Raw genomic sequence first — 72089 nt, 5'->3', positions numbered from 1 at the left:
GTGGGGATCAAGCCTGGGCCTGTTACAGACTGCCCAAATAAAGCTGCTTCGGGTCTCTTTGGAGGTATGCTGTTTAAATGATGCATGCACCCTAAGAATCCGGAAGCTGCACCAAAGCGGCACTCCAGTGCTTAGGAATGGAGTGTGGCTTTGGCACGACCTCCGGACTCTTATGACCAATGCATCTTTTAAATAGCATACCTCCAAAGAGACCAAAAGCAGCTTTATTTTGGCAGTCTGTAACAGGCCCTGATTTCTGCTGCTCCAGAGAATAGGACATGGGACAATGGATTCAGACTACAGAAAAAGAAATTCCAACTAAATGTTACGAAGAACCTCCTGGAAGTAAGAGTTGTTCGACAGTGGAAGATGCTGCCCTGAAAGGTGATGGGGTCTCCTTCTTTGGAGGTTTTTAAACAGAGGCTGGTCATTTGTAAGGGGTGTTAGATAGTGTATTCCTGCATGGCAGAATGAGTTGGACTTGATGGCCCTTGAGATCTCTTCCAGCTCTATGATTCTAGGTCATCTAATTCAACCCACTGCTAGGGGAAGAATTTATAGTTCCAACTCCCATTTAAATCCACCACCTTCCCAAACAGTCTGTTCCACCCTCAGACACTCTTCAGGAATTTCCTCTTATTGTTCTGTCACCTTTCTTGTAAATTTGAATCCATTGGCTCAGGTTCTGCTCTCTGGAGTAGAAGAAAACACAAGCTTGCTCCCTTTTCCACATAACCACCCTTCAGATATTTACAAATGGTTCTGCCTTGTTGCCTCTCCATCTTCGCCAGACTAAATATCTTCCCCTCCTTCAACTGTTCATCATAAGGCTTGGTTTCTAGACATCTGTGGGGCAAAAGGTTGCAATCCAAAAATATAATTTTAGCAATGTTCTGATTTGCAGGGAATCAGACTGAGGTTTACAAAACCAGGCACAGCGCTTAGAATGTAGGTAGTGAGAACTTCTTATATCACTCTCTTGGAACACTGGAACCCAAGGCCACCAAGTAAAAGAGAGAGGCAGGAAACTCTTGTTGTTACATGCCTCCAGTAAAGTTTCCAGCTTGTGGTGACCCTATGGCAAAACTATTATGGAGTTTTCTTGGTAAAATTAGTTTGCCTTTGCCTTTCTCTTAAGACTGAGAGTATTTGCCCAAGGTCACCCAGTGGATTTCCACGGCCAAGCAAGGGATTCAAACCCTGGTCTCCAGAGTTATAGTTCAATGCTTAAACCACTACATAACACTGTCTCTCAGGCAGGAGATCCAGGCCCATAAAGGAAAGTGGTTTCACTACACTGTCCTTCTATTGAGTGCTGTCCTTTTGCAAGCAGGGTACCTTCTTCTTTCTCCAACAGCACTTCTATTTCAGATTAGAGGGAGGAAATGGAAACGGCAAAGCGAAATAGCTGCTATAGTTTTTTGTGGGTTTTTCGAGCTATGTGGCCATGTTCTGGAAAAGTTTGTTTCTGACATTTTGCCAGCATCTGTGGGTGGCATCTTCATAGAAATGACCTCTGATTCCAACCCCCTCACTACCCCCCAAAAAATTCAAATGATGGGGGTGGGAACCCTCTTGGTTAGCATATGTCTGTTTCCCAAGACATATGGAATATTCTCAACAGGATTTAACAAGGCCAAAATTAAACACTGATATTTTGCAAAAGCCTCTCCCACCCACCTGCCCACCCTACAGACTGGCATTTCAAGCATATGCCTAGCTGCTGAATTAATTTCTTCTCTCTTTCCAGTGGGACTGGGTCTCTCTTTCCACTGTGCTGTAAGTGCAAGCAAGAACTATTTTAGCATAACTGGAAAGAAAGAGCAAAAGGAGCCTTCAACACTTTTGAGACTCAGGTTGCATCCACACTGCAGCAATAATCCATGGCTCAATGCTATGGAATTTCTGGGAATTGTAGTTTTGTGAGACATTTAGCCTTCTCTGTCAGAAAGTTCTCATGCCAAAGCAAACTACAATTTTCAGAATTCCATAGTATTGAGCCATGGCTGCTAATGCACAGTCTGCATTGTGGATGCAGCCTGAGCAAAAGAATGAAGTGAAAGGCAGCAGGAAAAGAGGAAAAGAGAAAGAACACCATATAAGTGGATGGATGTAGAAGAAGAAAGGCAGTCACGGAATAGCAGCAAGATTGAGAGTCTATTGACAGGTTTTGCCCGTCAATGAAAAGGTGCACTATAGTCATGCATGGCATGCAAGGCAGCAGCAGGATAGTCACAACATTGTGTGATAAGTACCAGCCAAAAATGCTTTTGTAGTTGGCCCTCCACATTTGTGGCTTTGACTTTTGTAGATTTGATTGTTCATGGATTTGATCAATATGTCCTCTCTAGGCATCTCAAAATCAGTGTGACCAGTGTGACTATGGTCAACATCTACTGGAACTTGTACTGGAGGACCTATAGATTCCTCGAGAGAACACATCTCTAGGAATTTGTAGGTCCTCCAGTGCAATTCTATGGTCATCTTATGGCAGAAAAAACACAGTGTGTCCTTTATTTGCATTTTTCCCACTTTCACAGGACTCCTGCACTCCTAACCCCAATAAATGTGGCAGGCGCACTGTATTCTGCTAAAATTCCACTTTTATAGCCTTGTATGGTAAAGTTCTCATTCAGAGTGGTGCATACTTCAAAATCAGCTCCATACCACATACAACAATAACAACAAACCCACACTCTAAAAACTGAGCCACTCAAATATTGGGAGGTGGAGATGGTCCATGGAGTGGATATTGGTCTTCGTGGTTCTGCTCAGAGGCTTTCTGGACGTGACTCAGACTTGTAGGATGCTGGATTCAGGGGAGAGAGCTCGATATCATTCATCTGTGGGGCTCTTCTTGTATCCATATGTTCTTTCAAATAATATTTTTAGTTGAATATCTGCTAATAAACAGAAACAGACAAAACATCTTGAGCAAAGATCTTTCAAGCTCAATGAGTGTGGCATATTCTCCAGGGCAACCACAAAAAGCAGCACATTGTTGCACCAAAACCAGGATCTGAGCTAACATATGCATGCAAACGCAAACTTATTTATTTATTTCTGGGATTTATACCCAGCCTTTTCTGTGATGGGAACCAAGGTAGCGGATCCCCTATCCCCTGTTAGTTCAGTGGGGGGCAGTTTAGCAGAGCTCACATGCAGTTTGCTGCTGACAGAGTTTAAAAGTTTCATTGTGAAACTTGACAAGGGTGTTTTGATCTGAGAACCACCAAAGATGAAGTTACGCTGAATACACCCAGCTGCTTCCTTCTCCCAACCACAGCAATCCCAGAAAGAAAGGCAGAAGAGAGAAGAACCATCATAAAGAAACTGCACCTGAGGTTGGGTGGCAGGCAAATGGTTCGGCTCTCTTCCCCAACAGCTTTTGCTAAGGGTGGAAATAATATTCTCTATTATTGTTCCTTGGTTGAAAAACAGTTTTCTTATAAGCATAGAACCCATGGCCATCTGTTGGAGGTGATTTGATTGTGTATTCTTGCATGGCAGGAGGTTGCACTTGATGGCCCTTGAGGTCTTTTCCAACCCTATGATTCTAAAGTTGGACGACGCCCCACTCCAACCCCCTTCTGCCATGCTGGAAGACACAATCCAAGCACTCCCTATGACAGGTGACCATCCAGCCTCTGTTTAAAAATCTCCAAAAGAGGATACTCCACCACCCACCAAGGCAGAGCATCTTCCACTGTGGAATAGTCTCACCATCAGGAAGTTCTTCCTAATGTTGAGATGGAATCTTTTTTTTCCTATAGCTTGAATCCATTGCTCCATGTAATCTTTGGAGCAACAGAAAACAAGTTTGCTCCTTCTTCAATATAACACCCTTTCAGATATTTAAACATGGCTATCGTATCACCTCTTAACCTTCTCTTATCCAGGCTAAACATATCCAGCTCCCTAGACCACTCCTCATAGGATTTGGTGGTTTCCAGACCCTACACAATTTTGGTTGCCCTCCCCTGGACATGCTCCAGCTTCTCAACCTCCTTTGTGAATTGTAGTGCCCAGCAATGGCTGCAGTATTCCAGGTGAGGTCTGACCATTCATGCAGCCTAGAATCCATAGGCTTTGATAGCCAGGAAACGCTGCCAGGAAAAATAACAGAACATCAAGACAGCTGAAGTTTTTTCTCCTGGTATTTGAACAGCTCCAAGTGTACAGTACAAGAGAAATTATACACAATTTCACTGTGCAACACCAATAGCATGTTTTGGGCTCAGAGGATTTTCTGCTCAGAGGACAGCCTGTACAGAAAACATGTTTGTGTGTGTGTCTGTACACACACACAATCCTTGTGTATATCTCCACAGAATAATTTTCTCCGAATACATCAAGATGCATAAATAGAGGGAAATACTGCAGAGAAATAATTACTTTCTCTCCCAATGGTTCATCCTTGTGTGCAAAACGGTGGTGGAATTACATCCCATTTATTTTTCGCTCTGTGTTTCTTCATCCTGGATAGACATATATCCTGTTCTGATTTCACCTCACTTTGCATTATGAAAACTTTTTAGCGGCACTCTGAGAAATTATATCAGCGACATCTGTTGCTGGTGGGTGTTCAATAAGAGGATTTGTAGTGGAGGCAGTTCTAGGTTGTTCCAGCCTGCTAGCCAGAGCCTGGGGGGATTCTTTTTCTCCTTTTTTAAACTATGGCCTGTTACAGACTGCCAAAATAAAGCTACTTCGGGTCTCTTTGGAGGTATGCTATTTAAATGATGCATTCACCCTAAGAATCCGGAAGCTGCACCAAAGCCGCACTTCAGTGCTTAGGAATGGAGTGTGGCTTTGGCGTGACCTCCGGACTCTTAGGACCCATGCATCATTTAAATAGCATACCTCCAAAGAGACCCGAAGCAGCTTTATTTTGGCAGTCTGTAACAGGCCTATGGCTCCCAGTATCACACTGGGAACTGCAATCTAAAAAGAGGAAATTTTCCCAAGCTTTGTTTTGGGTGCAAATCTCAATGGTAAAAAGAATCTGCAGTCTGTTTTGCAAGAAGATAGTTATTCTCTCCCTCCTTTCTTACTGCAAGCTTTTGCTGCTGCACTGCGGCACTGGAGCAGTTTCAGACCACTTTAACTGCCACAGCTGAATCCTATAGAATTTTGGGATTTGTAAATTTGTGAGATATTTAGCCTTCCCTTTCAGAGAGCTCTGGTGCTACAAATCCCAGGATTCCATAGCACTGAGCAAGGGCACAGTGTCAAACTGCATTATTTCTGCAATGCAGACACAGCCTTATTGTTGTTGTTGTTATTATTATTATTATTGGACCCTGTCTCTCCATTAACAACTACCACCACCACCTTCATCATCTCCCATCTTTTTCTCACCTTGGGACTCAAGGTGGTTTACAACAGCTAAATTACAGTTGAAAATTCACAGCATACAAAAATTAAACAGCAATTAAACTATCAGCTCTGAAAGGTCTGGAGGAATAAAAGGATTTGTATCTGCTTATGAAGAGATGGTAAGAACAGCGCAAGCTAGCCTGTCTGGGAAGGGAATTCCAGAGTCTGGGAGCAACCACCAAAATGTCCCATTTAGAGAGTAGTTGCACACTCATTGTTTTGCTCCCCACCATTAAATATCTGGGGGCATGCAATTTGCAGCATTTGGAGTAAGCTGAGGGCAAATGGGAAAGGTGGGAGGAGGTGAGAGAAACTAGGATCTTTTAAAAACCGTTGAAAAAAGTGGGAAGACTAAGGTGACATGATAACCATGTTTAAATACTTGAAGGGATGCCATACTGAGGATGGAGCCAGCTTGTTTTCTGCTGGGGCAGAGACTAAGACACAGACAAATGGGTTCAAACTACAGGAAAAGAGATTCCACCTCAACATTAGGACTGTTTGACAGTGGAACATATTGCCTTGGAGAGTGATGGGATCTCCTTCTTTGGAGGTTTTTAAGCAGAGGCTGGATGGACATCTGTCACAGAGACTGCTTTGATTGTGTCTTCCTGCATGGCAGAAGGTGCTTGGAATAGATAAGCCTTGCAGTCTCTTCCAGTTCTAGGATTAATCAGGACAATCCCTCTGAAATCATGATAGTTGGAAGGTATGGGCAAGAGGCCTGTGAGCCAAAATTTTCCTACACTAATCTATTGCACAAAGATGTGATCATTGGCAAAAGAAAACATCTGTTATTAGTTTGTTGGCAGACCCCTGTGATGCATGGCGACAAAGAAGAACTAGTGACATCTAATGATCAGCATTTGCCTTCCCTTCCACAGAGTTGCTGCGCATCAGATGTTTGTCTGCATGCTTCAGGAAATTTCCATCATCTGGATTAAAGTTCATTTAGTCTTCCAGGTCCTATGCTCTCAAACTTTTCTGACCTGCCTTGGTCAGAAACAGCACCATAAACTTCGATCAGAAACAGTGTCACCTGGGGGCCTCCATGTCAGTGGTGGGGCCTCTGCTTTGTGCTTCAGTCTGAACTTTAAAGGAACTATCCAAGATGTTGAACCTTGTTGTTGCAGCTGTGTGCCTTCACATATTCCCACTTTAGGGTAGCCATAAGCCAAACTTATTGCAGGGTTTTCTTGCCAAGATTTGTTCACAGGTGGATTGCCATTGCCTTCCTCTTAGGATGAGAGAGTGTGACTTTATCCAGAGGATCTCCGTGGCTGAGTGTGGATTCAAACCCTGTTCTTTTAGAGTCCTCATCGAACATGCCAAACTGACTGAATTGTAATGTAATAAATGAAAAATCCTTCTCCTCCTCCTTCCTTTTCTTCTTATTAACTGCCCTTGAGTTGCTCCCAACTAATGGTGACCCTGTGGATGAGACATCTCCAAGAACCCCTGTTTTCCACTGCCCTGCTTAGATCCTCAACATTCAGGTCTGTGACCTCCTTGAGTGAGTCTATCAATTTGATGTGCAGTCTTCCTCTTTTTCTACTACCTTCTACGTTCCCTAGCAATAATTTTCTGCTGAACAGAAGTTGATGCAATGGAGGAGAAAATGGAAACTGAAATGCAAATTAGGCATCTGACTAGCAGCTTTCAAGCTCAGACAGGATCTAGCACCTTTGTGTTATTTTGGCCATAATGACCACAGAGGACCTACATCCATTCAGCCTAGACAATGCGGAAATCAAAATAGTAAAAGAATTCCCATACCTTGGATCAATCGGTCAGGAGGAAGGCTGCAGTTAAGAAATCAGAAGACTAGGAATGGGAAGGGCAGCCATGAAAGAACTAGACAAGATCCTAAAGAATAAAGATGAACAACTGAGCACTAATGTTATTCCCCATCACCCTGTACAGGTTCAAGAGCTGGACAGGGAAGAAAACAGATAAGAAGAAAATCAACTGATTTGAGATGCGATGCTGGATAAGAGTGCTGAGGATACCAAGGACAGCCAAAAAGAAAAAAAAATGCATTCTAGAACAGTTCAAGCCTGAACTCTACCTGGAAGACAAGATGATTAAATTGAGGCTGTCAGACTTTAGCCTCATCATGAGACAGCACTCACTGGAAAAGGCAATGATGCTAGGAAAGGTGGAGGAATGTAGAAAGAGAGGAAGACACCCTAGATGGATGGAATCTATTAAGCTGATCATGGGTATGCATTTGCAAGACCTGAGCAGAGCAGTGGAGGGCAGGGAGTCTTGGAAGGTGTCTCGTCCACAGGATGAGATGGCCAAAAATACAAGAACTCTTCCTTGGAAGCCAGGTATGATGAAATTGAAGTAGCCATACTTTGGCCACACCATGAGAAGGCACAACTCTCTAGAAAAAACAATAATGCTTGGAAAGGTAGAGGGAAGTAGAAAGAGAGGAAGACCACATGCTAAATGGCTAGACTGAATTAGGGAGATGACAGGTATGAATTTGCAGGACCTAAGCAGAGCAGTGGCGGACTGGAAGTGTTGGAGATGTCTCATCTACAGGGGTGCCATGAGTTTGGATCGACATGAAGGCAGTTAACTTTAGGGTGTGTAGAGTACATTGCAAATAGTATGAAACCAAGATGTATGTGAAAAGAGCTTTTCACTTTGGGAGGCCTCCTTGCATGCTTTGTGCACATGAGCATGATGCTGCAGCTGGTAAGCCCCAAGAGTATTGAGTCCCAGGGACAAAAGGAAGTCAGAAATTAAAATGGGCCCTACCAAGTTTTAGCTGCTCCCTGGGACCATGTTTTCTGACTTATTTCTTGGGTTTCCTGTAATTTTTTTAATATTCACTTCTAATTTAAGGAAGGGGGGGGGAAGGCTCTTGTCTGGACTGCATCAACAAACATATAGTGCCTAGATGGAGAGACGTAATAGTACCATTCTATTCTGCTTTTCACCTGGAATCCTGTGTCCAGTTCTGGGCACCAAATTCAAGAGGGAGGTTGACAAGCTGGAGTTTATTCAGAAGAGGATGACCAAATGGTCAAGGGTTTAGAAACCATATCCTGAAAGCCAGCATGGTGTAGTGGTTTAAGCATTCATTTGTGACTCTGGAGATCAGAGCATAAAAACCCACTGGGTGACCTTGGCCAAGTCATACTCTCTCAGCCTCAGAGGATGGCAATGGCAAACCCCCTCAGAAGAAACTTGCTAAGAAAACCCCATGATAGGTTTACCTATTTGGTCATCATAAGTCCAAAGTATGACTTGGAGGCATACAACAACACTGAGGAGCATGTCCACAGGAGGATGACCAAGACTACATCTATGCTGCAGAATTAATGCATTTTGACACCACTTTAACTGCCATGGCTAATTGTGGTGGAATTTTGGGATTTGTAGTTTTGTGGGATATTTAGCCTCCTATGCAGAGAGCTCTGGTGCTGCAACAAACTACAAAATCCAAGATTCCATAGGCTGCAGCCATAACAGTTAAAGTGGTGTCAACTTGCATTAACTCTGCAGTGTAGCAGCAGCCCAAGATGGCCAAAGGTCTGGCAACTCAACCTTATAAGAAACGACTTAGAGACTTGAGTAAGTTTAGCTTGGAGAAGAAAAGATCCAGGAGGTGATATGATAGCCTTTAATAGGTAGATAGTTAAATAATTTCAAGCAATTTCATGTGGAAGATGGAGTGGGTTCAAATGATAAGAAATCCCACCTAAACATTAAGAACTTCTTTCTTTTTCTTTTCTTTCAGTTCTTTTTTTTACTGCAAGAACTGTTTGACAATGGAACAGACTGCCTTGAGGGGAAAAAGGGACTTTTCTTCCTTGGAAGTCTTTAAACAGAGATTGGATGGGTACCTTGCAGGAGCTGTGCTGCAGTTGCATATTCCTACATGGCAGGGGGTTGGACTAGATCACCTCTGAGGACCCGTCCAGATCTAAGAGTCTATGATTCCAGTCCTCTTGAACCCAAGTGGAGAGGGTGACCTAGTAGGTAGGTGACAGACTGCAAGTTAAATTTTGGCTAAACACCACTGCAAAGTTCTCATCTAGAATGGTGTTTCAAAAATGCACATCTGCCCAGACCTCAGTCTCCTAGGCTGCATTAGCATTGCAGAAATAATCTGGTTTGACACCATGTTAACTGCCATGGCTCCATGCTATGGGATTTTGGGAATTGTAGTTTGTTCTACAGTTCCCAGATTTTCATAGCATGGAGTGCTGCAGTTAAGGTGGTGTCAAACTGGATTATTTCTACATTGCGGATGTAGTCCCTGTTAGTGTGGGACAAGATATATCACCTTTTTTGTTGTTCTTGTCCCTAGTTCCAGAAAAGATTGGGGGCACAAACTTATTTTTGAACTGCAAATTGAGGACTGGATTTTAAAATAAAACTCACACACCAAAACAGCAAAATCAAGGTTTGCTTTTTGGAATTTATATATTTTTAGAATATTTTCCAGCCGTGGATAGTTGAATCTGTGGATAAAGAATCTGAGGATGTAGAGAGCCAACTGTATTTCTCTATTTGTTGTTTTATGTAATTCTTGCCATCCTACACAATCACCTTTTCTTTTTCTAAGCTCACACAAGTGGGAGTTTGATGTGTTACTCGCTGTTTTCTACTATAGTCTCTTCCTTTTTATACTCATACTAATAGAAAACTGAAACTCTGTATCTCTTGACAAGCAGAAAGCGGAAACACAGTGTCTCTCACTTCAAATATCAAATACATACCCTTGTTAGAAAATTATTTTTGTTTGGATTTGTGAGAGCCAGTGTTGCATAGTGGTTTGATCATTGACTCCGGAGACCAGGATTCTGATCCCAGCTTGGCCATGTAAACTCATTGGATGACCTTAATAATAATAATAATAATTTGTTTTATTTATATACCGCTATTCCAAAGATCATAGCGGTGAACAGCAAGTAAGCTAATTAGCAAGTAAGCTAATTTGCCCCCAACAGTCTGGGTACTCATTTTAGCGACCTCGGAAGGATGCAAGCCTGAGTCGAGCTTGGGCCCTTTTGCTGGTCTTGAACTCGCAAGTCATACTGTCTGAACCTCAGAGGATGACAATGGCAACTGCTCTCTGAAGAAACTTGTCAAGAAAACCCTATGATAAGTTCACCTTAGAGTTGCCATAAGTTGGACACAACTTGAAGGCATGCAATGACAGCAACAGGACATAGTGGAACAGAGGCCTCATTCCCACTTACAAATAAATAGCTTTGTGATCCGAATCGATGGATCGGTTCAGCAGTGGAACGTGGTTCACACTACATATGCGCTGATCACATTTTTTGCTATAAAATAAAATAATCCACAGTTGGTTCACACTGATGAATGAAATGATTCAATGTAAACTGTTTCCTGCGGGAGTCTCTCCAAATAACCCACTTGTAGTTCACACTGGCAAATGAATCAGTTCAATTTGAAGTGTTTTCAGTGTTTTTTTCCCCCCTCTGTCCATTACTACAATTGCATTTACGTACTTCTGTACGAGGGTCGAAGGGTGGGCGGACACAGGTTGTTAATTTCTGCTTCCCCAACCAGCGACCCCTTATCATGTCACAGTAAATCAATTCCGATCCACATCTCATTCACACTGATACTAAATTGATTCATGATTTCGATTCTTCAAATCGATTCCTAAAATCTATTCCGATCCGCATCTGGTTCACACTTGCGTGGAATTGATTTATCCAAAAACATGCAGAAAAAATCAGTGTCAAAAAGATGCGGGTTATATGGGTCTAGCACATGGCCCTCCTCTCTGAATCGCTTCAGCACTTCAGTTCAAGTATGAATCAGGGTCATTTAAACCGCTTCAAGCTGATTTGCAAACCGGTTTAAAACATAGTGGGAAAGAAGGCCAGAGTTAGATACACAGTTCTGAAGTAGGAGAGACACTTTCTCAACCACAGTATATAGTTCCTTTACTAATAAACTAGAGTATATAAATTCAATTGTAAAAGAGAGACACAAAATTATAAATAAGACGATTAAGCATAGGGATTCATACCACTGGAAAAGCCAGGATGGCATAGTAGTTTGAGTATTAGACTATGACTCTGGAGACCAGGAGTCACATCCCAGTTAATCCATGTAAACTCACTGGGTGACCCTGGGCAAGTCACATGCTCTCAGCCTCAGGGGAAGGCAATGGCAAACCCTCTCTGAAGAAAGCCTCTCTACCCCATGGTAGTTCTCCTTAGGGTTGCCATAAGGCAGAAACAAATTGAAGGCACACAACAATAACAGCAATGTCATACCACTGCATAGTTGTTATGCAAATAATTTTCTTATGCTCATATAGCAAAATACAAGAATAACATTTCTTATTGCAAAATATTAGAAGAGTTCTGTTTCATAGAACACCAACCCGATCGACCTCAGACTGGTAACAATTTTTCGGGTAAGGATGAAATATGCCTTAGTGTCTGGTAGGGCCTTTATATAAGGTTGCCACCAGATGTTTGTCTGCCTTTCCAGACTTCAAAGCCACATGTCCCCAGCTTTGATAGTCCCAAAAACCTGCTCTCAATTATTATTAATTCTTATTAATAAGAATAAAAGCATGGGAAGTATGTTTCTCTTCCTATAAAACAGGATATGGGTGTCTTGGCAGGATTAATGTGTGAATGCATCTAAACCAATTGGTCATATTTTTCATCTGAACCATCTTTGACTCTTGTTGTCCCCTGTATGCACTTGTACAAAAACTTGCCTCCTCCAGACTTTTGGTACTAGTTTTAGATCCTTCCCAGTTCTTTCTTATCATATCTTTTCATTTTGCTGTTGTTGTCTGCCTTCAAGTAGTTTCTGATTTATGGTGACTGTAAGACTTTCTTGGAAAGATTTCTTCAGAGGGAGGTTTGCCTTTGCCTTCCTCTGAGGCTGAGAGAGTGTGACTTGCCTAAGTCTATTATTTTATTTTAATTATTATATGTTTTTAATTGTATTGTTGTTGTTGTTTCTAATTGTTGTTACAATTTCTAATTGTAAGCTGCTTTGTGTCCCATGGGGGGAGTGAGATATAAATAATAATAATAATAATAATAATAATAATAATAATAATAATAATAATAATTAAAAAATCAATAATAATCTACACTGTAAAAATAATGCAGTTTGACACCAACTACCATGGTTCTATCCTACAGAATCCTAGGATTTGTAGATCGGTGAGGCATCAACATTCTTTGGCAGAGAAGGCTAAAGACCTTGTCAAACTACAAATCCCAGGATTCCACAGGATGGAGCTATGGCACTTCGAATGGTGTCAAACTTATGCACCCATAGTCCAACCTTCAAACCACCAAACCATGTTGGCTGTTTCAATACAGAGGGCCATAAATCTTATCAGTTAAGTCTCTTGCAGCAAGCAAGATCTTGATACAGAGAAGGGATGTACTGAGGGTCATATAAGTCTATGGATGTAACTGGCTTCTAAAGAATTTTCTAATTTAGGCAGTCCAGACTGGCCAATATTTGCCACAATGTCATCCACAGAAATCTTCCCCCAGCACCACATTTCACATGACTGGATTCTCTCACTGTCATCTTTCTCCACTGTCTGGCCTTCACAACCCTCCATAAAAACTGGCAATATGATGGTGAAACTAAAGTGCCAATCAAAACTGAAACCCAACAGTGGTTTACTTTAATTTCTGTCTGCCCCAGCACTGAAATACTTTTAAGTATGATAGCATCCCAAATCCACAAAACAGTGATGCTTTAATTGGCCAACCAAAGTGCACAAAATACGTGTTGCAAGCTTTGAATGCTCCACTTGCTTCTTCATCAAGCAAATATCATACAGGAAAACAAACAAAAATGATGACAATGTTAGTCACAAGCCTGCATTTTGTCAACCCCATCTTCTCAGGCTGCTGCCACACTGCAGAAATAATACAGTTTAACTCCAATTTAACTGTCATGGCTCTGTATATGGATTTATAGTTTGTTCTGGCTCAGAGCTCTCTGACAGGGAAAGCTTAATATCTCACCAAACTCCAAATCCCAGAATACCAAAGCATGGAGCCCTGGCAGTTAAAACCATGCCAAACTGTATTAATTCTGCAGCGTAGATGCAGCCAGTGACTCTGTTTCTTTACAGATCCCAGGATGGGTTGTTGCCTCTGCATGCAGAGGTGTCGGTGCTGTAGAAAACACAACATATATATATTAGTTCTTTCCTGGCTGGTGGGTATAGGATGCAGGCTGGGAGCTTGTGGCCACAGGCGGGCATTGAACCTGCCATTCTGAGTTCCCTAAGAGCAACTTCAGCAACCACAAAGATAATTGTCCTGCAATTTTGAAAACCACGTAATCATCCCCTTTCCTTGGCTTATGAGTGGTTGCAAAGATAGCAGAGTCCAGGATGCAGACTTCAAGGTGGAAGCAGAGGGTGCAGTTTTCCAATTGATCAAGTGCAGCTTAGGGCTAGTTCCCATCGAGGGGAACTAGGGGAAGATTTTCATTTTTTAAAAAAGTAGGGGAAATCAGTTAAATTTTTACTAACTGAATTTTTCTGACTGCTGTGATGGTTGGTTACTGTACCTTTCCTAATGTTATCCTTTTAAATCGCTCACAATAGGAAACAACAGATTGCAAATAGGATTCAAAAGGGAGAATGTTAGAAGACATATATATATATATAAAAAAGAGGTGTTGCACATTGCAGCAAAAACAACAAAGGCCTCATTCCACTACCTTTTAAATCAGATCGCAAATCGGTTTGAACCAGTTCAAACGACCCTGGTTCCCACTTAATCCGAATTGCTGAAGTGATTCCAAGAGGCGGACCATGCTCCAGACCCATTTAACCCACATATTTTTATGCTGCTTTTTTCCGCCCTCTTTTTCAATAAAACAATTCTGCACAAGTGTGAACCACAAGCAAATCGGAATCGATTCAAATTTGCCCTTTGGCCGGCTGGAATCAAATCATTTTTGAATGGAGTCATTCGTAAATGCGAACCACAAGTGGGTTATATTAATGAAAGAAAATGCGATTGAAGCTAATGTAGTGGGAACCATGCTCTGATGGTGAATTGACCCATCGATTTGGATCGCACACTGATTTATCTGAAAGTGGGAATGAGGCCAAAGAATCTTACAAGCTTTAAAGACTGATCGACTTCATTCGGCACAACCATTTGTGGTCTGTAGTCCACTTTACTGAATGCAAGGAATACTGTCTCAATTGGCAGATGATTATGCCTATGTACAGTTGGGCCTACTAGTTAGTAAGAGATCGTGGGGAGTGAAAGGAAACCGAAATGCAACAAGTATACAAAGTAATCATGACCTTAGTCATGGTCATAGTCCCAGTGAGGATGGAACAAACTTGTTTTCTGCTGCTGCAGAGAATAGGGCGCAGAACAATAGGTGGAAGTGACAGGAAAAGAGATTCCACCTCAACATTATAAGAGCTGTTTGACAGTGGAACGCTTTCCCTCGGAGTGTGATGGAGTCTCCTTCCTTGTAGGTCTCTGAACAGAGGCTGGATGGCCATCTGTCGGGGATTCTTTGATAGAGAGTTTCTGCATGTCAGAATGGGGTTGGACTGGATGGCCCTTGTGGTCTCTTCCAACTCTATGATGCGATGGTTCCCCATGGTACAATGGGGCAATCCGCAGTCACAATGGCAGATAACACCATCAGTTGCACAATGTTGGTATTCAGCAGGAGGCTGATGGGAAACAACCCTCCCCTTTTAGACTTACAGCATGCAAGCACAGCCGTCTGGGATGTCCATTTATTCCAAATGCATTAAGCTAAAGGGATGATCCTGACTGAGGCCAGGCAGACAGCTGTGAGAGAGCGGATCTGGATTATCTATGGTGTGCTTGGAGCAAATGCCAATGCGCAAGGGACCAGTGCTCAAAGGTCCCTATGCAGCTGCAAGTGCCACAAGCATAAGGTTGCTATATTCCACTTTTTAAAATGTGGGCACCTAATTTGGATATTATGATAATATCCTAATCATGCAAACCACTCCAATTTACATCCTAATCATGCAAATTCAGCACATGAATGGTTGCATTTTTTCCCTCCATCATGTTTAACCTTCCTACCATTTTAATGTTCTTTATTGAAACTGTAAAATATTCCATATATTACACAGTCATAATAATACACATGCATAATAATATACATAAAATCCACATACACAAATGAACGCATAAAACCAAAACTATACTAACGTATTAACACCTAAACAATAAGCGCCACCTTGTCTACTCCAAACCCATAAACAGGTATCGACATACAAAACAACCTACATAGCAACTTACAATACTTAACACACTGCAGTGTAACTTCTTTTATTCCAACCCAATGTTCAATCTCCTCAAAAACCCACTTGATGCCTATCATTATTTCTTCTTCATTGAGAAATTCAACCTTTCCCACATATCCCAAACATTTTATAAAATATATCAAACTGACATCCTTTATCAAAGGAACATATCTATATATATATATGGTCATACTACACTTTATTCCTATTCAGCTATGACTAATTTGTCATTTACTACTATTTATTTAATGTGAAGCATAATATGACACCTTCCTAAATATCCAATTTTTAACATCTCTCCCTTCTTTTGCAAAAAGATTAATGGTGATTCCCTTTGTACCATTTTAAAAGTCCGAACAGATCTGACAGAAACAGACAGAGAAACCAGTGGCTTCTTTTATGGGATCCTAGGCAGCTTACAAATGTTAGGATAGAGCTAAAACCTTGCATCACTAAAAGCCATTGAAACTTACATACTCCAACTATCCATGGAATGAAAGGCCATTTTGAGGCATACCTATTTCAAAAGGGAGCAACCAGTTTAGAAAATGCAGCACCATTATTAAAAGCCTTTCCCTGGAACTGGCCCATTCTCAAAAGCCATTGAGACAAAATCCTTTGCCAGCCTTTGGAAAGACAGGGAAGGATCTTCTTTGGGACCGAGATCCAGATCTGGGGAGCAGCCACTGAGAAGGCTCTGCCTCTCCTGCAGCCCAAGAGAGAGGCGGCTGAAGGGGGAGGGAGGCAGGTTTCCCAGGCTGGGTCTCCCTTCGGGGAAATCCTTCATCCCAAAAGGCTTTGGGGGTTTGCTGTTTGTTCAGAGTTGGGAATATCTGCCTTTACAGCTGGCCTCTGGAGCCACGGATTCAGCCGCCCAGGGCTTGGAACTGGCCAAGGAAAGGTCACTTCTAAAAGCAAACCTCTTGCATAAAGGACACCATTTCATGATGCCATTGGATTTAATGGGACTTGCTCATGCATGGATTTATATAGGCACACACCCCACAGTATATAATTAATTTAATTTGTTTGATTTATATACCGCTATTCCAATGATCAAAGCGGTGAACAGCAAGTAAGCTAATGTGTGTGTATAACTATATGTTTGTGTGTATAATGTGTGTGTGAATATATATGTGTGTGTGTGTGTTTATAACTATATATGTTTGTGTGTGTACATATGTGTGTGTGTGTGTATAAGTATGTATATATGTGTATGCGTGTGTGTGAATATGTGTGTATATATATATATGTAGATGTGTGTGTATAACTATGTTTTTGTGTATATATGTATGTCTGTATATGTGTGTGTGTGTGTGTGTGTGTGGAATGTGGATGTGTGTGTATATATTTATATACACACACACACAGATACACACTTACAATTATATGCGTGTCTATCCTTGTGTGTGTGTTCCTGGATCCAGAAGCGGAAAGGGGCCGAAGCCTACCCTTCCCAAAATGCCCCCGGAAGAGGAGGCGGAGGAGGGCAGCTGCGAGGGGGAAAGTTCGGCCGCGGCGCCGGGTCCCTCCCGAGGTTCCGTCGGAGCCCTTCTTCTTGGCGGGAGGGAGACCCATCCCAGGCGCTCGGCCTCCGGAGGAGAACAAGGAGAAGGCGAGGGAGGCGGAGGGGCCCTGGTCAGGAGGAGGCGGGCCTTGGCGTCGATCGGGAGGGCTTTCCCCGCCCGCCCGCCCCAGACCAGGCTGGGGGCCCTGGAGCAAGAGGGGCCCTGCCTCTTCCTTCTTCCCTCTTCCTCCGGGGGAGACATGGCTGAACTCAGCATCGACCAGTCCAAGCTCCCCGGAGTCAAGGAAGGTAAGCAGAAGGAGGAAGGAAGTAATAGAAAGCAAGGAGGGAAGAAAGAAGGGAGGAAAGAAAAAGGAAGGAGGGGCTTTTTAGGGAGTGGGGAAAGTCCATTGCAAACGCCTCCCCAGAAACCATCACCCGGAATGGATTTGGTTTTTTTTGGGGGGGGGTTGCCCCTCTTTCCCCCTGCCTGGGCTTTGGGGCCCTCCTTGGCCCTTTTCCCTCCCCCTGGAGCCAGGTCTGGGGGACAGAAGAGGGTTTCTTTCCCTGCGGCCCCTTTGGGTGGGGGGCAATGGAGGGAAGGGGGGCAGCCCCCCTTAGCTTGCCCTCCTGCGGGCAGAGAACTGTCTGCTTAAAAATCATCATAACTGTCATCCGCCCGGAGAGCCATTAGGGCTCAAGAAAGAATAACATAAAGATACCTGGAAGGCCCTTCCTTTCTCCTCGGCCTTCTTTGTCTGCTGCCTGGGAGAACAAGAGGGCTTCCTGGCCCTACGCCTTTCTTCCTTTGCTCTTGGGCGACCCCCCCCCCCCAGAAGCCCCCTGAGGCCCCCTTTGAGCCTCCCTTTTCGATGGCAGGAGAGGCAGCCATGGGCGAAGAAGGGCCAGCGCCCAGAAAAAGGGGGGAAGGGACCCCCCAAAACAACCACCACATTCCATGGGTCTCCCCGCTTTCCTCCCCCAAGAATAGGGACTAGTGAGGGGCGTCACATATTAAAGAGAAGACAGCCACTCTCCACCCCCCACAACAACAACAACAACAACAACAACAACCATTTTATTATGGAGAGAGATCTTGTAGCACTTTGGGACTAACTAAGGAAAGAAGCTGGCAGCATTGTGTGTGCATATCTGTATATATATATATATATATATATATATATATATATTCATATGTGTGTATGTGCCTGTGCTTATATGTGTATATATTTGTGTATAAATGTGTGTGTTGTGTGTACTGTATAAATTTGTATGTATAATTGTATGTGTGTGTGTGTGTGTATAAAAATATGTATGTGTGTGTATAGATATGTATGTGTGAATATACATGTGTGTATATAAAAATAAGTGTGTGTATATGTGTATGTGAATATATATGTGTGTGTGAATATACACTTGTGTGTGTAAATATACACTTGTCCCTCCATGTTTGCTAGGGTCAGGGGCACAAGACCCCTGTGAATGTGGGAAAACTGCAAATAACCCAAACACTCTGTTTTTTACCTGAGAGAACACCTCTCTAGGAATCTCCAGGGCAACTCTGTGGCCAACCTCTGCCAGACATTGACCATAGAGTTGCACTGGAGGAGCTCCAAAGGCCTAGCGGAGTGTTCTCTCTAGGAATCTCTATTCCCTTCAGTGCAGCCTTGCAAGGTCTTGAGCCTTCTCTGCCCAAGTGTGTTAGTGCTTCAGCAAACTACAAACCCCAGGATTCTTTAGGCTGGAGCCATGGTAGTTAAAGGGGTGTCAAACTGCACTATTTCCACAGTGGAGATGTGCCCTGGGATGACAGACCCATTGGCCCTGTTAGTTGGGGGATTCTGGGATATACACTCCGAAGCAGATAATATGTTGGAGCATTCAGCAAGGCTTAACTAGCTCACACATTTGTGCATTTATGCCAGTGGATTGGAATCCATGAAATCTCACACTGAGATCAATCTTAAAGGTACCAGTACAGTATATTCCCTTTTTATTGCAACCACTTGCTTCCTTATTGTACCAAAACTGACTAATGCATCTATCTCTTTAAACCAGAAATGACTCTTGCTCCTGAGGGTTGTTTTTTTTTCCTGCAAGTGGTTTCCGCCTGGCACCTGATTCCAGTCCAGTTTGGATTTGCATAGGAGCAAAAACAGTCCCTGCGAACTGGGAAGGCCCCACCAAGGCTTTTGTGTACAGTATCTTGCAGAGCCAGGCACACGCCTTCCCTTCAGAGCAGCCTTCTTTCTCCTGGAGGCACAGAGGAGCTGGGATGCCTTTTTGCAATATGGATGGCATCTGGAGTTTTTATAATAGCAAGGAAATGGGGAAAGAGGAGGAAGCAACCTCACGGCGCTTTGAAAGACTAGCTGGTTTTATTTATTTTAGCATGGGCTTTTGTGGATTCTGCATAAATGCATCAGTGAACTCTGCAGAATCTCATGCTAAAATAAAATGGGGGTCAGTGTGACATAGTGGTTTCTGTTGGACTGTGACACTGGAGACTAGGGTTCAAATCCCAGCTCAGCCATGCAAACCCAAGCCACACTTTCAGAGGACAGCAATAAAGTAACTGACCAAGAAAACCCCATGATAGAGTCGCCATAAGTCAGAAACGACTTGAAGTCAGCGCACACAAACACACACAAAATAAAATCAATTTGCCAGAAAGGTGTTTCTAGGTTCCTCCCAACTTTCCTTCTTATGTTGAAATGGACAATGGAGAGTTTATAAATAATTTGATTTAAAATAACAGCAGCACTTAAAAAAAACCCTACTCAGTTCTTTGGGACCATCTTGTTTTTTAAAAAAGTAATGAAATAATTTCATTGATAAATTGGATAGAGATCTTGTCGTTTGTTGTTGTGTGATTTCAAGTCGTTTCTGACTTATGGCAACCTAAAGGTTTTCTTGGCAGAAGTTGTTTAGAGGATGTTTGCCATTGGTATCCTCTGAAGCTGAGAATGTGGGATTCCATGGCCAAGCCGGGATCCAATGCTCAAGCCACTACACCATACTGTCTTACCCTCTCTTTTATTTCTTTTTCTGGCGATGCTCTTTCATGTGTGCATTGTGATGTTATTGTCAGGTTGTTATTGCTATGTCCCATGAAGTTAGCTTTGATTTCTGATGTCACCAAGAAGATGAGACTTCCAAGAAAGTTTGCTATAAACTAGGCGTGTAGCTGTTGATATCTCTGTGTGAAATGAGGATATAGCACCCCAATAAGAACTTTGTCCCCCAATGAAAATTCCCTTAAGTCTCCAAACTTCTCACATTGTGGAGACACTGAAAATAAATCAGATCACACACTCCTCTATCTGTTGTGTTCAAATTTACCTTGTTGCCCCATTGCTTTGGGTGGTTGCTGTTGTAGTGGTTGTGGTTGTGGTGGTTTTTGTACGCCTTCAAATGGTTTCTGACTTATACCTCAATTCTATTCCTAAATGCTGCTCTGAAGTTTTAAGCATCTGCAGTGCTAAACATTTGGGGACTGAATGCATTGCTGGAAATTTGGGGGGCAGAATTCTTCCAGGGGACAAATGCCTTTGTTTTGACGGCACAAAGGCTACACCTGTTATAGGTTTTGCAAACTCTAGGAAGTTACGGCATCCTGGACTAACTTTTCATTGCCTTCTTTTTGTCTAGAAAGGAGCAATATAAATGCAAATAAGAAATAATATATATACAGTATATATTTCCCCACTTGCAACTTGAAGCAATACCATCTGCTTCTGTCAAGTAGCCCTGAGTTCCACCCCCCTTTTCATGCTTTAACCAGCCTGTTGTGCATGCATCCAGTTCTGTATATATCACACACACACACACGCATTTCTGAATATTATGGTAGCATTGCATGGTACTTATACTTAACATCAGAATGTAGTAAAGTGTCTTTTTCCAAGCTGCATCTTAACATCCATATGTGGGTTTATAGTGCCTTTTCGAGCTCAATCCTTTGTGTATCTAATTGGAAGTAAACCCAACTTGGCTCATTTGGATTTGCACCCAGGGTCCTAAAGGTACCAGATCCTATCCGATCTTGGAAACTAAGCAGGGTCAGCCCTGATTGAATGTGGATGAGAGACCACCACCAACAAATGCCAGGTGCTTTAGGTTATATTTCAGAGGAAGGAACTGGCAAAACCGAATCTGGGAATTTCTTGCCTATGAAAACCTTATGACATTTATGGGGTCGCCTTGCTTCAAAGGCAAAAGACATAATACAGTTATCCCTTCATTTTCACAGACTTGAAGTCTGCATCCCTTGCCTGTTTGTAGGCAGCAAATGGAGGGGGACAAAATGGGGCGTGTGCGATCATTCAAGCCAATGGGGTTTGAACATAGGCAAATCTCCGTTTTTAGGGGTGGGGTGTCCGGAATGGATCCCCCACGAAAGCAGAGGGGCGATTGTATAGGTATTGTCACCAAAGTACATATTTTGCTAAATGGCACCAGATCCCTTCAGATCTGGGAAGCAAAGCAGAGTCAGCTCTGGTTAGTACTTGGATGGGAGACTGCCATCTAATACCAGGTGCTATCAGCTGTATTTCAGAGGAAGGAACTGGCAAAACCACCTCTGAGGTGTGAAAAACTCATGGGGTCACCATAAGCCAGCAGGCAACTTGAAGACATAAACACACATACACACCCACCCATGTGTGTATATATAGTATTGAAGCCTTAACTCCAGGCTGGTGAAAGGGGTCGAAGAGTCTCCTGGACATTATTATTATTATTATTATTATTATTATTATTAACCTTTATTTATGAAGCGCTGTACATACAATCTTTTTGGTTAGACAGTTCCCTGCCCTCGGGCTTACAATCTAAAAAGACATGACACAGAAGGAGAAGGGAGTGCTGGAGGGAAAGGGTAAGAGGTCCAGCAGTTCCTCTCTACCTCCAAGGCCTGGACCAAGGCACCTCAATTATTTCAGTGCATGATTCTGCTGTTATCATTTGATGATTTTGAGCATGAAATTGGTCATGCTTGGTTCCTTTTTTTGCAAATGCTTTGTGGTGTGTGTGTGTGTGTGTGTGTGTGTATGTTTCCCTTTAAATATTTGGAGGGACTATTTGATAGATTCTTGAGTCCCTATGTTGGGAGAAAGGCAGGATATAAGATGATGATGATGATGATGATGATAATAATAATACTGAGAGAACCAGTGAAGTTATATTATTAACAAAACCAGTTTAGTCTTTTCATGGAAGAATTAATTTTGTTCCAGAAACCATTAAGACAAAAGCACTTTCCTCTTTATTTATACAATTTTGGGGGACAGTACCAATCAGCTATAAACTTAACATTGATATTTTGATTAGATTTGCCACAAAATGTTTTCATACTTGGTGTTTTTAGATTTTGATTAACCCAGGCTTGACTTTTTTATTTATATAGTTTAAGAAATCCAGACTAAGGCTGCATCTGCACTGCAGCAATAATGCAGTTTGATACTGCTTTAACTGCCATGGCTTGATGCTATAGAATCCTCGGATTTGTAGGTAGTCTTCTCTATCAGGGCACTTTGAAGCCACAACAAACTACAAATCCCAGGATTCCATGGCATTGAGCCATGACACTTAAAGCAGTGTTAAACTGCATTAATGCTGCAGTGCAGATGCTGCCTGTATCCAATATTAGTCCTGCAAGGAGCAGACATATCAAAACAAATAGGACATTTTAGTCATAACTAAAATCCTATTGCTTTCTGCTACTCTAATCTGGTCTAAGGTTGAGTTTAGCTCTGTATTTCCCCTCTTTTGCAATAAAAACTAATACAAAATTTCAAGCAACTCACCATCAAAAAGAAAAGTGCAACCAAGCAGCAAGATCTAGATAGCAACTTTTTGTTATACTTGCCACTATCTTTCTGTTACTAGGACATCAAATACATCAATATGTTACTTTTTGCGTTGTTGTAAAAATGTAATACAATTTTGCTGATATCCTGTTGCATATAGGGAACTTGTGTTTCAAAATTTATATAAGCAAAACCTTGAAATAGCATTGCTGCTTCTCTGAAACACACACCTCCTTAAATGCACCAGGATGAGAGTGAAGTTATATGTTTAATATCAGAGTCCTCTTGGTTTCTATGTGCAAGCAGCATCCGCTGTGTTCATTTGGCCATTTTAAAACAGGTTGGACAGAGAGGTTGGTTAAACAGGGGAGATATTGAGGTTTGATGACCATCTCCCAGTGATAATTCAGTGGTGGATTCCCACCCTGGCAGGGGGTTGGACTATATGGCCCTTGGGCATCCCTTCCAACTCCACAATTCTGTGTTTCTAGGGATTTGTGCATAGGATTTCAGGCTTTTTAAACTATTCAGTCACTTTCTGTGCTTAGTGTTTAGATGGTGATGAACCAGTGTGGCATAGTGCTTTGAGTGTTGGACTATGACTCTGAAGGCCAGGATTCAAATCCCCGCTTGGCCATGAAATCTACTGGGTGACCTTGAGCAAGTCACACTCTCTCAGCCTCAGGGGAAGGCAATGTCAAATCTCCTCTGAACAAATCTTGCCCAAAAAACCCCAAGCTTCGCCTTAGAGTCCTGATGAGTTGGAAATGACTTGAAGGCACACAAAACCAACAACAATGCCTTGCATTTTAAATTGTTCCAACTCATTTTATTGTAAACTGCTCAGAGATCTTACGTTACGGAGTGGGATGCCAATATTTTAAATAAAGAAAAATAAAGGATAAATCATAAGAAAAATAAAATTTCTTATGTGTCTCATCCACAGGGTCACCATGCGTTGGGACCACCTCAAGGGCAGTTAACAACAGCAACATACATGCCTGCTCAGAAGTCAGTTTCATTGCTTTCAATGAAGCTAAGTCCTGGGTAACTATATGTAGGAGTTCAATCTTGATTTTATTTACAGATACTGGAAAAAGAAAGAGAAAAGAGCCATTGCAGTAATGCTAAATGGTCTGCTAGAGAAGTTCCTTGCATAGTTTGCAATTTAACTTTCTTCTCCCCCCTCCCCAGGCTTGATCTCTGAAAAGTACTAGAAATTGTGAAATTGTGCATCTATTTGTTTTCTTGGATGTCCAAAGGGAGGTTGAGCAAGGAGGGATCAGTTCTATTGTCTGTTGATGACCTTCTGTCTCAACAAGAGCTTATTGTATGGTGTGGGGAGAGTAGGGGCAGATGCACAATCCCTGCTTTCTCCCCCTCCCAGACTTCTGCAAAGAGCAAGCAAAGCTGTCTCTGCTCCTTGATCTTCTTAACCTCCTGGCCTCACAATCCATCCCTGCTAAGGAGAGGCCCAGGGCTCCCTTTTGTGTCATGGTGTCACCTTGCTGCTAAGCTGTGGGAACAGGCTAGCAATGTGGCCTCTTTTTGTGTTTATTGGGAGGAAGCACAATTGTCGTGGGAAGAGGGGGAGATAGACCAACCTTTCCCATTGCTTTGGGAAGTTGCAGCTGCATGGGAAAACCAAGTTGGGGAAAGAGTATTTGGAAATACACTCGTCCCCCCACATTTGCGGCTTTGACTTTTGTGGATTTGATTATTCACGGATTTCATTAATATGTTCTCTGTAGGAATATCTAGGTCCTCCAGCACAACTCTACAGTCAACTTTAATCAAATATCGCACTGAAGGATCTAGAGAGAACACTCTACTTCTTCCACTGCAATTCTGTGGTCAGTGTCTGGCAGATGTTGACCACAGAGTTGCACTTGAAGACCTAAAGATTCATAGAGAGGTGTTATTTCAGGTTAAAACATAGTGTTTTTGTTATTTGTGGTTTTTCACATTCTCGGGGATCCTGTGCCCCTAACCCCAGCAAATGTGGAGGGACAAGTGCATTTGAATGACAAGTACATTCTCTCTCTCTCTCTCACACACACACACACACACAATGTTATTGTTCACTAATTTTCTGCTTGAAGGAAGCAAGGAGTAATTTTAGCAATTTTCTTCCTGCTGTAAGAAAAAGAAATCAGACCATATGAATAGCCTGCAAATGCAAAAACTTGCATGCAAAGTTGAATGCAAAAAATAATTGCAAAACTTGTGGTGCCGAGGTGATAAGTTCAGTTTCACAACTTCTTTTGTACAGTTAGTCTCAAAGATGCTATAAGATTCGTTTGCATACTGATATGTTTTGATGTGTTTTTAAGCTTGTGTTAACTTGTTGTAACCCATGGGTTCATTACCAGGAGAAAGGCAGGATGTAAGATAATGTTGTGTAAAAAAATATACGATGTCATTTGGTCTCCATTGAGTGTCAAAAAGCCAGACCTGGAGGTCCATTTAGACACACAACTTTTACTCTTTTGGAAAAAAAGAGCTTTGGCTAGATGAAACAATGCTTTGGCTTAGGAGGAGGCTGGTCCATGTGTCCTAGTGTGGTGTAGTGGTTTGAGTGTTGGACTTTAGGTCTGGAGATCAGGGTTCCCAGCTGGGTGACCTTAGGCAAGTCATATCCTCTCAGCCTCAAGAGGAGGCATTGGCAAATTTCCTCTGAACAAATCTTGCCAAGAAAACCCCATGATAGATTCGCCTTATGGCTGCCATAAGACGGAAATGACTTGAAGGCACACAACAACAAAGCAGAACAGATTAGGAGATTCTTTGACAGACAAAACAGCCAAGAAATGTGGAAGGAATTGGGAGCTCCCTAGGGAGCATTTTGCACATTCCTAAATTCTTGCATAAAGGCAGGGCAGTTTCTTCTTCTTCTTCTTGATGATGATCGAGTCTCACTTTCAACTCTGCTCCCTTTTGGATTTGTGCAAATTATTTATTTATTTATTTATTTATTTATTTATGGTATTTATACCCCACCCTTCAGCCCTAAAGGCTCTCAGAGCAGCTTACAATTATTATTTTTAATTAGATTGCCCTGCTGGACATTCCCTGCGTTTCCAGTCAGCATTAACAGCTGCCTGGTGACCAGGGTCCAAATCCCCACTTGGCCATGGAAACTCCCTGGGAGACCTTGACCAAGCCACACTTTCTCAGCTTTGGAGGAAGGCAAAAGGAAACCTCCCTTGAACAAATCTTGCCAAAGAAAACCTATGATGGCTTTAGGGTTGCCATAGGTTGGAAAGGACTTGGAGGCACACAACAACAAAAGGATGGAGATAAAATGAAATACCCAGATGACTGCATGACAGTCCTCTGAAAGCAAGCTACACTGCTCTTCCTCAAGCAGCTCCAGAGATTCACCATCCCCACCCCCAAGTCACAATCCAGCTTCCAAATGCATTTCTCCCACTGGAGAATGAATGACATTAAAAACTGGTGAAGAGAATGGATTGGGAGAGTGTCCTTGCTATAAAATTCTTCTTATTGGAAAGAATTGATAATTTAACCATCTTTTTTCTCTTTGTTGTGAGAGAGGCTTTGAAAATTGTACAGTATTTGCAGTTCAGGATGCACTTTGCAAAAAATGGCAAGAACTGTGTGTGGGTTTTCTATGCAGGAAATAGTGGATGCATGTACACTGTAGAAATAATCCAGTTTAATGGCCCTTTAACTGCCATGACTCCATCCTACAGAATCCTGGTAATTGTAGTTTTGGGAGGCAGAGAAGGCTAAAAAGCTTGTAAAACTACCATACAAATCCCAGGATTCCATAGGATGGAGCTACACCAATTAAAGTGGTATCAAACTGCATTATTTCTACAGTGTACTTGTTTATCTAGAATATTTATACCATGCAAAGGATCTCAGTGTAGATGCACACAATTCTGCACAGGAAATGCTGTTTATTTTTGTGCACAGCATTTGATGTGGATTCTCAAAGTGCAAAGATTTTTCTCTGACCAGGCTTCTTTCCATCAGGGTTTCCCAATACCCAGCAAACCCCCTTTACATCTGCAGCTAGAGTATTTTTAAACATGCTTTTTGTTCCTAGTTCTGACACAGCTGTTTTCATAGAGAAAGTAAGACTTTACTTTGAAAATATTCACAATTCTGTACTGAGTCAGAGAGCATAATGCAAGGCTGTGCACTTGGTCTGGAAGGGCAGCTGTGTATGTTGCCCAACAAAGGGCCCCAAAAGCCAGCGTGTGCCAAAGGGAGTCCATCACCTGGGCAACCTATTTAGTCTGGCCATAAGCAATGCCTGTTGATTCTCTCAGGAAAATGTCCTCTCTCCCTCCCTGGCAGTCCTGGGTAAAGGTCACTTTAGTCATTCTTAAAGGGATTGCCAGGCCAGGAAGCAGGAGCAACAACAGCCAGGATGTCTGCTGAACCCTTGGTTTTATTCATGCTTCATTTTCCGACTGCATCTACACTGCAGAATTAATGCACTTTGACATCTCTTTAACTGCCATGGCTCAATCCTATGGAATCCTGCAAATTGCAGTTTTGTGAGCCATTTTGTCTTCTCTGTCAGAGTGTTCTGGTGTCACAACAAACTACAAATCCCAGGATTCCATACAATGGAGTCATGGCAGTTAAAGGAGTATCAAACTCCTTAGATTTTGCAGTGTAGTAGCAGCTTCCTTTGACTGAGAACATCATGAATTCAAAATAACCTTAACAGATTAGACAGCTGGGCCAAAATTAGCAACATGAATTTCAACAGGGAGAAATGTCAGGTACTACATTTAGGTAGTAAAAATTGAAAGCTCAGATATAGGATGGGGGAAACCTGGATTGAAAACAGTACATTTGAAAAGGAGTCTACTAGGAGTCCTAGTAGACCACAAGCTGAACATGACTCAGTAGTGTGATGCAGCAGCTAAAAAGTCCAACACAATCCTAGGCTGCATCAATAGGAATACAGTGTGTCTGCTCCAACTGTGGGCTTGCCAACTCCTGTTTGAGCTTCTGCTATGATCATCATTATTAATTGAATAAAATAATGGACATTTAGATTTGGAAAGTGTTACCAAAAGCTATGTGGATTACACACACAACCCCACTTCCCAGCCACGCAGGAATACATTGTGCCTGAAAATTATCTTTACAACTTCAGTTGTATATGGAACTGAAATTGGAGAAACAAACCCTCCCTGTACATACCTAAAGCAGTCCCAAGAGATGCCCATCCAGTCCCTCTTTAAAGACCTCCAAAAGAAGAGGATCCACTGGAGAGTAGTGGAGTCTCCTCCATTGGAGGTTTTTAAGAAGAAACTGTATGGCCATCTGCCACAGGGAGAGCCTGGATAGTGTATTTCTGTGTAGCAGAAGAGGGGTAGACTGTATGGCCCTTGGAGTCTCTTCCAACTCAAGGATTCTATGATTTCACTTGATGGCAAAAGGGAGCCATCATAGCTTCCCTAGAGAGAGAATTCTTGTGGTCTGGGAGCAACCACAGAGAAGGCTCCATCTCCCTTGTTCTCATCAAGGAAGCTTGAGAACATACTGAGAAAGAGAGACAAATGTATCTCCAGAAGATCATAGAGTAATAATGGGCTCATAAAGGCAGATACAGTCTTAAAAATAGTCCAGACCCTAGTCATATAGGTCTTTATAGGTCATAACCAGTGCTTTGAATTGTGATGGGAAATGGACTAACAGCTGGTGGAGCTGTTGCAACAAAGGACTTTTTATCTTCCTGTAGTCCTCCCAAGTCAGCAATCTGGCTGCAGCAATTTTAGGCCAACTGAAGTTTCCAAGCACTTTTCAGAGGGAGCCCCACATAAAACACATTGCAGTGATCCAATTTTCCTAGAGAAACGAGGCTGACTTTTGTGCAGCAGGTTTTATTAAAAGGAAAATGCCCTGGAGGCTTTCTCCAAGTAAAGCTGGAAGAAGAAAGCTTGGCAATGGGCAACTTTGCTCTTCTTTGCTCTGCACTGAAACTATGCTGCACTTTGATCAGCCCTAGAGGAGTGGTTGGGCATGATCTCAGCGTGTTTGTGCTCCCAGGCTCTGTTTCTAGGATTTGATTTTTGATTTTTTTAAGTGGGGAAAGAGGCAGCCATTGCTTCATTTGTTTGAGAGCAAACAGAGACGGGAGCCTTTAAAGTTGAGATCTGAAAAGAAAATGAGATCTGTTGGAAGGAGTGTGTTGCTCAATGTTTGAGCTCACACTTTCTGAGCAGAAAGTCTGTGGTTTAATCCCTCTGGCTTTCCCTTTTGGAGATGGCTGAGAATGGCTTCCAGTGAGGTTTGATCGATCTCTGTCCATCTGAAACCCTCCAAATGGGTTGGATTCAGAGCCTGGAGAAGTTATTTCTCAACCTAAAACTTCAAAAATCCTATATTCTGTCATCTGGGTTCCAAAAAGTAACTTTTCCAGGTACATATAAGTCTGAAAAATCAGTATATAAAGTATAGAAAGAGATCTGGTAGTATCTTTGAGTCTATAGTTAGTCCTCCAAATTTACAGTTTTGAGTTTTGTGGCTTTGATTATTCACACATTTAATTAATATGTTCTCTCTAGAAATCTAGGTCCTCCAGCATGACTCTGCCACAAGTTGACTATAAAGTCACACTGGAAGACCCAGAGATGGCAAGAGAAAATACTTCTCTAGGCGTAAAGTAAAAGGTTTCAAGGGTGGCATCCATAGTTTTTGAGAGTTTGTCAGGCTGTGAGGCTGTGTTCTAGAAGAGTTTATTCCTGATGTTTCATCCGCAGCTGTGGCTGGCATCTTCAGAGAATGCTAGCACGGAAGAGAGTGGGGTGATTTGCATGTTAATCTGTGTGTTGGTCTGTTGTTGAACGGCAAAGCCTTTGGGTGTCTAATTAGTGTTCCATTGCCTGCTGGGAAATCCCCCTCACTCTGGGTGGTTTAGATAAGTAAGGAGATAGTACAGGAATACTTGTTCAATCTAAACGAATATAAGTCTCCAGGACTACATACAAGGGTATTAAAAGAACCGGCAAATATAATATCAGAGCCATTGGCAATAATCTTTGAGAACTCATGGAGAACAGGAGAAGTCCCATCAGAAAACATTGTCCCCATCTTCAAAAAGGGGGAAAAAGAGGATCCCAACAATTATCAGTATATACCAGGAAAGATTCTAGAGCAGATCATTAAACAGAGTCAGTGAACATCTAGAAAGTAATGCCATAATTACAAAGAGTCAACATGGGTCTCAGAGAAACAAGTCATGCCCGACAAATCTTATCTCTTTCTTTGATAAAATTACCAGCTTGGTAGATGAAGGGAATGCTGTGGATATAGTATATCTTGATTTCAGTAAGGCCTTTGACAAAGTTTCCCATGACATTCTTGCAAACAAGCTAGTGAAATGTGGGCTAACGTAACTGTTACTTGGATTTTGAAGCCAAAAGGTGCTCAACAATGGCTCCTTTTCATCCTAGAGAGAAGTGACCAGTGGGGTCCCACAGGGCTCTGTCCTGGGCCCAGTGCTATTCAACATCTTTATCAATGACCTGGAGGACAAATTGGAGGCATACTTATCAAATTTGCAGATGAAACCTAACTAGGAGGAGGAGCTAATACCTCTGAGGAGAGGATCAAAATTCAAAATTACCTGAATAGACTAGAAAGCTGGGCCAAAGCTAACAAAATGAAATTCAACATGGAGAAATGTAAGGTACTGCACTTAGGGCAGAAAAATTAAACGAACAGATATAGGATGGGGGACACCTGGTTGAATGAAACTACATGTGAAAGGGATCTGGGAGTCCAAGTAGACCACAAGTTGAACATAAGTCAACAGTGCAATGTGGCAGCTAAAAAAGGCCAATGCAATTTTAGATTGCATCAAAAGAAGTATATAAATGAAGCTTGTTTGTCTAGATCAAGGGAAGTAATAGTGCCTCTCTATTCTGCTCTGATCAGGCTCCACCTGGAATATTGTGTCCAGTTCTGGGCATCACAATTCAAAAAGGACATTGAGAAACTGGAGCGTGCCCAAAGGAGAGCAACCAAAATGGTGAAGGGTCTGGAAACCATGCCCTATGAGGAACGACTTAGGGAACTGGGGATGTTTAGCCTGGAGAAAAGAAGGTTAAGAGGTGATATGATAGCCCTGTTTAAATACTTGAAGGGAAGTCATATTGAGGAGGGAGCAAGCTTTTTTTCTGCTGCTCTAGAGACTAGGACCCGGAGCAATGTTGAGGTGGAATCTCTTTTCCTGTAGCTTGCATCCATTGCACCATGTTCAGCAATTTGATCCTCCCAAGTGTTTTGGACTTCAACTCCCAGACACCCTAGCCAGCATGGCCAACAATCAGGAATTTGGGAGACGAAGTCAAAAACATCTGCAGGACCAAGGTTTGGGAACCAATGTCTGGTTTCTGGAGCAGCAGAAAACAAGCTTGCTTCATCCTCAATATGACATCCCTTCAAATATTTAAACAGGGCTATCATTTCACCCCTTAACCACTTCTCCAGCTAAAGATACACAGCTCCCTAAGCCGCTCCTCCTAGGGTATGGTTTCTTAACTGGGAGGGTTCGGAGGTGGTGAGGTGGTGGTGGGCTATCATTATAACAGAATCCTAGAGTTCAAAGAAACCTCCAAGGGCCATCCAGTCCAACCTCCTGCCATGCAAGAAGACACAAGCAGTCACCCCCAAGAAATGGCCATACAGCCTCTGTTTAAAACCCCCAAAGAAAGAGACGCCACCGCACTCCGAGGCAGCAGCATTTTCCAATCTCAAAGAGCTCTGGCCATCCAGAAGTTCTTCCTAAAGTTTATGTGGACTGCCTTTTCCTGTACTTTGAATAATGTCATGAGTGTATAGTGTGCATAGAAATCCATTGTGGTTCTGATGGTTTTTTTTTAATGTTTCTAGTTTGGGTGTGTGGGTGAGAGCAAATGTGAATTGCTGTTCCTGGAGGCTTCCAGGTGAAGAAGCAATGCTCCTTTAGTTTTTTTGGCTAGGCTTAGAGCAGACCGTGAATCTGGATGGGTTGAGGAACCCAAGAACAACCCAGGGGCCACATGTTGCCCACTTGGCACAAGTTAAGTATGGATCAATTAATATGCTAAGAGTGAAAAGCTGAAGGAGAGTGATCTCTATTGTCTGATTTATTCTTAAGGCCAAGCGCAGATAACAATTAAGCCCCTCAGTGATAATCCATTTAGTTATCTCATTAAAAGAGAAATGGATTAAGACAAACTAAAATAACTACTTTGCAGCAAAAGCTTTCTCAGGCCAGGACATGTTTATTATGCATCTGGACGATGCTCAGGGTTAAGAGTTTGGTGACTCACCAAACAGAAGGAATTCTATAGCAGTGAGGTTTTCTTCCTTACTAATAGGTTGCAAAGCGTTTTTAATAAAGTGTTTGTTTAATATTTCAAAAAATGCTTCTGTACTCATGTCTATAAAAGCTCATGCATCGAGCTTCTTCCAGTTAGTCTCAAAGATGCTACAAGATGCCTTTGCATATTTTTGTACTAATAGTTTTAAAAAAAGATGTACAGTACTGTTTTTGAACTTGCAATAAGCAGCTTTGAGTCCTGTGCTGGCAGAAAGAGAAGATATAAAATAGATATATAAATAATGAATGCATTTATTGATTTTTCTTAACAGTGTGTCGAGACTTTGCAGTTTTGGAAGATCACACATTGGCCCACAGCCTTCAAGAACAGGAAAGTAAGTCTCATCAAACCAAGCAATCTAGATTCTGCTGCCTGTATGCATTATGAGTATTTGCATTAGTATTATTGGGCTGAATCTTTTTGGGGAATGTACATCTTCATAAATGGACTTACATCTCCCAGAATTAGAACTGGGCTTTCCCATCATGTTTCTATCCAGTGTGTTACTAGGTAGGGGAGCTGGCAAAGTGACCAAAGGACATTGAGATGGTTGCACATTGGTCTTGTTATGCAGTGGGACACTGTTGCCAGCATCCTGTTATGGATCTTCATAATTCACTATGGCTGCATCTGCACTGCAAAATTAATCCAGTTTGACATCACTTTAACTGTCATGGTTTCATGCTATGGAGTCCTTGGGTTTGTAGTTTGATATGGCACCATATCTTCCTGAGAGAAGACTAAACATCTCACAAGTATACAAATCCCAGTATTCTATAGCATTAAGTTATGGCAGTCAAAGTAGACTCATAGAGTTGGAAGAGACCACAAGGGCTATCCAATCTAACCCCATTCTGCCATGCAGGAACTCTCAATCAAAGCATCCCTGACAGATGGCCATCCACTCTCTGTCTAAAGACCTCTAAGGAAGGAGACTCCACTACACTCCAAGGGATTTTGTTCCACTGTTGAACAGCCTTTACTGTCAGGAAGTTCCTCCGAATGTGGAGGTGGAATCACTTTTCCTGTAGCTTTTATCCATTGCTCCGGGTCCTAGTCTCTGGAGCAGCAGAAAACAAGCTTGCTCCCTCCTGAATATGACATCCCTTCAAATATTTAAACAAGGCTATCATATCACCTCTTAACCTTCTTTTCTCTAGGCTAAACATCCCCAGCTCCCTTTCCTCATAAGACATGGTTTCTAGACCCTTCACCATTTTAGTTGCCCTCCTTTGGACACATGGCTCCATTTCTCAACATCCTTTTTGAATTGTGGTGCCCAGAACTGGACACAGTATTCCAGGTGGGGACTGACCAAAGCAGAATAGAGTGACATTATTACTTCCCTTGATCTAGACCCTATACTTTTATTGATGCAGCCTAAAATTGCATTGGCCTTTTCAGCTGCCGCATCGCACTGTTGACTCATGTTCAACTTGTGGTCTACTTAGACTCTAGATCCTTTTCACACATAGTCTCATTCAAACTGCATTATTTCTGCAATGCAGAGGCAGCCTCTCTGACCCCAATTAACTCTTCTATTCACTCAAACTCCTCAAACCTGCCTACTACTACTGCTACTACCTGTTGTTGTTGTTATCCTGTTTTCCCAAAAAAATTGGGACTCAGAGCAGCTTACAGTTTAAAAGAACAATACAATTAAGAACATACAAAAGAGAACATTAAAAGAAAACTAAACAGCATTGAATTAAATTACTAATTCCTAATTTGGACAAATTTCCCTCTCACCCCTGACTAACTGTCATGCACCTGCCTTTTCTGAATCCCCTCAACCAATCAACAGTCACTCCCAACATGGCATTATCTCACACACCCTTTCGTACAGCGCCTTACTTTATAGCATCTACTCCATGCAAATTCTGTGTAATGATAATTTACCTGATGATATCTAATAAAAGTGTCAGAATGGGCTCAGCAACGCTGTCAGCTCCTGTAACTGACAAAGGTGCTAAATAATAACTCAGAGTCTCCAAGTTCTAATTACAGAACTTTACTACAGAGTATTTAAGCACTATATACAATGACTATCCAACCAACCATTCACTAAGAACAGCGACCTACACTGAACATAGGCCATGCCTGTATTTATACATTTGTCCATGACATGATTTTCTCACACAGGCGTCTAAAATAGTCCTCTTGCATCAGCCTCTTGTGTTATGTCTGCTGTTGTCATCCTGGATGTATCCTAAATGATGCAACGATAACACATCGTGTCAGTCACCATACTGCAACCTTTCCCATGCCTTGCATTGTCCAGCATCTGTATTCAGTGCAGTGAAATTCAATTCCAATTTCATATACATTGACAAAATTCCACAATGTTTTCTGTCCCCCAAAGTCTATAACATTGCACAAGCACCCCAAGTCTAGGAGAAGCATAGCCTTAAAACCTCCCTTTTGCTATAAGAAGGAGAAGGGATGTTGTGTATCCCACTTGGTGCACAGGTGAGAGCAAGTCCTGCAGTGAGACTGTGTGTCTTCCTTTCCCTTCACAGTCGAGCATCACTTGGCAACGAATATCCAGCGTAACCGCCTGGTACAATATGACCTCCAGATGGCCAAGCAGCTCCAGGAGGAGGAAGACCAGAAAGCACGTGCCCGGGTCCAAGAGCGCCACAAAAACATGTGAGTCTCCAGTAGCTCAGTGGTGGAGCCCCCTTGCTTTTCACACGGAAGGTCCCAGGTTGCATTGTACTTGGTTTTATAAGATTAAGGAAAATGTGCCATTTGAGGGGAAATTGAGGGAGTTGAGCATGTTCAGCCTGCATTAGTAGATGCTTAGTTTCCAAATGGAAGGATGTAATAGTCCCCCTATATTCTGTGGTTCTCAGGCCTCATCTAGAGCCTTTATTTATTTTTTTAAATTTATTTAATGCAGTTTGACTCTGCTTTCACTGCCATGGTTCAGTGCTAATTTCTAATTTATTTTTTTAAATATCTTTATTACCAGTTTAACACAATTATATTAAAATATGATACAACATACCATAACATATTCATTCCACATCCATACCCCTTCATCCTAACATACATTGATGTTATAAACATTTTACATCTATTTGATGTTTTCATACAAACCATACAAAAACAAAACAAAACACTCATTACCTCCACCTTTACGACCCCCAATGTCCAGCAAATAGTTATTTTCCTTCATTTTATCTTCATTGTTGCTACACATTCATCTAAACTATCTCTTAGTATAATAAACAAAATATCCAACTTATGTACAGGTATATCCTAATGCATATAGATACAGTTACCTGCATGAGTAGCATATGTAACTTGTATAACTGTTCCAAGTTTCCGACAGATAGATAGATAGATAGATAGAGACAGAGATATAGATATAAAGGTTTTTAAAATCAGTACCACCATTCCTTATATTTCACATTCCTTCATCAAGTTTTCAATCCCAAACAAAAATTTCTCCCTATTCTTAGGATAAGTCCTTAAGTCCTTAAATCTTCTTCCTATTTATCCATGGGTTTGTTTTGTAAGGATCTTGTTAATTTGTCCATTTCGAGTACATCCAACCAGCCGGCCTTCTACCAATGGCGTTTTCTTTAATTTCCACTATTTCACTAGGATTTGTCGTTTAAAGTCTTGTATTCAGTTCTGGGAGCCTCATTTTAAGAAGGATATAGATAATTATATGGAAAGCTAGCACAGTGTAGTGGACTTTCAGTCTGGAGACCAGGGTTCAAGTGGCCTTGGCAAATCCCAATATCTCAGACTTAGAAGGTGGCAATGGCAAACTTCCTCTGAAGAAATCTTGCCAAAAAAACCTCTGTGATAGGTTTGCTTTAGGGTTGTCATAAGTCAGAAATGACGTGAAGGCACACAACAGCAACAAACAACATAGACAAGTATACAGAGGGCCAACATGGTATAGTGGTTTGAGTGTTGTGCTACAACTCTGGATACCAGGGTTCGATTCCCAGTTTGGCCATGAAACCCTCTGGGTGATCATGGGCAAGTCTCATGCTCTCACCCTCAGAGGATGGCAATGGCATAACCCCTCTGTAAAAATCTTGCCAATAAAACCCTGTGATACATTCACATTACAGTCACTATGAGTAAAAAAAAACAACTTGAAGGCACACAACAACAGCAACATAGACAAGTTGGAGCAAGTTCAGAAAAGGGCAACAAGGAAAATAAGAGCAATAACATCCAAAATGCACAGGAAGGCATTGGGCCAACCAAAATGCACAAAATGCATGTCGTAACCTTTCAAAGCTCCACTGGCTTCTTCATCAGGCAAAGCTGTTAAAAATCAAGCAGGAGAGAGAACGAAAAATGACAATACTGGAGACACAGGCATACAAAATTTCTCCCTATTCTTAGGATAAGTACTTAAATATTTAAATCTTCTTCCTATTTATCCATGGGTTTGTTTTGTAAGACTCTTGCTGATTTGTCCATTTCAAGTACATCTAACCAGCCAGTCTTCTACTGATGGTGTATTTTTTAGTTTCCACAATTATATATACATATAACACTATGTTGTTATAGTTGTTCTCGTTTAAGATGGTACGGAGGGATATCCATGTAGGCATGTGAAAACTGGGATCTCTGGCAGCAGGAGACAAAGAGTCATAAAGTCCATAAAATAAAATTTAAATTTCATTAGCAATACAAAAAGAGAGATCCGGGTTGTCTATCCTGTGCAACGCTACGCACCTCCTTCTTTGGCAGAAAACACTGAATTTCTCAATAAAGGCAGTCTTCTGCTTTTTGCTGAAATTCCTTGGTGAAATAGATGAAAATTGCAAACTGAATCTGCAGTCAGCAGTTGGTACTCTGGACATCTTTTCCCCCACCATTAACTTCTTCCTCCCTCCCTCACTCTTGTTTTTCAGAGAGCGTCAGGACTGTGAGATCGCTCAGGAAATCCAAGTCAAGTTGGTCATCGAAGCAGAACAGCGGCGTCGCCAGGAAGAGGATGATGAGGTAAACTTGGATGCCATCGGCTGAGACAAAAGTGCTCTACCATGCTTATTTTGGGAGTTTACAAACAGGATCACTGGGAACTTTCATTAGAGGATAAGACAAAACATGAAAAATTAAGAGAGGAGAAGGGATGCAAGTGACCATGGCTTCAAGTCTGAAAGCCTTCCAGTTCCACCTGATTTGCAAAGTGGGCCACTGGGCATGGATTGACCTGAACCTGGGAGCCTTCAAGAGTATATAATCACTGAGCTGAAAATGACACAAAGGTCATCTATTCCATCCCCCTTCCATGCCTCATACTCCATTGGAATACACTGCCTCAGAGTTAGGTGGAGTCTTCTTCTCTGGAGTTTTTTTAACAGAGACTGGATGGCCATCTGTCACAGGGAGTGCTTGTATGGTGTCTTCCTGCATGGCAAAATGGGACTGGATTGGATGGCCCCTTTGGGTCTCAGGTTTTTTTGTAGGATTGGTGATTCTGGGTGGGTGGGAGGAGTAAGCAGCCAAAGTTGCAGCAGGTGGGCAAGAAAAGAAAAACCTCAAAGTTGCTGAGATGCTTTAGGGACCATACTTTGGGGTCCCAAGGGCCATACATGGCCCACAGGCTGTATCTTAACCTTACCTTGCTTTTGGCGGATTCTGTTTCCTTCATAATTTGAACCTGTTGCTTTAGATTCAGCCCCCTAGAGCAGCCAAAAACAAGCTCCCTTTCTTGTCAAGGCAGGCCTTGAGATATTGAAAGAGAGCAATCGTGCCACCTGTCAGTCTTCTCTTCTCAAGATAAACGATTCTGTTTTGATAACCTCCTCCCCTTCCTTCATTCTCTTCTTTTAGGACATAGCTCGGATTCTACAACAGAAAGAACTTCAAGAAGAAAAGAGAAGGAAGAAACCTCTCCCACTTGAACCCATCTCTTCCAGCCCTTACAAAGAGGCGTACTATCCAGAAAGCAGAGGTAAGCAGAAGCAAAAATGCAAGGTAGCCACCTGAGCCAGGAAAGGTTGCTTTTGGTTTGGGTTTGTTGTCCAAACTTCCCACTCAGAGGTTCGTCCTAGAAATCTGGCCCTGGGCTGAAAGCAAGGGTTGCAGCATTCCTACAAATAAGCACATTAGTGATCAGACATCAGGGTTTTCCACAATGGTTTTGAACTGCTTTTTAAATTTGGAGAGTTTAAAATGCCATTTGGTGGGAGGAATGTGGAAGAAGATCTCTCATATGCATCCAAAATAGACACTTGTTGCATTAAGCTGTAGCCCTAATTTGTAACAGGACCATTACTGACTTTCCCCCCTTGTTCTGAATCGAGGTTTCTTTCTTTTTGTAGAAAGGTGGAGCTGGTACAGGTTGAGTTTCCCTTTTCTGGAATTCCGAAATCCTCCAAAATCCAAAATTGTACTCATGGGTGGCTCAGATAGTGACACCTTTGCTTTCTGATGGTTCAATTTGCACAAATGTTATTTCAGGCATAAAATTATTATAAAATATTGTTTATAAAATTATCTTCAGGCTATATGTATAAGGTGTATATGAAACATAAATGAGTTTCATGTTTAGATTTGGATCCCATCTCCAAGATATCTTATTATGTATATGCAAATATTCCAGAAACTGAAAAGCTCCAAAATCTAAAACACTTTTAGTCTCAAGCAATTTGGATAAGGGAGACTCAACTTGTATGTTTATCGGATTGTATTCTAATAGTTCAGTCCTGGTTAATCTATTGCCATCCCATTTTTTCCAGCTGCTTTTAAAATGTCCCAGGGTGTATCTACATTGTAGAAACAATGCACTTTAAACTGCTCCACTTCCATCCTACAGAATCCTGGGAGTTGTAGTTTTGTGAGACACCATTACTCTGGCAGAAAAAGCTAAAGATCTTGCAAAACTCTGGCCCATTACACACGGGCTTAAAAGTACGTGCGGAGCGCGTACTAGGGTTAAGACGGGGCGGTGCTTCCGCACCGCCCTAACCCTAGTGCACACTGTGCGCGCACAAAATGGCAGCAGCCGTTCCACACGGCCACTGTCATCGATACGTCACGGCCGCGCCACCTCCAAACGAGGCGGCGCAGTTGTGACGTATTGGGGTCGCAGCAGGGCGCCTAGGGCGCCCTTTCCGTGACCCCGGAAGGAGCTCCATTTCAGAGCTCCTTCCTCATTTGGTCCGCTGGGCTCAGCCTTCAGACGGCTGCGCCCAGTGGACCAAAGGAGAAAGGGGCCAAACGGCCCCTTTCTCCTTCTCCCCGCCACCGCGGGGTGTCCTTGGGGCTTGAAGCCCCAAGGACACCCCTTTCCAGGCTGCGGGGAAGGGGCCTTTTGCCGCTTCCCTGAAGCCCGGAAAGCGGCGGATCGGGGCCTCAGCGGCTGCCACTCTGGCCACTGAGGCCCTGATCTGGCGGGGAAAGGTGCTCCTACAGGCCGCCCCAAAGGGGCGTTCTGTAACGCGCCTAGGATTCCCGGGATTCCATAAGAAGGAGCAACAACACATAAAGTGGTGTAAAACTGCATTATTTCAACAGTGTAGATGGGCCCCCAGTTTCTCTTTCCTCCTCCTTCTTTCCCGCTTTCTCTTTGGCTTACGTCAGTTGCTGTAAAGTGTGGATGAAGTACAAAAGTAATTTGCCCTCCATTAACTGAAGTGGGGAGAGGAAAGGAGGAAGCAGAACCTTGCTTTCCCAGTTGACTCCAGCAAAGCAACTGCTGCAGCATCTCTTAGGTTGTCTGCTCTTTCTCATTTATAATTGTTGCCATCTTGACCACACTCTGATTTTGCTTGGCCACATGTCTCCTGACTTTCATTTGTGAAATGTTGGAAGGTGTAGAGTTGATGTATTGCAGGTAAGGGCTAGAAGTCATGATCTCTTGATGTTGCAATCAGGGTGGGTAAAATCATTCTTTGGTTTCACACTGACCTTGCTATGGTGATTCTGACCTGGGAAAGCACTCGAGATTATTGGTGATGGTGGTAATGTGAGAAGAATTGAATCCTTGTTTGAGCAGAATGGAGAATGGATGTATGGAATGAAAATATAAACCTGACAGATGCTGCACCTGCTGAACTATTTTTGCCATTCACCATCAAAATATCATCTTCTGGCAAAATTGTTGCTCCCAAATGGATTTTGCAGGAAGTGGAACTGCTTGGCTGGACCTTCTCTTCTTCTCTGAGATGCTTTTGTGATTGAACAAACCACAGTCCTGAGGACTTCTGCGATGAAAAAACTGGGAATTTGATTTGCAGTTGCTGGTGGTAGTTTCTCTGACCCACCTTTTCTTCCTTACCTCTTCACACCTGTCCGTGCATGTGCTCTCTACCTGTCCATGGCTTTTGGTTTTTCCTTTCTCCATCTTTCCTCTTCTGACACAATTCACACAATCCTTCTCTCCACTTTGGAGCTTTCATCTGGGGATTCCCCTCTGCTCTTTCCTGTCATGTATCCATTTATGTGAAGCATGTGCCTGCCATTAACATGTGTCACTAACCATCCTCCATTGTTTATCCCACCCGTTGCTCAGACCATATGTGTGGTAGCCCCAGGGATCGGGCACCTGAGCATGCTGGGTCTCACCGACCCCAGAATGATGACAGGCAGACTCAGCATCCTGGGGATACCTGGAGAGGTCCCCCTCTCATTTCTGAGGGGCTGGACTTAGAAGTTTTGGAGAGTTCTTCAGAAAAGAAGAAAGCGCGAGGCGGGCAACAGCGGGACCGAGAGCGGCGAGAGAGGAACCCTGGACACTCTGAGAAACCCCGGATGCGTTCTCTGAAAACTAAAGATGAAGACAGCGATCGAACTAAGGAGAGTCGGAGAAAGAGGAACCCAGAGAGTTTGGAGAGGCCTTGGGTGGCATCTTTTCTGGATGGGGAGGATGAACGTACCATTGGTGGTGGTAATGGCCAGTGGCGAGAAAGGAGGTCACGGAGCCACGAGAGAGCTCAAAGGCCACCCCGTGTTCTCACAGAAGAAGGCAAGGGGGCAAGTTCAGATCGCAATGACCGGCATCACCAGTACCGGGAAAGGCGGTCACCAGGTTCAGAGAACTCCCTGCGGCCATTGAGCCTGGACACTGAGAAGGAGAGAAGGGGCTCCCCCTACCAGCGTTATGGCAAGAGCTGTTCACCGAATCCAGACTGTCGCGGGGCCCCATCCCATGAGGGGCAACAGTCTCCAAGGGCCACATCCCAGGAGCCCAGGCTCAAGGACCCAAATGTTACTCCAAAGCGAGGCCACAGGAGGAATATTGAAAAGGAATACAAAGGAGTGGGGGACAGAGAGAGACCCTCCTCTTCCTCTTCACACCGTGTGGAGAGCAGGGAACTACACTTGGGTCCCCCCCAGAATCCAGGTAACCGGGAATAGGTGGGGGAGTCCCTTTATCGCTGCTGTGTTAATGGCCATACTGTTCTAGGAAAAGTCTGGGATTCAATTTCTGATTGTGACTTTCCAAATATTTTTAAATCATCCACATAGCCTGAAATGCTTCTTACTCCAGCTTGCTTTGATATTTCCTATCCCTGACTTGCTTCCTTTTAATATTGCCAAATTGTTTTGCAGTAACATAATAAAGGAGATTAGCTGTTACCCAAAATACTAGAGTGCACCCAGAGCCAATATTTAATAGGGGGAATTTTATTAGCTCAAGTAAAGCTGCTGAGAGGGCTTTGGGCAACTAAAAGCAGGGATCAAGCCTGTGTATATCGGTTCCGAAAAGCTGAATTCCAGAATGCAAGGACCAAATGTAGTTTTATTTATAACAGCAAAAGGAAGTTAACTTTCACACAAAATTCCTTAAATTTTATGACATTTTTTGACCAACATATGTGAGAAAGAATCAAATGCTTTTTGTTGTAATCAAACCAATCTATAGACACATTTGTCTTTCATCTTTTACAGTTTTTCAGTATTATTTCAGTACCTGGGAACTGGATTTTTAATTCTTCAGGAACTGGGGCAATTACCTTTCTGTTCTTTTGGAAAACGAGAATTTTGAAATATAGGAAAGTGGTCTGAATTAGTTATTATTCTTCTTAGTAATTTAAACAATGTTAGCAAACAAGGCTGCTGCCACACTGCAGAATTAATTCAGTTTGACACCGCTTTAACTGCCATGGCTCATCCTATGGAATCCTGGGATTTGTAGTTTGTTGTGGCACCAGAATTCTCTGGCTATATTCGCACTGCAGAAATAATCTAGTTTGACACCACTTTAACACAGCTCAATGCTATGGAATCTTGGGATTTGTAGTCTCATTAGCATCAGCGAGCTCTGGTGCCACAACAAACTACAAATTCCAGAATCCCATAGCATTTAGCCATGACAGTTAAAGTGGTGTCAAATTGCATTAACTGCAGTCTGTTAAACTGCACTAATTCTGCAGTGCAGATGCAACCCAGCTAACTTGGCAGTATTTTCCTGGAGTAGCTCCTTTTTCTCCCCATCCTGTACCTTTCCCCCCAATGCATTGGAAAGAGATGGTTGCCATCCAAATGAGAGAGGGAGAGAAAAAAAATATGAATGAATTCTGCCAGGAATATGTTTAAAATGCTAATACGGTGGGTGGGTGGGTGAGTATCAGTGTCTAATATCAGTGTCTAATTTCGGCCCTCTTAAATCCTGTTCCATATGTGTTGGGAAACAGCCATGTGTTGAACAAAAGCTGTTTTTATCATTTTGGATGGAGGGGTTGGACTCAGCTGTCATCTGGCTTTCCTGTTTCAGTTTCCTCCCTCCAGGCTGCAATGGAGTCACTGCCGAGTTTGAAACAAAGACACTTGTGTCAAAATGGCTGGAAGTTCCAGTGTGCCTTATTTTTTTACCTAAAAAGGCAAAAAAGAAGAAGATAACTTATTGGCCTCAATGTAGAAAACCTCAAATGCAAACAGAACATAATAGGAAGAAATTATTATTATTATTATTATTATTATTATTATTATTATTATTATTAATTTATATAGCACTGTAGATTTTTAATACAATAAAATACATAAAAGTGAACCTGCCCATGGCGTACATGGCGTACATTCTAAGAAATAATAGCATAATACATATAAATGATACATAACAATACAAGAAAGGGTTCAATAAAATAAGGCAGGCAACAAATTAAAAACGTCAAGTAACAAATAGTACCAGTTGAGGGTGTATTCAGACTGCAGAATTAAAGCAGTTTGACACCACTTTAACTGCCATGACTATCTTATCAGTTTAACTACCATGATTTATCCTGGGATTTTTAGTTTGGGAAGGTATCAGAGTGCCCTGAATGACTAGGCTAATAACCTCATCAAATTACAAATCCTAGTATTCTGTACTCAGATTCAATATTCCATATACAAATCCCAGTATTCCAAACTATGAATCCCAATATTCTGTAGAATAGTAATAGCAGTTAAAGTGGTCTCACTCCGCTTTAATTCTGCATAAATTTCTCTTATTCAAAATGCTTGACATCAGAAGTGTTTTGCATTTTGCATTTTTTCCAAAGGGGGATTTCAGAATACCTGTGTTTTTATATACGCAAATAATGAGATACCTTGGGGATGGCACCTAAGCTTAAATACATAATTCATGTATGTTTCATGTATATCTTATACAGTACACATAAGAGTACGATATTTTTAATTTATTTTGTGCATGGAACAAAGTTGGTGCACACTGAACTACCAGAAAGCAAAGGTGTCACTATCTCAGCCACCTGTAGAAAAAGTTCACGTTTTTGGAATATTTCAGATTTTGGAATTCCAGATAAGGCAGGCTCAACCTGAAATAGAAAACAACTTTCAGCATTATAAGCTGAGTCTCCTTTATCTGACATTCCAAAATCCAAAACTTTTATTATGGTGGCAGAGACAGCGACACCTTTGGTTTCTGGTGGCTCAGTGTGCACACAAACTTTGTTTCATGCACAAAATTGTTGAAAATGTTGTCTGTAAAATTACCTTAGGCTGTGTGTATAAGGTATATATGAAATATAAATGAATTTAAATATATAGTCCTGATGGTTTGGAAAATCAGACTAGTTGCTACAAGATCCTTTTGCATAATAATAAATGAATTTAGTGTTTAGACTTGGGTCCCATCTTGAAGATATCTCATTATGTATATACAAATATTCCCATATCCAATAACAATAAATATATAAATAATAAAATCTGAAATCTAAAACACTTCTGGTCCCATTTCGGATAAGGGATATTATATTGTTTGAGTACCAGATCCCATCTGATTTTGGAAACTAAGCAGTGTCAGCCCTGGTCAGTCCTTGGAGGGGCGGTCACCATCAAATACCAGGTGCTGGAGGCTCTATTTCAGAGGAAGAAACTGGCAAAACCACGTCTGAGGATTCCTTGCCCTAGCCATCCTTTAATGCTGAAAGAGTATGACTTGCCCAAGGCCACCCAGTGGGTTTCATGGCTGAGCTGGGAATCAAACCCCAGTCTCTAAGGTTGTAGTCAAACCATCATGCCATGCTCAATCTTACTTATTATGTAAGTATATGCAAATACAGAGCCAGAGTTGTCCTTGCTGCATTTGTTTAGTTCCCATAGGCCCTTCTCTCACCCCCCGAAGTTTCCTTATATCTGCAACACTAGTCTGAAATAATGTGAATATCTCTGCAAAAACAGATCTTCGTATCCACTTCCTGTGGATGCGTAAACATTGCTGGCTCCCTGGGATGTCAGTTTGTGGGACTTTGCCAAGTGTGAGTCACAAGGAGAGACATATTTTCTGTTGCTTTTTGGTGCCGAGGAGACAGACGCACACAAGTCCCTTCCTGAGAAAATTTCTTTAGCAGAAAGGAAAGGAGTATCAATTCCCTATGTTCAAGAGATGCCACTCTTCCCACAGTGGTTTCCAAAGCTTAGGAAAGTTCATTGTTGGACTTTAGTTTCCACAATCCACCAACATCATATGTTCAAGAGATGCCATTCCTCGCACCGTGGGTTCCAGAATTTGGGAAAGGTCATTTTTTGGACTCTAGCTTCCATAATCCTCCACTGCTGTATGGTCAAGATATGCTACTCCTCCCAGAGTGGTTTCCCAGAGCTTGGGAAAGTTCCTTTTTTTGTACTGCAGCTCCTACAATCCCCCAAACAGCCGATGGAGTTTATCACACGGAGGCTAATTTTGGCATTATAGAGAGATTAAAGCACATTTAAAGCATCCTGCAAATAAAGCGAAAATGGCAAGTAATTTCACAAATGATTATCACACGCAATTGCGCAAATAAAGTGATATCAGAAATGCATTGTTGCTGAAATCCTAAAAGTATAAAGATGTGCATTAATACTTAATGATAATAATAATAATATTTTTTTATTTGTATACCGCTTTTCCTTCTTTGTGACCACTTTAATGGCAGGTTTTCATTTGAAACTGTTTTGCGTAATTATGCAATTTCCCCAGGATATTCACGGGATAAACTCCTGATCTCCTTCGTGTGATAAACTCCATAGTTCAGTAGGTGTTCCAGACATGCAAATCCTCTCATGATGATTTCCAGAGCTTGAAAAATTTTTCCCTTTTTTGGACTCCAGCTCCCAGAATCCCCCAACCAGACAGTGTTCAACATGTATCGAACAGAAGCAATTCTTCCCACGGTTTGTTTCTACAGCTTGGAAAAAAAGTTAAATGGATGTTTTGAACCTTACTCTTACCATTATAACTGGTTCAATTAGGTTTTAATGATAGTGTTATGTCTATTTATCTAACTTTAATTTGGTGAGCTGCTTTGGGTTCCAGTTCTGGGAGCAGGAGAGGCAGGATAATTAAACAAAATAAATATAAGGCTTCAGTCTTTTTGAGGGATAAGAAATTTGATTTTTCTTTTGCAGGAACAAAATCAAAGGGGACAAAAGAAACCTACTCCAAACCTCGGCCACTAGCTGCTCAGGACCAGGAATTTTATGATGCTGAGATCGCCCGGAGGTTGCAAGAGGAGGAACTGCTGGTGAGTAAAACAGATTATTTATTCCTTTATTTATATCCCATTATTTCCCTAGTTCAGGACTTTTAAGCAACTTACAACTAAAAACAAACATATGTTAAAAATTCATAGTGGTGTTGTTGCTGCTGCGTGGATCATTTTTGACATATAACAACCCTAAGGCGAACTTATCACAGGGTTTTCTTGGTAACATTTGTTCGGGTTGGAGAGGATCTGCCTTTGCCTCCCTCTGAGTCTGAGAATAGGTGACTTGCCCAAGGCCACCAAGTGGGTTTACATGGCTGAGCATGGATCAAGCCCTGGTCTCCAGAGCTGTACTCCCAACACTAAAGCCACTGTGCAATGCTAGTCTCCATAGTTATATAATAATAATAATTATTATTATTTTTATTATTTATTTATTTATTTATTTATATTTCCTGCTTCTCCCTTCAGATCGAAGCGGGATTACAACAAGTAAAAACGTCATAAAATACATATAATTCGAAATACATCAATAGAAAAAAAAAGATAAAAGAGATAAAAAGGGATAGTTCCCCTATAACTATATTAACTATATGTCTATAGTTGTTATAGTTCAAAAGAGAAAACTGAGATGTGATATGATCAGCGGTCTTTAGATATGTGAAGGGATGTCATATAGAAGAGGGATGCATCTTTGTTTCTGTTGCTCCAGAGACTAAGGCTGCATCCGCACTACAGAAATAAACCAGGTTTGACAGCACATTAACTGCCATGGCTCTGTGCTATGAAATTCAGGGGATGTTCATTTGTTGTGATCCCAGAGCTCTCTGATAGAGAAGGCTAAGTGTCTCTCAAAACTACAAATCCCAGAATTGCATAGCTGTGTTGTTGTACATAAATATGAAATAAGCATTCCACATTGTGAGCTCACAGAGAAGCCCCCTCCCCTCCAAATCTCCTGCAGTTCTGTACTTGGTTCTTTTTAAATTGTCTAAATTGCTTTTTCTTCTTTCTTTTTGTAGGCCAACCAGGTGGATACGAGGGCAGCTCAGGTGGCCCAGGACGAGGTAGGTCTGGATCTGTTCTTGAATCCCAAAGACAACATTGCTTCAGGGACGTAGCCAGGATTTTAGGAAGGGGGGGGGGATCCAAACTAAGTGCCACCATTATAATGGGGCTTGGGCGTGGCAGCACAGCAGCACACACCATTCATTTTTCTAATGGAAGGGGGGGTCCGGACCCCAAGGACCCCCCTCCCCTTGGCTACGTCCCTGATTGCTTCTCAGTAAACCTCCAGCTCCAAATAATCTCCTGCTAAGCCTGGGGTGGGGAAAGGGCAGCCCATAAACCCCAAACCCTCCAGGTTCCTCTCCCCCAAATTAAATTTAAATAGATAAGAATTTAAATATGATATTCAAATGTCAGAAAGTATAAAATAACAATGCCCTAAAACTGAGAAGAGGGGAGAAATTAGCCAAAACTAAGCACTTTACATGTTTGGTTTTAATAATAATAAAATGGGTCCTTGGTATCCACTGGGATTTGGTTCCTGGATCCTCCATGGATAATATAACCTGTGGATTCTGAAGTCTCATTAAATGCAGTGGCATAGCAAAATGGTGTCTCTTATATAAAATGGCAAAATCAAGGTTTGCTTTTTGAAATATATTTATTTATTTAATATTTCTAATATTTCCAAACTGTGGATGCTTGGATTTGTGGATAAGGAACCCGTGGATATGGAGGACTGACTTTGGTTTTGTTAACAGTTCAGTTTTGTTAACAAAAGAGTTAACAAAACTAAACTTTTTAAATGTATGGTTTTAATAATAATACAGAGGGCCCTTGGTATCTGCTGAGGTTTGGTTCCAGGATCCTTCCTTCTCTGAATACCAATATTTGTGGATGATCGGGTCCCATTAGGTTCAGTGGCATAGTGAAATGGAGTCCCTTATATAAGAATGACAAAAACAAGAATTGCTTTTCGGAACCGGGGATGATTGAATCTGTGACTAAATAACCCATTGATATGGAGGGCTGACTGTAATAATGAAAAGGTTCCAGAATGAAGGTGATATATTTGATGCACTGTGTGCATTATGGTTTATGTAGTTCTAAGAAAACCAGCCCTGGTCTTGGGAATTTTCATGGAGCAGGGGTGGTTTATGCGTTACCTACAGCCTTCAGGGTGGTGTTTGTAGTTCCCAGGACCTGTTTTTCCCTCTATTTTCCCAGACTGCAAATGTCCCCCTAGTATGAGTTTATCATATTTTCCCCTCCTAAGTAATTTATGCCTTTGAAAAGCCCCCCCCCCCTTCCCCCCTTCCCAATGTCAACTTCAATTGAAAAATTGACTGAGCTAGCTAAAATGGACAATCAAATCCTGATTAAAGAAAAGGCATTTGTGACATTTCTGAAGGACTGAGAACCTTTGATTTTCTTTTGCAGAAAAAAAATGAGAACAGTACATAAACTGCATGTTTTTAGTATTAGGAAGTGTGGTGTTTTGAGGGTTAGACTATGACTCTGGAGACCAGGTTACCATTCCCCGCTCATCCATGAAACCCAGTGGTGACCTTGGGCAAGTCCTACTCTCTCAGCCTCAAGGGAAGGCAATGGCAAACCTTCTGTGAACAAATCTTGCAAAGAAAACCCAAGTGTCCATAAGTCAGAAATGATGGTAAGGCACACAACAACAGATTAGGTTAGGCAGAAATACTTTATTTGGAGATGCACAATTTTACATATCATGTGTAGCCATTGTTAAGAAAGTTGGAAGTCAATGTAATTCCTTTTCTTTCTCTGTTCTTTTGCTGTCCTTTTCTTCTTATTTTGGTGGGGGTTTTCCCTGTCTTTTTCTTTATTGTTTGTTTGTATTCTTTTCTTCTTTTAATGTATTAGAAGGCTTTTAATAACACAATATTTAATAATAATACAAAGAAAGCCCCTTTCTTTCTAAAAAGAAGTGACCCAGAGGTTGGTGGGAGTGCAACTTCCAGGAGGTAAAGTTGCCAGAGTGAAAACTGGAGAGGGCTCCATTAATGCTTGTGCAGGAGAAATTTAGCAGCTGGTGTTTTTACTTGACTGCATAATGCTCAGCTCCTAGAATCATAGAAACAGACAGTTGGAAGAGACCACAAAGGCCATGTGATCCGACTCCCTGTTGTGTAGTAATACACACTCAAAGCACTCCCTGTGATTGATGGCCAACCAGCCTCTGATAAAAAAAACTTACTAAGAAGGAGACTCCACCATATTCTCAGGCAGTGGTTTCTTACCCTCAGGATGTTCTTTCAAATGTTGAGGTGGAATCTCTTTTCCTGTAGTTTGCATCCATTGCTCCATGTCCTAGTCTCTGGAGGATCAGAAAACAAACTTGCTCCATCCTCCATTTGCATACTTTGAACATGGCTATCATGCAGGATGACTAGATGTCTTAACCACAAAGGAGGACGAGGCACCACAGTATGCAGGACATTGAAGAAAAATGTGGGACATGACCAAATAAAAGCTCAAAACACTCATATAAAAATAAATTCATACTACTTTGTCATGCCCAAAATGGGGAACATTTTGAAACTCCTCCTGGACAGAAGGTTGGAATGTAGGGCAAAGGATGAAGTCTGGGTATCCTGGCTATCATCTCTTTAACCTTCTCCTTTCCAGGCTAAACTGTGGGGCAGTACAGACCGCCCCAAAGGGGCGGCCCACAGCCATTCCTTTTCACGTTGGATTGGGGCCAGGGAAGCCTCGCCGGCAGCCTTGCGGCCCCAAGCCAGTGTTTTTCTGGGCCAAGGAGAAGAGGCAAAATGTCTCTCCAAGCCCTACAGAAGAGAAAGGGGCGCCCCTTTCTCCTCGGGATCTTTCCCAAGGCCATGCAGTTGCCATGGAAATGATCCACTCCCCAAAAGGAGCTCCGTTTCGTAGCTCCTTGTGGCAATGCTGCCAGGCCACTGTAAACTGCCTGGGGCGGCACAGAGATGTCACGCATGTGCTGTGCTGTTTGGATGTGGGTTATCGACACGTGCCACATAAAGATGGTGCTGTTCATACATATTAGGGTTGCAGAGCATGAGGTTGCTGCGCACTCTGCAACACTAATTTTGCCGCCGACACAGTTCTTTCGGCCCGTGTGTACCAGGCCATAGCTACCTCCCTATGCTGCTCTTCATAGGGCTTGGTGGTTTCCAGACCTCTCACCATTTTGATCATTTACCTCTGGACACACAGCATCCTGTCAACATCCCTTTTGAATTATGGGGCCCAGAATTGGACACAACATTCCCTGCTGAAATTCCCTCTTCTGCACAACTATTGAACTGGAGTTGTTTGTAGTTTTTAGTCTGGTAACCCTACTGGAGGCATTACAGTCTTCTTAATCCCAACAGTTGCCCATCCCTGCCCTGCTAATTCATTGTCCCCGTTGGGGACAATGCTAACTGGTCAGGTGGAGCCTGTAGAGAGCTAGTGTCCTGACAGTGGCATGCCAAACGAATTTGCTCTTGACTTGACATGGCCGTGATGCAAGTGTTTCTGTGTGTGTGTTTGTTTGTGTGTGTGTGTGTGTGTGTGTGTGTATTTCAGTGTGTGTCTGATTTTCCCTGCTAGGAAATAGCTCGCCTCCTAATGGCAGAGGAGAAGAAGGCTTACAAGAAAGCAAAGGAGCGTGAGAAGTCATCTTCTGAAAAGAAAAAGCAGGAGCCAGACAGGAAGGTGGGTTTAAGATTTGATTGGACTGAGGCCTAGGTTTGCAAAACATCCTTACAAAGACTTTTTTGTGTGAATACAATGACACTCATCTTCCTTTGCTAAGGAAAGTGGCAGCTGTGTGGAGAGGAAGTTGTTGGCTTTTCCCTGGAACAGCCCCAGTGTGTGCACATTTTGAATGGAAATAATATTTCTGTGCAGAAGCATTATTTTCTGCATAGAGGCAGCTGTTTCATATGCAGAATATTTTGTTTTCAGTCAACACAGTTGCACAGAATAAATCCCCAAAGTCAACATTTTCTCTGCATGAAACAGCATTTTCTACACAGACAATATTTCTGCATTAGAGATGAAGAAAGTGTTGCTCCCTGCACTGACAATGAGGGTTTTTGTTTTTATTTGTTTGTTTGTTTTTTGCAAAAGAGTAGTTTGCAAATTTTGTGCAGAGCGGATCTCACAATGTGAAGATTCCCATCAGTCCAGGATTCTTTTTTTTTAATATTTATTTTTCTAAAGAATTAAAAACATATAAAATAAATAAATAACAAAAACAGGTGTCAGTACATTTTACACTCCATTAATATCTTCATTACCATTTCCATTTCATTACAATGTCTGTTTACCCATCTCTTACTTACTATATATCCCTAATTCTGTACTTCCCTCCATTTATCTGATTTTGGAAGTCCTTATTTCTCATAACATTACCCACTTCTGATTTAATAAGTCTGATCTCACTGTTTGTCTCTCCAGTTGTTAATTGTAAGCTCAATTGTTTTAGATCTACTTTGACTTTTAAATTATACATATTTTCTACTCCTGTCCAGTTCCCCCCCCCACATTTTTTTTCCAATAGTGCAGGATTCTTATCATCAGGATTTCTCAACACTCCAAAAATGTGCTTTTCAACCATTTTTAAAATATTTTGGAATATTCTCTTTGTCCAAGCAGCTGCAGTCCTATAGATTGTACTGCTCCAAAATTAGCTAATCCATCCTGCTGTCTCTTATCTACTCAGCACGATACACATGAAGGGTTGCATCCAAGGTCAAGAGAAGGTCACGAAGATCATCGAGCGAAGAGTGACAAACCAACACGGTAAAATGCACATGGGTCCCACTGATTTATAGCCCCCAGGAGGAATTAGCATGCACTGGACAAATGGGTTTTGTATGCACTGGCATCGTTCTTAGTATTCCTCCTTCGCTACACAAACACAAAGTATTTTACTGCACCAAGAAAACTGTATATCAAGGAAACATATCCTGGTTTTACCTTGTCTCCAACATGAAGTTCCATATGTGCAGGAAATAATTTTACATGGAGGCATCAATTGAGCTTTCACCTGCAGTAAAGTTGGAAGCTAGATCAGGAAATAGGGACTCTGTCTCTGCTGGACAGGGTTAGACACCCCTTAAATTTGAGGTTTTCAGTTGCAGGTTGAATATTCTCAGATCTGAACCTGGATGCCCAGGTTTCAGCAGTAGTCAGGAGTGAATTTGCATAGCTAAAACTAGTGGAACAACTACATTCATTCCTTGAGATACCAGATCTGGCTATGGTGGCAAATGCCTTTGTTACATCTTGTATAAATTACTGTAATGCACTCTACATGGGCCTGGCTCTGGAAATTGTTTGGAAACTTCAGCAGGTCCAAAAAGTTGTAGCCAGAATGCTGACCAGGGTCAGTTATAGGGAGCACATCACTCCCTTGTTGAAACAGCTTCACTGGCTACTTCTTTGTTTGTGGGCACAGTTCACAATGCTGGTATTGACCTATGAAGAGAAAGTGTGCCTGAGAGAGTGTGACTTGCCCAAGATCACCCAGTGGGTTTCCATGGCCAAGAGGAGATTTGAACCCTGTTCTCTAGAGTTGAAACCACTACACCACACTGACTCTCTGGTTTCCCTTGAACTGCTTTTAATTTTATTGACAGTTCAATTTCATTTGAAACTTCTCTGCAATGTGAATTTTTAAAGCTCTCTTCTGTTTTAACTTAAGTAAGCTGCTGTGAGTCCCATACTGGCAAAGGTGGGATGCTGTTGAGGATGATGTTTTGTACAGCCCTGAACATAATGCCAGTGGGGTGGTGCATCTCCTCTGGGTTGTACTTTGAATTTTAAAGGGGTTATCCAAGTTTCTGATCTCTTTAACCAAAATAAGTTGAAGTCTTTGGACAACTTCTTTAAAGTTTAAAGAAACAAGGAGCAGATTTATTGTCCCTCCAGTTTGGGACCTACCAACCGCCACTGTCTAGAGGGAATATTACCAGTGCAACTTTCCCTGCTTACCGTTGTCATCTTCTTTCTCTGCCAGGCCGCCTCCGCCTCCCACAGAGGAATTGGACCATCTGGTTAGTCTTACAAGCCAGCAAAACTTGGCATATCCCATATCCAAACCAGAGCCTTCGCATAGAGGTGAGTTGTAGTCCCTATGGTGTATCAAAACAGATCTATACATGCTGGAGTTGAGACCAAGCCAGTGGTACAAAGGAATTTATGGATGAGTGAGAGGTGCAGCAGTTCATTTAAGTCAGAGCAAAACTGGCAAGGACCTTCAGTGATGGTCTAGGACCACCCAAGCTCATCCAACCAACCATACAGATCAGCTTCTCAAGTCTGGAATACGTTTTGGACATCCCCAGAGCAATGATGGACATTGCAGTGGGTCTGGAGGCCTGCTCCTGGGACAGACCAGAAGCTGCACAGACTGCAGAAAGTAAAGAAAACCATCAAGAAAAGACCCCAAATCCACTTTTTATTTTTTTTTATTTTTTAAATGTTAAATAATACAAATGGCTGATGTTTATTTTAAATATGCTCCTGGATGGTTCTGCAGAAGCAATTCACCCTCTTGTTTTAGCCAGAGAAGGGACTGTCCAGGGAGTCTGGACGGGATGAAGGCCACAAAAGCAGATTTGGAGGGGGTCACATGTGGCCCACCTCTGCCCTAAATCATGACCAAGGGTGGATCTGCACTGCAGAATTAATGCAGTTTGAAGGTCTGAAGAAAAAAGAATAGGAGTTGAAATGGGCTGTGACTTTGATCATAAAATCCCAGATGCTGGGGAGTACTTGACCCACTTAGAGATGAGAAGATCCAAGAAAAACAAAAAATGGAAAAATTCAAGGAAAAAAATGAATTATCAGTTTTGTGTGAGGGGTGTGGGGTGTGTGTGGAGTATGTGCCTTCAAGTCACGTTAACCTATGGCAGCCCTGTGAATTTTATCGAGTTTTCTTAGGCAAGGAATACTCAGAGGTTGTTTTGTGAGTTACTTCCTCTGAAATAGGGCTTCCAGGACCTGGGTTTCTCTGGCAGCCACCCATCCAAGTACCCACCAGGGTTCACCCTGCTGAATGTCCTTAATCGGATGGGATTTGGTTCCTTGTGTATGTACGTGCACACCTTGAAGTTGTCTATCAACTTATGGTATCCTATGAATTCCATAGGGCTTTCTTGGGCAAGCAATACCCAGTTCCTTCCTCTCTCTTTCTTTCTCTTGTTTCCTTTGCATTGCAAAAATAATATTGGGGGTTTTAACAGCTCTGAACTGCCCTTTTGTCTGATATTTGTGAACATTTTGACTCATTGGATACTTTCTTGCTGCCTTCTTCTATTGATTCCACTGAAGCAGCAAAATCCTTTTTGAGCTGGATGCACACATCTGCAATGGATATAAGAGAAATGACACCTGTGTTGTCCATCTTCAAGAAAACAGCTGTGAGGTGTGTGTGTATGGGTGGGTTTCTCTTCGTGAAATTGGAAGGAATGGAAGAAGGAGGGAGAGAAGGAAGAAGCAGATAAATGCATGTATTTTACAGAAACAAATGCTGCACTTCGTGAAACTAATCTCTCATTTTTTTTCATTGCAGGTTACCACTATAAGCAGTAGGAAAAACTATTAGACATTTTCATTGAGACTGACTCTCTTCTGTAGCAAACTTCTTTGGAGTTCTTCCTGGGGATCTCCTGGGTCCATGTCCCCTCTCTGAGGAGCTCCCAGGACTCATCCCTTCCAGCTATCACAACGTCCACAAACAGTGCCTCTTCTTCAGTCTGTTGTGTGTGGGTTTTCCCTCCTCTTTGTGTCTTGGGCAGGGCAGTTGAATCTTGCTTGGAGGCAGTTTACTCATCTCCATCTCCTGGGCAGGAATCTTTTCCATGGCATCCTTAGCTTTGAGTCTTCTGGTGCCACCACTTTCTTTGGTTGTGGTTGAGCCGCAGTGTTGTCAATAAGATATCTTTGTTTGGGGTTTGAGAACAAACAAGGGTGTTGTATGGAGGCAGAGCCAAATACCAATAAGCATTTTCTTTTACCTGAAGCCTTGAACTGCATTTGGAAAAACAAGGAAGTCTCCCTTGTTTTGACAACGGTGCATTTGACTGCTGAAACATTTGCCATTGACTGCTCCATGGTCCCTTTTTACATTGCAAAAGTTATGATCTCACCAACAACCTTTTCATCACCTAAAATGCCTTGTCTGAATTGTCTTCTCTGGCAGACTCAGACATGTGTGCACCTAAAATTATGATTCATGGAGCAGTTTCCCTCAGGGCTGCTTTGGGTGCCTTGGTTTTGGTGAGTTATGCCGAAAATGCTTAAGCATACAACTCTTCATGCGAAGTGAGATGGTCTGTATTTGCAAGGAAGTGTATCTATCATACAGGAGCACATGCCAGGATTAGCAGCTGTTGCTTTTCTATTTAAGGGGAAAACCTAGGTTTGCTATCTTGTAATGTGTGTCACATTCCTTGGTGGTCATGTAAACTGCATTTGCAGGGCCATGTTCTGTTCTGAGGTCATCCAAAAGCTCCATTTGCAATGCCTGTTTTCATGTCTGTGCAGCAAATCACTTGTTGATGCAAGTTAATCATTTGAAGAGCTTGTGTGTGTATACTTGAACAAAGACTTGGGCTGCATTCACACTGCAGAAATTGTCAGACATCACTTTAACTGCCATGGTTCAGTGTTATGGAATCCTGGGAACTGTAGTTTTTGTGCTACCAGAACTTTCCGACAAAGAAGTCTAAATGTCTTACAGAACTACAGTTCTCTAAATTCCATAGCATAAAGTGGCATCAAACCTCATTATTTCTGCAGTTCAGATACAGCCTTGAATGCTGATGCTTTAATCTTAGAAGTAGCTTTAACTTGATAGACATTTGAATTCATAAAAGCTGCACAAGTATCTGACCTGGCATTGCTTTTGAAGCATTTGGAAATGCACAGCAATTTTAAAAGCATGAAGATGAGGACAGAATTGTTAATCTGGCAAAGCATCTTAAAATCTGTTATGAGCTGAAGGGCCAGAATTAACATGTATATTTACCAACACATTTTGAAATAACTTTCTGTATCTTTTGGATGACCCCATAGCAGATACTAAACTACAGGAAGGTCACATTTTATTGTTCCTTGTGATACTCTTAACTGCAGCTGTTTTTAAGGGGAAGAAAAACTTAGGAAAATCTGAAATTTCACAGCTCATAGAAATGGAAAGCAGTTAACTTCGGGTCTTTGTTCCATTTGGTTTCTAGCTTTGAAGTTAGCTAGCCTTTCCGATCCTAAAGGTATTTTTGAAACCATGAGGACTAGAAACACATTTTAGGAGGTAAAAGTCATGGTTGGAGTTTATTTAAGTACTACAGGTAGGAGTTCAAAAGTGCCTTGGCAGGATTGGTGGACTCTCTATAATGTTTCCCATAAAAGGGAGAAAAGACTCCATATTCCATATTCTTTTCCTCTTCTCTCCCCCAGCCCTCAGTTTTTGAACTTCTCACCTCGCCTGGCCTTGCCTTGCCCTGATGCCCATTTAGTCTGTGTTTGGTCCATTATTAGTCCATATTTTGGTCTATCTGTTCACAGAAGGGTTAACTTTTCCAGTTTTAAGATGAAATGGCCAACATTTCCATTGTGTTTCATACCCATGCAGTGCCGCATCCATTTTATATATGGTTCATTTTTATATGGCATAGAATAGTCAAAAGTTGATAATGGTTTGTTTGCTTTTTTACTAACGAAGCTGCCATTTCCCATCTTCTGTTCCCCTCCCTATAACATGTTGTTGCATCCCATCCAAAATGTATTTATTAATTATTAAGTATTAATGGTCTGGTTTTAGGTGCCAAAAAAAACCTTGCTTGTACAACAGGGAGTCTGTTTTCTTCTCTGTAGCTCTGTGTCACTCTGGGGATATCGTTTAGGGCAGAAAGTTATTAGATTTCCATTTTGGCTTTGAGGGCTTGAGCCTTACAGGCCAAATGGTCATTTGCCAAATAGTTCGGCTAACAAAATCAAACCAGTCAGAATAATCCCAGGTGTGAAATTCTATCAGGTTGGCAATATAGGTTCTTCTCCAGTTTAATTTCCATTGGGGGATTACATTTCTTCAGTTTAATTCCCTGGTATCCACACTGTACAACTGTATCACTTTGATACCACTTTAATTGTCATGGCTCCATCCTGCAGAGTCCTGAGATTTCTAGTTTCATCCTGGGCAGGGGGTTGAACTAGATGGCCCATGTGGTCCTTTTCCAACTCTACAATTCTTTTATAAGGTACTTAGAATGCTTTAGTCCATTCTCCCTGAACTAACACTCTCTGCCAGAGAATTCCCAAGTACCTTATGAGACTACAGCTCCCAGTGGTTCCATTGGATGGAGCTGTGGCAGTTAACATGGTATCAGATTGCTATAATTGTGGTATGAGGATATATCCCCTTGTTGGTAGAGAACAACACTGTTTATGCTCAGGAAAGAGAGGAGGAAACAGAGAAGACGGAACACAAATCCAGAATATATTTTCCCTGGATGAGAAATGAAGTAAAGGAGTGCCCTCTTGTGGAACAGATCAGGTTTGGGGACTTTGAAATCCCCTTTTCTTGCTTTTTATCCCCAAAATGACTACCAGGTTTTCCCCGTCCCCACCCCCCAGTTATTTGGAAAAACTGTGCAGACAAAACTAGGTTTGAAGACAGCTTCTTGAGGTGAAGTCCAGGGCTTTAACCACCAGCAAAACTTGTGTTTAATTTAATTTCCATCAGCAACTGTAGAGTCATAAGGACATATTGCTGAGCCAGAGCTTGGAAAAGTTACTGTTTGGATTGCAGATCCCAGAATCCCCATTCAGGGGGCCTGGATGCTAAAATGCTGTTAAAAGGCAGCTTTTCCAAGAAACTTTAAAAAACCCTTTGGGTTCCTTCGGTGAAGCTGATCATACCTGACATCCAGCACACTGTGGTTGTAAAAATCTTTGGTTTGGGTTTGAGGCAGTTGTTCACGTGAATCCACCCTGTGCTTTCCAATCCTAGGTAGGATTTTTGCCACTACTGGGAAAAGCATAAGGTCAGATCTCCAGGACTGGTTGGGTTTTGGACATTGCTCTGGTATTCCCTGCCAAGGAGCAGATGGTCTCTGCTCCACAGTGGGCTTCAGCCAGAAATGAAAGAGGCACATGCTTCCCCTCCATGTCATATGTCTATCTTTATCAATTAATACACCCCATCATGGATGTTTCTGGACAAGAAAGGGACCTGGTATGTTTCATCTCTGCACCTCTTCCTCAACGTTACTTTTCCTAAGCCATGATAGATAACTTTCAGGGCTTGGAAGGCTTTACCCAAGGATGTAGCTAAGTGGTGGGGCAAAATGAAAACATTGCCCCCTCCCAAAATAAGAATGCATTGCCCCAGTGAAATTTCCCTTCAGTCCCCAGATTTCTGGCATTGCATAGAGTGAAACCATGAAAATTGTTTCCACCTCAAATTATTCTGTTTGCACTATTTACACTTCTTTGGTTCCTTTGCCTACCCCTTTTCTGTGGATCCCTAAACTACATTTCCACTGTGTAGCTAATAGGGGTGTCATAATAAGAATTCTGCCATCTCCTTAATGACATTTTCCTTCTGTCCCCAAAATTTTAGCATTGCAGTGTAGGTTGAGCCTCCCTTATCAGTAATTCCAAAATATTTTTAAAAACAAAACTTTTTTTCATGGGTAGCTGAGATAGTGACACCTTTTGTTTTCTAATGGTTTGGTGTACACCAGCTTTGCTTCATGCACAAAATTATTAAAAATAGTGTGTATAAAATTACCCTCAGGCTATAAGGTCTATATGAAACATAAATGAATTTTATGTTTAGACTTGGGTCTCATTGCCAAGATAGCTCATTATGTATAGATGTGCAAATACATATCTAGGGGTAGTTATGTTGGCCATATAGTAAAGTACGATAACATCCAAAATCCACAAAACAGTGATGACTTTTTTGGGCCAAGCAAAGTTCATAAAATATATGCTGCATGCTTTAGAAGCTCTGCTGGCGTCTTCATCAGGCAAAGATGTTAATAATAATACAGGAGTAAAAAACTGATGATGTTAGTCACAGGTCTGCATTTTGTCAAAATGGTGGTGGTGGATGTTCTGATTATGGAGATATATCCAAGCAGACAGATCCTTCCTCCTTCTGGCCATGTAGTACTGGGAAACAAAGCATTTTTAAGTTCAGGAAATTTAAATTCTATTAGCAAATGAAAAAGGTATTTCCTATGAGCTCCAAAATGGCCCAGTCCTTTGTGAGGCTAGAACCCCTTTTATTAGGCAGAGACACTGAGGGGGTGTTCTCACTTGTGATTTAAAATGAATTTAAATACAGCGGTTCATTTTAAAGTGATTCAAAATACAGCGAGTGTTATCCCGCTTTTCAATTCGCTTTATTTGTATCGTTCCCATTTACTTAACGTTTTATTTTAATTCGCTGTAATTGACCCTGTTTCGTCCCCATTCAAGGATGAATCGGTGTATATTTAAACGGGTTTTGTTACTTTTTCGTTCACATTCACTTGTTTCGGCTGTCAATCAAAGCGACGTCATCATAATGTCACCTTAATTCGGAGTAACATACACCGATGTAGCCTGTACCTGCGTTCCCACTACCTGGCCGTTTTTAATTCGTTATAAATTTTGCGGGTTTTTTTAGGAGGCGCTTATTCGTCCTCTTCTGTGTCTCCCCATATTAACTGCTATAACTCAGTGCTAGGGAATCCTGGGAATGGTAATTTATTATGGCACCAGCACTCTCTGGCAGAGGAGGATAAATGTCTCACAAACACAACAAACACAACCATCCCATAGTTCCTCTGGAAAGAGCCTCGGTAGCCCCAAATTCTCTTTGGCTGCCCCATGGGGAGAGAAAGCCCATCTGCTGCTCAGGCAGAGGTGAAAAAGAAAAAAAGAATAGTTAAAAATGGTGTTCAGTGGCTCTCCTCCCACATCGGTCTATGAAAGAGGAGCAGAGGGGAGGTTGCAATCCACCGGAGGAAAGGCTATTATGCAAATGGAAGAAAATGGTGCTGGCGATGCAGAAAGAGACCAAAGAGGGTGACACCCCCAGGCCAGCCCATCGCACTCCACTCCTCCCATCCAGTTGCCCCGATTCAAAGGCCGAAACGTTCCTATTTAAATACCCCGAATCCTACCCCGAATCAAGGAAAAATTGTAGGTTTGACCCTTCTATTTTTTTAACACGGATTATACGCCATTAACACGGATTAAATAAAAATCCGCTTTACAATTCGGATTTTAGTGGGAACGATTGCGGGTTACTCTGGAACTGTTCTAGAGTTAATTCGGTTTTTAATAGGAGCGCTATACCTTGGATTCGATTTGTAACATGGAGTATAAGCCAGTGAGAACACCCCCTGAATCTTTCAAGAGGCCCCCATGTTTTTGCCTTAGAAAAATGTTAGGTGCTGTTAGGTGACGCAGGCCAACTGCAGTCCCAGTGTTTTAAAAAATCTTTTACTTTTGCTGGAGGTAGAAACCTCAAATTGTAAAGTCCCAGTCCATTGGCTCCCTCTTTTTTCCGACTAAAATGCAATAACTTCACATCCAGGGGGAGCTGTGTTGGCCATATAACAAAGTACAATAACATCTCAAATTCACAAAACAGTGATGATACCTTAATTGGGTGAACCAAAATGCATAAAATATATGATGCATGCCAGTGGAAGATGCCAGTGGAGCTTCGAAAGCTTGCAACATACATTTTATGCAAGTATAGGTTTTCAAAAATAAATGAAATAAACACCAAAATCCCAAATTCAAAACACTTAGTCCTAACCATTTTAGATAAGGGAGATGCAACTTGTAACTTAAAACAAGCATTTAGAAACACACTTTGGGCCTCCAGAGAAAAGATGGTAGGCAAAGGGATGGAGGGAAGACAGCATTCAAGGTCTGAACAACTTTCAACATCTCTCTGCGATGCTAAAAATTTGGGGACTCAAAGAGAGTTTAATGGGGGAAAGAATTCTTATTTGGAGGGATAAGGCCCCCATCCCTGCCTCCTGCCATAGCTAAACCCAGCACCTGGTAAGAAACCCACTCTGCCACTATATTCAGCCAAGGCCAACCAACTTCTGTTCAAGTGCTGTGAATGGAATGAGGCCTTCCTTCCAAAGACACCCACTCTTTTGGCACTTGCAATGGGCAAGTGCCACTGGATACAAGCACAGAAAGGTTGTCTTTGTATCGACATGAAAAAAGCACTGCCTTCATGGGAGAAGTAGTATTTTCTTCACTGTTTTTGTCCTGTTAGCAATAGACAGATAGAATCACTCCTGATAACTGGGGAGTGCAGCACATCATTTCAAACAGGGCTTCTTCTCTAATGTTATATTGCAATGTCCCATCTTTAAGGATTGGAATTGGATTAGTTATTGTAGCACTTGCAAAAACTTCTTTTTAAAAAACACAGAGAGATCTTTTGTGCCAAATTTTTCCAGGCTTGGGGGGGGGGGGCCAAAGTCCTGTTGCAGCTCATCCCATTCAGTTCATTTTTCCAAGTGTGTGTATGTGTGTACCTTTTGTTTTCATCCAGTGTTTCACACTCATGTGTTTCATGGTGACTAGTTGCAGTTGATTCTCACACTTTCTTCCATGTGAAGGTGATGCTTTCCTGAAGGTAATGGAGCTTTTAAGCCTCTGTGTAACCATCCCTTGCTTTGCTGTGTACTTTTGTAACACAGTGACTGGCCTGCAAACTCTGAGGCCATACAAACTCCCTGCATCTCTAAGAGACTGGCACTCTAAAATCTCTGCCCAGTCCAAGTTGGAATAATTTACTCTGTGCCATGGGGTATACTGCAGTCATCATAGCCTTTAAAAAAATCCCTAGCCAGTGCTTCAGCAACATTTGATAAAAGGTTTCCCCAGTTTTTTCTGGGCAGCTTGTTCTATACATGAACTACATGGACCTTTGGTATCACAAAATAACAAAGCCAAAATGATCCAGGCCATCATATTTCCAGTTTCTATGTATGGGTGTGGAAGCTGCACAGCAGAGAAAGCTAAGAAAAAGAAATATTATTTGAAATGCGGTGCTGGAGGAGAGTTTTGTGGATACTGTGGACTGCCAAAAAGGACAAATAAAAGTGCATTAGAGCATAGAATCATAGAAATCAAACCTGAATTATCCCTAGAAGCCAAGATGTTGTACCTTGGATGAATCATGAGCAGAAATGGCTCATTAAGCAAGATGATAATCCTTGGTAAAGTGGAAGGCAGTAGGAAAAGAGAGATCCCATTTGAGGTGGTCTTGAGTCTATCAGGCAAGCCACATCTTGGTGTTTTTTTGACTGGAGATCTTGGAGTCATTCAGAGGGCTATCATAAGTCTAAATCAACATGTCAACAAGGACAGTGGGCCCCTTGGTATATACATTGGGGTTTGGTTTCAGGATCCCCTGTGGCTACCAAAATCTGTGGATGCTCAAGTCCCATTAAATATAATGGCCTAGTAAAATGGTGTTCCTTATCTAAAATGGCAAAACCATGGTTTGCTTTTTGAAATTTAGATTTTTTAAAAATATTTTCAAGCCATGGATGGTTGAATCCATGAATAAATAATATGGAGAGCCAACTGTGACTACAACAATAACATGGATCTTAGGGAAATTCTCTCTAATCCTTTAGTCCATCTATCTCTTTGTTGATTAAACTCCTTTGTTAGATGCTGGATTTCCATTTGATTGACAGTAGTTCTCCAGTTCATCCAGCCTCTGGGTCTCTAGGTTAATAGGATAAGCTGATTCTTAAGAAGGGCCCAGGGAGATCAGAGCAAAGGCCTGTCCAGTCCAAAGTCACAGAGGTCAGAGAATTGCAGAGCTAGAAGAGTTTCCAAGAGTCATTTATCCAGCCCCCTGCCTATGAAGGAAGTCAATTATATTCTTGAAAAGCCCAACTAGAGGACAAAGCAACACCTCCCATCCCATGTGGTTCATGTTCCTCAGAAGCCTCTGCCTCTGGTACTGGCATTAATATGTAACCACCATGGCTACTAGCTAGTATAACAGACTTCATCCTCCGTGCACTTGTCCGGTCCCTTTCTAAATCCATTCATGTTCTACTGATGTGTTGCTGGAATTGCCACTGGAAATCACCTGCTGCAATAGCATTTCCAGTTTATCACTGTGTCCTCAAAGTCACAGAGGTCAGAGAATTGTCACAGAGGTCAGATAATTTTAATGTTTAGTGCGTATTGTGCAAACTGCAGTGCAAATTTTATGCGATGTGCAGTGCATTCACAGTTCTATTTCTGCAACCTCGGACTGAATGCAGGTGCTCTTCATCAAACAAAAACATCTAACTGCCTCAGTATTCCCTCTTTCAGGAGTGCGTTGATTGTTTCTGCCTGGCAGGGGGTTGGAGTAGATGGCCCTTGAGGGTTAGAGTAGATGGCCTCAGTAGTTGGCCCTTGTGGTCCCTTCCAACTCTAAGAGTCTGTTATTTTAAGAAGATTTGGGTCTTTGTTTGCCTTTCCTTGCTCCTGCTAGCAGAACAACCTCTTCCCCAAAGGAAATGCCTCCACTCGTGTGGCTCACCTAAAGTTTCAACCTGTTTCCTGCAAAAGGAATTTGGCACTTATAATGCAGGCTAACCTCTGAAGCAAGAGTTTCCACATTTTGCAAGCAAACCCACAGAGAGAGAACAGCTTTAAAGTGTGGAGTGGTGTTTTTTGCAGTTCTTCCAGAAAGCAAATGCCATCTGGGGTGCTTCTACCACAGAGACATAGCCGGGGGGGGGTCTTGGGGTCCGGACACCCCCCCCCTTCAATTAAAAAACGAATGGTGCATGCTGCTGGCGCCGCCACACCAGCAGCCATGTATAATGGTCCCACTTTGTCTGGAACCCCCTGCCCCTCATAAAATCCTGGCTACGTACTGGTCGACCGTGTTTTTGTAACACATTGCCTATTGCTGACAGCCACTTGGGATGGAAAGTGAAACCTGGATATTGACTTCCAGGGCAGTAGTTTAGCATTTGAGGATGTGACTTTAAGGATCCAAATTTCTACAGAGGTAAAATCATCTTTTAGAAACTGGAACTTCCTGGAAAGGTTGGTAAGAGCCTTGGGCCCTGAACGTTTTCTCTGCCAGTCAGCTGGAAGTGGGATTAAAATGGTTGCTCTGTTTTCTTGCACTCATGCCTGCAAGAAGAACCTACTATGGGCTTTCTCAGAAGCAAGCCCCTTTCCAGAAGGGCTTTGCACCACCTTGCAACCTTTTCATTAGCAATTTCTCACTTGTCCCTGACCTGACCCTTCTGGCCCTTTAACTAGTTGCTTCTTGTTTATTCACATGACCCCGCATTCCCCAATTGACCCTTCATTTGTCAATTCCTTTCCAAGGCTGACAGGCCTTACTTGTGAATTTCCTCCTTGCAGTCAGAACAATTGTTCATTGGCCAGGTTCCTACATTGGGGTTACATACTGTAAACCTCTGCATGATGAATTATGCATTGATTGTGCTATGGGACCCCTTTTTTTGAATGGCACAACTGAATGCACAACCAAATGTGCATACACATGCATGCCTTCATCTGCATGCACAATGGCACAATATGCACAAGTCTGCTTCTGCAACCTGAATTGCAGGATCCTGTCCTGGGCAATATATCAATTCTGCAGAAAACACTTTGGGAGCATCCAAGATCCACCCAAGTCTACTTCCTTTGTAAGTGTAAATTGCACACTGTTAGCAACCCATCTATGCAATAAGCTGGCTGTTCTTGGGTTTACTGTTCACCCTGTGCTGCTTTTTTGGACCAAAGCACACATTTCAACAGGATTGTAAAGAACTGCTTCTTCTCTATACGAGGTCTGTTTCCCCAGTTTTGTTCTGAACTCATTGAATGTAAAGGGAGAGCCTCATTTATTGTACTTTCCTCACTTAACATCCCCCATCCATGGCTCCTTTCTATTTATTAGCCCAAATGAATTTCTAAGCTTATTCTTACCTTTAAAACAGAATCTGAGAAATCAAAAGTCATTTTTTAAAAATAACTATGAGAATGCAATGGAAAGCTTTCCTGGCATGTGGGAGCTTTCCTGGGAAAGTAAAAGGGAGATTTAAGAAATGATATTCTCAGAATGAAGATTTAGCTTTATTTTGTTTTTGGAACAGTGTGTAAAATAGTACTGCTTCCCCCCTTCACATCAGGCCTTTGAAACTTCGATTCAAAGTTGAGGTAATTCAAACAAAGCAGATTCCCAGTGAAATAATGGTGCTCCTCCAGTTTTCTCTGTGGCTGGTTTCAGTTTATAACATAATATGTAGCTGTAGTTTGTTATTGCTTGAATTTTTGAGATTTAATAGCAAATGTTTTAAAGGAGGTGCTGCTGGCAGGTACAAGGGATGCTTTCTATTTCTTGGATCATGCCCACCACATCCAATTGCTGATCAACATACAGTATATAAACTTTTATTTGCACAATTCTGGAAGCATGCAATGTGGGCCAAGATGAAATAAAGGAATTGCTTGCAGGTAGAGAGAGAGAGATCCACCCCCCCCCCCGGCCAAAACACTGGGAAACTTTACAAAGGCATTTCCGGTCTTGCATGGCGTAGTGCCTGTATGTGTGACAAACCCCCTGAAATGTGCCTCCAGCAAAGCAATCTGATAATCAATTTAATAGATGTCCATCAGTGCACAAATTTAATTGAGCTTCCAGGGCTGTGAGGAAAAACCAAAGTGTTCCAACCCAACTAAGTGCTACAGATATTTATATTTCTTCTGTTGTTTTTGTCGTCTTCCCATTACTTTTCGTCAGAAATGTTGCTCTCTTTTGGTTAATCTCATGGTGGTTCTCTAGATGGGAACCGGTGCAGCGGAGTCACCATTACTATTCTAGTTCTTGTGCTTTGCCTGTTGTACCCATGACTTCTCTTCTTCCACTCTACTAGAAGTAGCAAAATAACTGTGTAGCCTTTAGCTTGATTGTACTCTTTATGCTGAGAGACTAAAGAGAACCCTGTAATGTTGGCAAAAGGATTTGGGGCTGTCTTCCTTCTGGAGATGGCAACTGTGGAATCGGAAACAAAAATGATAATAAAGTATTGGCATTTATTTATAAGGGACCTGCGTTCTGTTGTGGCTTTGTGTCCAGATGTTTCTTCATCCTGAAGAACCTTGGGTCAAGGTGACCAGATGTCCTCCTTTTCCAAATGCCCTACATTTCAGCCTTCTGTCCAGGTGGAAATCTAAAATTGGCTCCATTTGAACATGACTAAGAAGCATGAATTTATATTTGTGGTTTTAGATTTTATTTTGTTATGCCCTATACTTCTGCTAGTGTCCTGCATTTTGCAATGCCTTGTCCTCCTTGGCGGTTATGATATCTGGTCACCCAGCCTTGAGTAAAGAAGGGAAATTGTGCCAATCATGCATTTCCACCTCCTACCCACCCATGCCCCACACTTTCTCCATTTTCCTGTGGGAAATGCAATATTGAACACATAGAAACAACTCGACTTTCCTGTTAGAGAAAAGATCTTTGGGATTGTTGATGTCTCGTGCTGCCGGTGGTTTGAACTGGTACCAACTGGAACAGATGCAGTCTTCTTAGCTACTCAGGAACAAAGTAACTTCAACACAGATTTTCACTCAAATGAGGGTTTATTGACTTTGTTGCTATTTACACTTTGCACAGCAAGCTACTATACATCTATACTCTTTCAGAGTCCATGCTAGAAGCTTGAATGTGACATCAGTCTTTGTTCTCTCACAAGATCAACTTTCCCACCAAGTGGACACACCTCTTTCCCATGAAGTCACCATACTACACAAAAGCATAACAATAATACATTTGTTTATATTATGTCTCAGGACATGTCCTTGAAGACGTTCTTCCAGGCCTAAGCTTTCTGGCCAGCAACAGGAACCATTTTAAACCTTAGTTAAACATTGACACATCTGAACATTTTCAATACAATTTAGAAATATATTTTAACATTTCCCCTCTACTCTCCCTGGGGGAAAGGCTACTCTGTGTCTCCAAGTAGCTAAAGCACCAACAAGGTTTAACAAAGGAGAATAAAAAGCAAGCTATTCTAAATTCAGGGACGTAGTTGGGTTATTCTGGAATATCAGTATGCAAAGGGATCTTGCAGCACCTTTGAGCAAAATACATTGTTATTACAGCAGATGCATCTAAGGAAACAGACCATGAAACCTTATGCCTGTGATGGCGAACCCATTGCACGGGTGCCACGGGTGGCACGCGGCGCAATTTCGCCAGGCACGGGGGCGAGGGAGAAGGTGGAACAGGCGCGCGCCCCTTCCGCCTCCTCCCTACCATTTTTGGGCCTCCCGCTGACAGACAGCGGGAAGCCAGAAAATGGCGCCTGGGAAGAGGAGACAGAGGCGTGTGCGCGTCTGTCTCCTCCTCCCAGTCCTCTTCCCTCCCGGCGAGCGAAGGCCGAGGAGGAGGGGGCTGGGACACGTGCCCAGCCGCCTCCTCCTCCTCCTCCCGGCTTGCCTTCGCTCGCCGGGAAAGGGCTCCATGAAGCCCTTTCGCAGCAAGCAAAGGAAGGGCTAGGGCCCGTTTGCCGGCCTCTGACGGCCCCAGGAGGGACCCTCAAGGGCCAGCAAAGGCCGGAGAAGGAGCCTCCCTCTGAAAAGGGGGCAGAAGCCCCGCCCCGGCACCCAGCCCCCATCCAGGGGGTAGAAGCCCTGCCCCTGGCATGCGACCTTAAAAAGGTTCGCCATCACTGCCTTATGCTATAAGCTCTTTTAGTCAGTCAGTCTCTAAGGCACACCAAGGTGGCGCCTGGGCAGTGCGGTAAGGGCTTTGAGCGTGTTAATGCTCAGCCCTAGTGCAGCCCTATTTCACCTGCTGGCCAGCACAAAGTGATGGGCTGTATAGGCCTCTTAGTCTTCTGAGGAGTGGCTTGGGGAGATGGGTATGTTTAGCTCAGAGAACAGAAGGTTAAGGGGTGACATGATGGCCATGTTTCAGTATTTGAAAGGATGTTATATTGAGAGTGGAACAAGCTTTTTTACTGCTGCTCTGGTGACTAGAAGCCAGAGCAATGGATTCAATCTATAGGAAAAGAGATTCCACTTAAATATTGGGAAGATATCATGAGGGTAAGAGGTGTTCAACAGTGGCAGACCCTGGGATCTCAGGCCTAATCTGAACATCTGCTGTGAACACAACTCAAAGCTATTCTGTAGATCCACAGTCCAAACTGATGTACTGTATTGATGTACTACCAATTAAACCATTTCTATCAATGTATAAGTCCATCCTTTCATTTTAAACTGGAGTGGCATAAAATAACTTTCTTTCTGTCATTCTGTCTGCTCTGTGTTGCTTTCCCTACATCTGGAATTTTCTTTCTGCTTCTCTCATCAAACATCTTATATTTCACCCTTCTTATGTTTCTTTTAAATGCCTTAGAAAGGACTTGGTGATTTTTCAGGCTTTTGTCCTCCTGTTCTCTCATTCCTTTTCCCTCTCTTGCTTTTCCTTTCTAAAATCTACCTTCACCTGTTTTTATCCTGTTCCACACTCTTTACCATTGTGCACACAATAAATCCATTGACGGTTTTCACCTTTAAAACTGTTTTTCCAGATACGTATGCACTATTACCTGATTGCTTTATGCCAGTGTCTTGCTTCTTTTCACCTTCCTTATAAATTGATTGCTAATAGCATCATAACATTGGAAGGGGCCTCCAGAAGCCATTGAATCCAACTTGCTGCTCAGTGCAGAATCTCCAGCTGGAGCATCCCCAGCAGGGAGCTCTCCAAACTCCTTTTGAAGACATCCAGAGGAAGAGACCCCACCTCCTCTCTAGGCAATTGGTTCCATTGCTGAACTGCTCTTGTTCAGTCAAAATCTAACTTCCTGTAACTTCAAACCATTAGACCTGGTCCTCCCTTCTGGGACAGCAGAGAACATACTAGCCCCCTCCTCTCTGGAGTAGCCCTTGAGGTATGTCACTGCAGTCATGTCACCCCTCTGCCTTCTCTTCACCAAGCTGAACATGTCCAGCTCCTTCAACTTTTCTTCATCCCTCTTATAATCTTTGTTTCCCTTCTCTGAATCTGCTCCAACCTGTCCATATCCTTTTTAAAACGAAGTGCCCAGAGTGGAACTCAGGACCCCAGATGAGGCTTGGCCAGTGCAAAATACAGCAGGATTGTTACTTCCCTCGAATTGGAAGCATTCACCTTCTTTGCTGCAGCACCACACTGCTGGCTCATGTGCATCTTATGAACAATAATAATCCCAAGGTCCTTTCTGCATACAGTTTTGCTGATCCCTCTATTTCCTCATCTTATCCCTGCGCATTTGGTTTTTGTGACCTACATGTAGAACTCTGCATTTCTCTCTGTTGAATTTCATTTTATTCATTTCAGCCCAGTTTTCTAGGTTATCAAGATCCCCTTGAATTTTGTTCCCGTCTTCCAGTGTCTTAAGCCACCCCTCCCAGGGTTGGTTTTTTTCTTAAGTTGATATCAATTTCCTCCACCTTGACTTCTAAGTCATTGATAGAAATGTTGAAGGGTAGTGGCCAGAGGACAGAACCCTGCAACACTCCACTTGAGCCCTCCTTCCAGTTTGAAGCACAGCCATTGATGGTAGCTCTTTGAGCATGGTTTTCTAACCCAAAAGTGTTCCCAAAGTACATACAAGCTAAACTAAGACCATAGCAAAAGGCAGGGATAGAAACAGAGTCTAGGCATACAGTCTAGACACACAGTAGGCCCTCTACCTTTGCTTGGGTTAGAAGCAATGGACACCTGTGAAAGTGGAAAAACTGCCAATAAATAAATAAATAAGCACTACTTTTTTAAATAGAGGGAATATTTCTCTAAGAATCTAGAGGTCCTCCAGTGCAAATCTATGGTCAACCTCTGCCCGAATCTGAGCATAGAATCATGCTGGAGGACCTACTACAAAGGCCTAGAGAAGTGTTCTCCCTAGGAATCTCTAGGCCCTCCAGTGCAACTCTATTCCACCAGAATTTCTCTGGAGGACCAAGTGAATCCTAGAGAGCACATATTGATCAAATCTACAAATAATCAAATCCACAAAAGTCAAGGCTGCAAATGTGGAGAGCCAACTGCATTTGCATATTTGAGAAACAGATCAATTGTTGCAAATCAAACATTCTTCATGATATTTCTGATACCAGAGGACCCTGGAGGCTATTTTCATCAACAGGTATATAGATCAAAAGACTCTATTCTGCTTTGGTCAGATCTCACCTCACCTGGAATCCTGTGTCCATTTCTAAACACCAAAGTTCAAGAAGGAGATCAACAAGCTGGAATGTGTCCAGAGCCAACCAAGATGATCAAAGGTCTGGAAATCAAGTGTTATGAGGAATGATTGAGGGAGCTGGGGCTGGGGGTGTTAAGCTTGAAGAAGGGATGACTGGGAGGTGACAGGATTGCAATCTATAAATATCTAAAGGAAATCCATTTAGAAGAGGGAGTGCATTTGTTTTCTGCTCTTCTAGAGTCTAGAGCACAAACCAATAGATCTATCTATCTATCTATCTATCTATCTATTTTATATCCCACCCTTCTCCCAAGGCTGGCTCTCAGGGTGGCTAATGATAAAGTAATAAATTCTACCTAAATATTAGGAAGATTACGAGGAACAGTAGCATAGACTGCCTTGAAGGGTGATGGACTCTCCTTCTTTGGAGGTCTTTAAACAGAGGCTGGGCATTTGAAACAGGCATGGCTGTCCCCTCTGATTTAATTATAAATAATAAAAATAAAATCCGATAATCATGAACCCAGAGGTAGATTTTCTGTTTGTTTGTTTGTGTATTATGTATACAATAGTAATATGAAAATTTCAAAAGAGAAAGTACTGTACTATATACAGTAGTAAGAAAAAACCCTATGTATTGTGCAGCGCACACTATCAGCCACAAGGTGGTGCTGTTTCCATTGGCTTTTAAAACTGTAATTTGAGGCAGAGAAATAATACCTGATTTAGGAATTTAGGAAGCTCCCTTAGGTCTCTTTTCTACTTCACAATTATAACACTTTGATACCACTTTACATGCAATGGCTCCAACATAACCATGGGGTTATGGAAGAGATCTGCCAAGCCAGCATGGTGTAGTGGTTTAAATGTTGTGCAACTATTCTGGAGATCAGGGTTCAAATTCCTGCTCATCCATGGAAACCCACTGGGTAGCCTTGGGAAATTCATACACTCTCAGCATCAAAGGAAGGCAATGGTAAACCTTCTTTTGAATAAATCTTGTCAAGAAAACCCTATGACGGGGTTGCCTTAGGGTGTCCATCAGCTGGAGACAACTTTACGGCACACAACAACAAACCACTTTAAGTGAAATGGCACCAACAAAATCCTGGGATTTTGATAAAGCAGAGAATTAGAACTAGAGTTCTCTGACAGACAATTCTAAACTTCTCATGAACCTACAAATCCCAGGATTGTGTAGCAGGCAGCAATAGCAGTTGAATGGTATCAAAGTAGGGTCCCCAGGGTATCCTCTTGTCTATGGAATGTCCTATAGTTAGATATTTGAGGTTCAGTCCTGTATTGGGGCAATGTGGAAGGCCCCAAATCCTGTATTTCTTGATTGATTGAGAGCAAGTGGCAACCATGCTCCCAACAGATCAAAATCTCAGTGTTTGGTACACAGCAAAATGGCCTCACCTACCAAATGCTGGGATCACCAGTTATCCTGGCAAAGCAGAACATCCCCAAATCATGCCTCAGGTGCTACTCTCACAATAGTAGGCACAGTGGGTGCCAGCTCCTCTTGCAACAAATGGATCCT

General features: G+C 42.2%; 1 protein-coding gene across 4 annotated transcripts; it reads left to right on the top strand.

Annotated features, from left to right (window-relative positions):
- Window positions 1–17338: 17338 nt before the first annotated feature.
- CCDC50 (coiled-coil domain containing 50) lies at window positions 17339–59705 on the top strand. Of its 4 annotated transcripts, XM_042456433.1 has the most exons (13): window positions 17339–17507; window positions 23955–24055; window positions 32639–32701; window positions 34887–35016; window positions 37257–37347; window positions 38182–38302; window positions 40865–41695; window positions 46186–46301; window positions 47285–47329; window positions 50871–50975; window positions 51988–52067; window positions 53287–53387; window positions 54844–59705. In XM_042456433.1, the coding sequence occupies exons 4-13, from the start codon at window positions 34946–34948 to the stop codon at window positions 54861–54863; spliced, it is 1581 nt and encodes a 526-aa protein (XP_042312367.1). In that variant the 5' UTR covers window positions 17339–17507; window positions 23955–24055; window positions 32639–32701; window positions 34887–34945; the 3' UTR covers window positions 54864–59705. The 4 variants fall into 4 exon arrangements, 3 of the variants coding, with proteins under 3 accessions (XP_042312367.1, XP_042312366.1, XP_042312368.1); XM_042456432.1 differs by lacking the exon at window positions 23955–24055; XM_042456434.1 differs by lacking the exons at window positions 23955–24055; window positions 40865–41695.
- Window positions 59706–72089: the final 12384 nt, after the last annotated feature.

The sequence above is a fragment of the Sceloporus undulatus genome, chromosome 3 (assembly GCF_019175285.1).
Source record: "Sceloporus undulatus isolate JIND9_A2432 ecotype Alabama chromosome 3, SceUnd_v1.1, whole genome shotgun sequence".
NCBI classification, from domain to species: domain Eukaryota; kingdom Metazoa; phylum Chordata; class Lepidosauria; order Squamata; family Phrynosomatidae; genus Sceloporus; species Sceloporus undulatus.
The sequence above is the reverse complement of the archived record's forward strand: the minus strand, read 5'-3'. Positions and strand labels throughout refer to the sequence as shown.

Coding starts and splice junctions, on each gene's coding strand:
- CCDC50 (XM_042456432.1), top strand. CDS start 17,459: ATGGCTGAACTCAGCATCGACCAGTCCAAGCTCCCCGGAGTCAAGGAA. Junction 35,017..37,256: donor CAAGAGCGCCACAAAAACAT/GTGAGTCTCCAG, acceptor CTTGTTTTTCAG/AGAGCGTCAGGACTGTGAGA. Junction 37,348..38,181: donor GCCAGGAAGAGGATGATGAG/GTAAACTTGGAT, acceptor CTCTTCTTTTAG/GACATAGCTCGGATTCTACA.